General features: G+C 45.4%; 1 protein-coding gene, 1 long non-coding RNA gene and 1 pseudogene across 2 annotated transcripts; 2 read left to right on the forward strand and 1 right to left on the reverse strand.

The window, feature by feature from the left end:
* Positions 1-3,960: 3,960 nt before the first annotated feature.
* On the forward strand, positions 3,961-38,286 carry Gch1 (GTP cyclohydrolase 1). Its single transcript, XM_038309639.1, has 6 exons — positions 3,961-4,461; positions 20,520-20,629; positions 23,652-23,707; positions 33,084-33,115; positions 33,960-34,044; positions 35,350-38,286. Exons 1-6 carry the CDS (start codon positions 4,125-4,127, stop codon positions 35,474-35,476), a joined length of 747 nt encoding a protein of 248 aa, XP_038165567.1. The 5' UTR covers positions 3,961-4,124; the 3' UTR covers positions 35,477-38,286.
* Positions 38,287-62,207: 23,921 nt separating this feature from the next.
* Positions 62,208-62,655, reverse strand: LOC119800448 (annotated as a pseudogene).
* A 4,934-nt stretch (positions 62,656-67,589) lies between these two features.
* On the forward strand, positions 67,590-69,789 carry LOC119800455. Its single transcript, XR_005283023.1, has 2 exons — positions 67,590-67,749; positions 68,513-69,789. It is a non-coding gene; the product is annotated as an uncharacterized LOC119800455 (long non-coding RNA).
* The last annotated feature ends 1,951 nt before the right edge of the window (positions 69,790-71,740 follow it).

Below are 71,740 nucleotides of genomic sequence, written 5' to 3' on the forward strand. Positions count from 1 at the left end.
CAGCGCCACCAGCTGGGGACTGAGCATTCAGCACATGACCGGTGGGGGATAGTTTACCTTCAAACGAAAGCAGAGGCGCTTTCCACAGCGAGACTAGAGGCCCTGTAGGGCTTAACTGGCCTCTGAAAGCAAAAGAAACCAGAATTTACTCAGGCTCACCCTGGCTTCCTGCCTTTATTTTACACTATAGAGCACAAATCTCAAGACTCTGGGCTGGGAATTAGTGACAAAAGTGTTGAACTTGCTGGGCAGTGGTGGCGCAGGCCTTTAATCCCAGCACTCAGGAGGCAGAGGCAGGCGGGTCTTGGTGAGTTCGAGGCCAAAGAAACCCTGACTTGGAAAAAAAAAAGTTGATGATGCATCAAAAAAGAAATGTTAATTTTTAGTATAAAACTTTCATTAGAAACTATCTTTAAGGAATAAGCTATTAGTTAATGTTTACAAATGTGATTTTTTTTTCTTTTAGGAAGGCACAAGATTACAGCCCCCGTTTTTTTTAATTGCAAGCATCTCTATTTATTTTCTCTACTTAAAAAGTATCTCCCCAGGGTTGAGGAGAAGCCTCAATTCTTGGTAATGTTTGCTGTGCAAGTGTGAGGACCCGAGTTCAGATCCCCAGTACTCATATAAAAGGTCAGGTGTGGCAGTGCATACCTGTAATCCCAGAATAAAGAGAATGAAGACAGAATGAAGACTCTGGAATTCACTGGCCAGTGAGACAAGTTCAGTTGGTGAGTTCTAGGTTCAGTGAGTTTCCAAATCACAGGATGAAGAAAAACAGAGGAAGCTTCCTGACGTTGATCTGTTCCCCATGAATGCATGCACTTGCTCACCTGAATGTGCGAAAACACACACACACACACACACACACACACACACACACATTTTTCATGGTATCTTTGTTTTTACTTGTTAAACATGTGAGTTATTTTTTAAATGTGGCCTCTAGCTATGCTTGTAACAGTTTGATGGTCATTTCTTGATTTATATTTGATATTTGACATATATGGGAATGTAATAATTAGCTTTTAAAAGTTTCGCTGATATGCATATTTCTTATATTCACACACACACACACACACACACACACACACACACACACACACATTTTTTGGCAGTGTTCAGGATGAAGCCTAGGCCCAAGCATGCTAGGCCAATGCTCTCCATTTCTTCTGTTTTATTTATTTATTTAGATGGGCCTCATTTAGCCAAGGCTACTCTCAAAATCTCTGGGTAGCGGAAGATGATCTGGAACTCCTGACCCTACTTCCCTTGTGCCACTTCCCTTGTGCCAACGTGTCTGATTTATGCAGCGCTGGGGTAAAAACCTGGGCTTTCTATGTGTCAGGTCTTCATGTGCCTCATTTCTCCTGTTTTAGTCTTAGGTGACTCTGAGATTAAGGCATATTCATGCTTCTTTCCTGAATGTTTATTTGGAATAGATGCCCAATAAATATGAGTTACAATCTACAGTAATAGACTTTATTAGCACAGGACAATTCCAGGGGCTTATCTTCTGCTTGATTCAGTCTTAGGCTTACTAATATCTGTTTATACGTTGGAAAATCATCATAAGATACTCTTAAACAAATAAGATACCAATTTGATTGCCCTATAACATTCACCTTTGGAATTATGACATAATTCCTCCACTGAGCAAAGCTATCTTATATATTTTTTTCCTCAATCTCAAAGAAAACAATCAAGTCAAAGCATATGTTACTGGTTAAGAGTCCAGTCGAGCTGGGTGGTGGCAGCACATGACTTTAGTTCCAGTACTTGGGAGGAAGAGTCAGGCAGATCTCTGAGTTCAAGGCCAGCCTGGTCTACAGGGTGAGTTCTAGGACAGCCAGGGTTACACAGAGAAACCAGAAGAAGAAGAAAAAAGTCCAGTTGATCAATAACATTTCAGTTTGTACCAACATCTGGGGAATGGATCTTTGTACTTGAAATTTATCAGCCTCCTATTTCTCCACAAGACACAAATGTGTTGTCAATGAAAACACTCACTTTTTCACTTGCAAATCAATATGACCAGGGTCAAAGTTCTGGCCACCTCAAATGTTAGCCAGCAGGAGGCTTACCACAGGCAGAAAGCTAGTCAGCAGGAAAGCAAGCGAGGCAGCCGTAAACTCAGCTGATGACAAGAGGAATGGATTCTTGCTCTAAAAAGAAGCTTTAGGCGGGGCAGTGGTGGTGCACACCTTTAATCCCAGCACTTGGGATGCAGAGGCAGGCGGATCTATGAGTTCGAGGCCAGCCTGGTCTACAGAAACATCCTTGGGAAAGCTGTTAGGGAGACATTTTATGCAGGAGATGGGTGATTGCAGACTGGCGAGTGTCTTCTCATGTCTGGAGGTTTGTGGCCAAATGATTCACAGCTAAACTGATCCTAATTGCTGGTTGGAAGGTGGTTCTCAATCATGCAAATCTCAAGAAGAACATAGGTGCCTACTTCGTCATCTACTTTTCTTTAAGAGATTATTTTTTTTATTATTTTTAATTATGTGTCTGTGTCTGTGTCTGTGTCTGTGTGGGGGTCTGTGCATGTGATTGCTAGTACCCATGGAGGGCAAAGGGATTTGGATACCGTGGAGCTGGAGCTGCCTGATGATGTGGTGGGAACTGAACTCAAGTCTTCTGGAAGAGCAGCAAGTGCTCTTAGCTGCTGAGCCATCGCTCCAACCCCTCTTGTCTGCTCATGTCACTGGTTTGCCAAGGAGCAGTTCTTGCCATTTCTCACAGTGTCAGGCTAGAGGATATAGCTGGCCGCCCCATCCTCTTGTTGATCACCAGACTCAGGGTAATGGAAGAAAACAAGCTTCTCTAATCGTTGTGAGAGACAGGGTCAGGGTTAAAACAGTGGTGTAGGGATCTGGCAGCTTACAAATATTCTATCTTCCTAGGCAGAGGGACTCCCAGGAGGGCTATCACTATAACTCATGCCTTGACAGTTGTCAGGGGGTCTCTAGAGTGGCAGCTGTGTGGCATACATGTTAACCCTTGCACAAGTTTTTAATCGCAATTTCTCTAGCCTTCAAAGCCCGAGAGGTTGGGCATGTGTCTTTAATGCCATCACTTGAAAGTCAGGCAGATACTGTGAATTAAAGGCCTCCCTGGTGGTCTCTATTGTGAAGTTCAGGCCAGACAGATCTATGTAGTGAGACTGTTTCAAAAAGCAAAACAAAAGAATGACACCAACAGGCATGTGGACATGGACCGGGTGATGGTGGTGAATGAATGGGATGTCTTCATGACAAAGAACGCCAGATAACCAAGGACCGCTGAGACTGGAAGAGACTTCCCCAGGGAAGAGCACAATAGTACCAAATGGCTGGCCCTGAAAACATAAACAGACACGTGACATTATACAGACTGAGCAGGCTGTACTTATTTGTTTAGAAACACACACAGATGTAACAACTATTAAAGAAAAAGAGGCTGTGAATTTGAAAGCAACGTAGGGGGAAGGTATATGGGAAGGTTTGGAGGGAGGAAAGGGAAAGCAGAAATGAACTTAATTATAATCTCAAGCAAAACAAAATAAAACAAAACTAAAAAGTAAATAAAAAAGATGTTTTTAAAAGAGCACTGGAGTTACTTATCTCCAGCTAATTGGCTCCACCCTGCCTGCCCCAGCAAGGTCACCTGTTCATCTCTCACAGGGCAACCAGACCACATTTTTGCGACCACGCCCCCTTTGCCCGTCGGAAATGAGGTGGACCAGATGTCCCTATTCCCCGAGGTTCCAACTCCCTTGACTCCTGTCGCTTTGCTGACTCAGATCTTCCCTTCATAAACCAAGGGGGTCCAACCTGAAGCCAATCTTGTGCAATCGCGGGGTTTAGGGGGCAATCAGGAGGGCGGGACGAGGGGGCGGGGTGAGCGCCGTGACGCAAGAGGCTCGGGCCAATGAGAGCACCTCGCGGCGCCGGCAGAGTCGCCCCGCCATAAAAAGAGAGGAGCGGCGGGGCTCCCCAGCTGGCCGCTGCCCTTCGCTCCAAGTGTCTCTCTCCAGGCTGACACCCGGTGCCGGTGACGGCCACAGGTCACGGCCGCCGGCGAAGCTGAGCCGCAGCGCTTGCAGCACCCCTGGGTGCCTCGGGAGCAGTCGCGCCGGGTCCATGGAGACGGGCCCGCTGCCGGCGGAGAAGCCGAGGGGACCCCGGTGCACCAATGGGTTCCCCGAGCGGGAGCTGTCGCGGCCCGGGGCCAGCCGGCCTGCCGAGAAGTCCCAGCCACCCGAGGCCAAGGGCGCACAGCCCGCCGACGCCTGGAAGGCAGGGCGGCCCCGCAGCGAGGAGGATAACGAGCTGAACCTCCCTAACCTGGCGGCCGCCTACTCGTCCATCCTGCGCTCTCTGGGCGAGGACCCCCAGCGGCAGGGGCTGCTCAAGACGCCCTGGAGGGCGGCCACCGCCATGCAGTTCTTCACCAAGGGATACCAGGAGACCATCTCAGGTCCGTGCGGCCGCCGGGGAGTGTGGAGCGTGGGGAGGCGGCTTCAGGAAGTGGGGCAAGCTCCGGGAACTTTCCCGAGTTGCCTTACTTTTGGCTCAGCGAGCTAAGCTGTCACCTCCCAGCCGCAGCCCAGGAGCCTCCGCCTAGCTGAGGCGAATTCTCCTCCTGGGTCGTGTGGCTGGCGCCCGGGGCCCTTGGGGAGAGGAAGCTCGCGTGGACATGGCCACGGACACTGAGCTCCGGGGCGGGAGTGAATGTGGGACCTTCTCACAGGAGCGCCCAGAGCATGATGAGGCACAGGCAGCACCGCCTTCCCCACTTAAGGATCCCCTGGACACCTGTGGAAGGGACGCAGTGCAGAGCTTTGTATGTCAGTGGGCAAAGTTAGGTACTTGTGTGTGTGCGCGTGTTGGGGGGGGGCGCTTCTTCACGGAGTTGTAATTTGCATCCTACCTCCTCAGGTTTACTCCAGGTTTGGACTTTGCCAAAACTTGGCACAATTCTGGGTTCAGGCTTCTGCAGTTTGAGGTGCGGGATTTTCTTGAGCTAGTATTGTTGTTGGGAGCCTTTCACACTCGCTCTATCAAAAGAAATAAAGTAAGTAACCCCTGCCCCCCTCCCCCATACTGCTGAGAACTCGTGGGAAGCTTCAGTGGGCCTGGGACTCCGTGCTTGTGGGCGCCCCAGACTAAGATCAGCAGGCTAAGCTTTCAGGTGGCAAGCCCTTCCCACCCAGTGATGGGGAAGCAGTTGGTGAGGTAGGGTGCCGAGGCAGGTGAAGGGGAAGTGGAGGATGACGAGGACCTCGCTGCCTGATTGGTGAGCAGTGTTGGTCTCCATTTTAAAACAAAAACCTGATTCTTTTGGCTGAGCTCAAAGGCCTCATGTTCCGTTCACATCTGTGCACCTCTGACATGTTTTTTTTTGTTTTTTGTTTTTTGGTTTTTTTCGTCCACCAATTTCTCCTGGGGGGGGGGGGGAGGAAGGCACTGCTTTGAAAGGTAGTCTACCCTGTCCCCTGTCAGCCCCTGCCATTTCCCTGAAGATGTTGGGAGACTGAAAACCTGCCCCAGAAAGAACAATTTTTTTCTACCAAACCTTTCCCCACCTCAAAGGAAGGGTGGGAAATCACAGCCTGAGAAGGGTGGGGCCCTAAAGGAAGCAAAGCCACTTCCTAGTGCTAGGAAGCCGGCCTAGACCTAGTTCTGAGTCTGGGCTTCACTGTTTTGATGGTGGAAGTTTGGGTCTCAAAAGCAGAGCTTGAAAAATGCCAAAGACTGAGGAGTCACTGGATTTCCTGTGAGTTCAGTATCTGGGAGTGTCTGTGTGCTTGGTAGTCCAGGATGTGACGAGGAGCGTCCCGATGGAGCCTTGTTCATTCTGCCTCTTGTAGGTATACAAAGATGGCTGTCACATCAGACAGTGGAGTCTCTCCCTTCTGTGGGGCTCATCACTCCAAAGGAGAGAGGAGTTTCTAGCCTTGATAGAAGCCACATCGTTCTCTAGAGAGACTTGCCTGTTATTTGAGAACTATTGCCCCAGGCTTGCCTCATAAGCTGAGCTTCAGCTACAGAAGTGTAAGGAATCCAAAGCACCCTGCGTTCCAATTTCTTAGTAGGGAGTCCATTGATGTGGAGACAGAAGATTGGTGTCTGTCAGCTGAGGAAGATGGAGGGCAGGAGTGTTACAGCTTAATGTGTATGAAGTTTCCTTTTCCACTGATAAAATGTTCTGGAACTACACAGATGTGGTGGCTGCATCCATTGTGGATACTACCGAACAGCACACTTTATGGGTGGTGAAAATTAAGAATTTTATAGGTATTTACCATAATACAAACATGGACTATTTAAGATTATCGATAGCTATCAACTGAATTTGTAAAAGTTATTATGTAGCCTTGGCTGACCTGGTGCTGGATATCTAGACCTCACAGGGATCCGCCTGCTTCTGTCTTCAGCCTGAAAGGATTTAGATCTTTTGTATGTTTGGTGCGCTATCTATTAATTTCTTGTCAGAAATCATGTGGTATTTCATATTACCCCTTTATCCATTCTCTTTCAGTTTCTTTTCTGTTTCTTGGCTCTGGGGAGTTGGTCATTTCCCATCACCCTTCCCTGTCTTCCCTCTTTCCAGTACTGCCTCTCCATGGGAGCGATTGTGGTCATCCATGACAGGACTGCATGTGTCAGGGTTACCAAGTCTCCCTGTGGCTGTCTCCCTGGGATACAGCTTGTGGGCCAGGAGGTGGGGTGGAGGAGAAGCCAGCACCCCTGCCAGGGCTTGCTTCCCTTTGAACCTAGCATCGCAGGCTGATCCCTGGTCTAACTCAGACCAAGTCCCCTTTCTCCATTTCTGTCTCCTTTCAGTTTAACCAAACCCTCGTCTCTTTCAGAGGTGAGGTTTTAACCTTGCTGGGTTGTTCCGTGCAGGGTACCTTTCTCCCGCCTCCTCCTGAGTGCTGGCGTTACAGGTATACAGCACAAAGACGTTGTCTACATTGCTTTCATTCAGAACCTTCACTAATTAAGTTGGCAGCTCCGCTACTCCACTCCCCGAGGCCCTTTGGAGTGGCCCTTTCTCTTTGCTGTCTTCTCCAGGTATGGATTGTGACAGCCCTCTCGCCGGCGGCATTAGCCACCGAAGGTTAAATGCTCTACCTGGCCCCATCCTCAGTTGTTCCTCTTCTGAGTTTGTGAAAATGCATGAGACTTCACTCTTCTGTTGCGTTTCTTCACGGCTGTGTTTTTGCTTGTCTCTCCTGGACTGCCAAGAGTCCTCATGACCATGGCGACAGTGTCCCGGATTTCAGGACGCATATGTAAAGTCCAGCATGAGGCCATGGCACTGGCAGGGACAGTAAGCCATGGCTGTCCCTGCTCCCTGAAGAGTTTATCCTGACAATAGGACAGTTTGTTTTTTATAAAAACAGAGTCTTCACTACTTCATGAGAAAATTCACTACTTCATGAGAAAAATCAGTAATTATGGAAGGTTTTCCTTCAGAAATCACAAATGTGTCTGATTTATTAGATCATGTTGCATCAGTGATAGCTCTGAAGCATCAAGAAAGACAAAAATACAATTCTTGAGATTTATTTTACTTTTTAATTATATATGGGTGATCAAGAGAGAGAGAGAGAGAGAGAGAGAGAGAGAGAGAGAGAGAGAGAGAGAGAGAGAGAGAGAATGAGAGAGAATGCCTACATGAGGACATCACATTCCTGAAGCTATAGTTACAGGCAGTTGTGAGCTATGCAGACTGGGTGCTGGGAATTGAACCTGGGTCCTCCAGGAGAACAGTACATGTTCTTAACGTCTGAGGCATCTATCTAGTCTCAAAATAAAATTCTTTCCTATTCCCTCCTATATCACAGATGAAAGATAAATTGATGCCCTCTGTTTTAAAATACATGTTCTATGAGCTTGGGCAACAATTCAGTTGATAAGATGCTTACTGAATAACCATTAAAACCTACCTTTGGTTCCCAGCACACACACATGAGAAAGCAAGGCATGGCGGCACACTTGCATTATCTGAGCATTGAGGAGGTAGAGGCAGGAGGATCCCTGGGACTTGCTGGCTGCCAGACAAACTGGCAAGCTGCAGGCTCGTGGAGAGTGTCATAAAGATGAGAAGTTGAGGAAGACAACTGACATCGATCTCTGGCCATGTGCACATGCGCACACGGAACAGTTCATCTTATTAAGAGATGAAATGTTACAATGGACAGATATGACATGTGGCTCATTATAATCTTGACTCACTAATACTTTCGATTGTTAATTTTGTTAGTGGATTGTTAAATAGAGCATATTTGTTGCCAGGAAGAAACCCATGAGTAAAGGGGAAAATCAGAAAGCTGTTGACACAGCAGTTTATGTGGATCGGAACTATGAGAACGGGGGAGAAAAGCTTGATAGGTGGGTAAAGGCACCATGCATAGTTCTAAAATGACAGACAAGCATGACACATGCCTTAATTACTTTTCCATTGCTGTAAGAGACAGCATGAACAAAGCAATTTGTAAAAAACATTGTTTAAGCAGGGGCTTTCTTGTAGTTTCAGAGGGTGAGCCCAGAACCATCGCGCTGGCAAGTGTAGCAGCCGGCAGGGTGCTGGGGCAGTAGCTGGAAGCTTACATCTTTTCCGCAGGTTGGAGGCGGGGTGGTGGGGTCTGAGCTTGGCTTGGGCTCCTGAAACCTCAAAGTTTATCCTCAGTATCACACCTCCAACAAGGCCACACTTCCTAATCCTTCCCAGATGGTTCTCCCAACTGGGGAGCAGGCATTTAAACATGAGCCTCTGGGGGCCGTTCTCATCCCAGTCACCAGCACAGCATTGCTCCTGGCCTTAGTGTCTTAGGGCTGCCATACGGAAATACCGTTGGGGGTTTAAGCAGCAGACATCAGTGATTTTACAGTCCTGGAGGCTAAGTTTGAGAATGCGGAACCAGCGAACTCTGCAACTGTACTGGAGACCTCCTACGCCATATGCTCATTTCTGGTTGTGAAATCCAGTCCCTGATCCTTGGTTTGCAGCCCACACTCCAATCTCTGTCTCTGTCAATACCCACATTTTTGTCTTCTGAGGACACTGGTGATTGTAGACTCATGTTCTAGTGTATCTCCTTTGAGTTACACCTGCAGCAACACTGTAGCCAACAGAGTCACTTGCAGAGGCACCCAGGACTTCACCATGATTTTCTTGGTAGGGTTCAATCCAAAGCAGTACTGAATATATTTATTCATAATATTCCCTGGGAATTTTTATTTATTTATTTAGAGACAGGATCTCTCTAGGTAGCCCTGGCTCTCCTCGAACTCACAGAAACCCACCAGCCTCTGCCCCTCGAATGCTGGGACTGAGGATGTATACCAGCAGGCCTAGAGTCACTTAATTTCTCTGTAGTGTTCCAGGAATTGTGCCTGAGCACAGAATGAGCAACGCTGAATCTGGTTCTTACCCTCACAGGCGCTTACAGCCTCTAGAGGAGAGAAACATTAAGCAGTCACAGGAAGGAGAAATAGGACAATAACCACATGGCTCTGTGAGCGTTTAGCAAAGGCCCTTGACTAGCGCGGGGAGATGGCAGTGTGGAGAGTCTGCCCGCCCTGAGCGTCTGGCATGCGTCACCTCGCTCTGTCTCCATAATTGCCCTGTAGGGCATGCCGTATTCCTGTGCTGTGGCGAGGACACTGAGGCACGCACAGGGAGCACAGCCTCCAGGGGGTGGCTGGAGACCTGCTGAGCTGAGAGGGTCATGGGCATCATGTGACATGGTTTTCAGGCAGTGACAATATTTTACTAGTTTACTTGGCTCTTCTTTGCATTTTTCCCGCCATTGCTTTGTCTGGCTCTAGAAACTCCTCCACATCCTAGAATCTCCCAGGTTTGCATTTGCAGCATCCTTTTTTATTTGAGTTCAGTGTTTGGATGAATGAGACTGCAGTACCGAAACTGACCAGGAGAGGGCCGGTGTCTGATTCCTGGTTTTTAGATTAGGAGTCTTGGATTGCAGGGATCCTAATTCCAGCCTGTGCGAGGGGAGATGTTTCTGACAGCTATAGATTCTCTGTTGAATCTGTGGCAGGTATACTTGGGGACAAACTCGAGTGAGTTGAGATTTTCTGTACTATCTGGGAAATCTATTATGCTCAAGGCTGAAGATACTGATTTACTAGAAATTTTTTTACATCTTCAGAAAAGGGACTGTAGGCGCTCCTCTTTGAATTCTCAGCAGCTTGCCATACACAGTGATGGACTTAATGGATATTTGGATTTGTTTTTGAAGGAGAGATTTCATTTGGTGCTTTGCTAGGATTATGGATTTAAAAATTATTTGTAACAGACTCATTTTTATTTTGTGTGGATGTTCTGTCTGCTTGTCTGTGCACTGTGTATTTGTAGTGCTCTTGGAGGCCAGAAGAGGGCAGTGGATCCTCTGGAACTGGTGTTACAGATGGTTGCCATATGGGTGCTGGGAGCCTAACCCTGCTCTTCTGCTGAGCCATCTCTCCAGCCAAGAATTAGAAATTTTAAATCCTTTCTTGCGGAAGGGTTTCAATGTGCATAAAGAAGAGGCTGTGCCCCATCACGCGCCTCTGTGACTGTTGACATAAATACAGGTCTATCTTGCTTTGTCCCTCCCTGCCTCATAGTCCTTCTTCACTGAATCATCTTAAAGCAAGTCCCTGATGTGACGGTCTCATTGGTAAGCATTCTGCCGATCTCTAAAATAATAGGTTTTGAAACACAATAACATATGTGCCCATGTCCAGTTGACTATGGCCCCTTAATGCAAAGTATCTAGCAAATGTTTGCAATGGTGATTCTCACACAGGTTTCTTTGTATAACCTTGTTGGGGGCTGCAGACCCCTGACCTCTTGGTTTTCTTTGCTGGCCTCAGACCCTTTGCCTGCTGGAGTAAACAACTTGTTTTCCTGTGCCCACAGCTCTCTGAGCAGGAGACCCTCATGAGTTCCTGATGGCCGGGGAGTGAATTCTGGTGGGTTTTGTAGCTGGAAATCCTATGAGTTTGGGGCGTGGCTATCAGTTAAGGATCCCTATATATAAGCTTCTCTGGAGCACAATAAAGTTGGAATTCTTGTATCTAGGAAGACCCGTATCCAGGTGTCTCTGTCTGTCTCTGTGTGTGTTTTTAAGTCTCTAGCCTAGTTCCCGGCCAGCGAACTGTACTGTAGTAGTGCAGGCATTACATAAACTGATCTCGATTAAGACAGATTCCCCATGTTATACTGGGATACTCTTCTTGTGGTCTTCTTGTTGCTGTTTTGAGACAGGGATATGGGCAAGGATAAAAATGCTCAAGGGCACTCCACAGTTGTCTGGAGCAATGCTAGTGTCAGGCACCAACCCCTGTAGAATTCTAAGTTCTTGTCGAGCTTCCAAGTCTTCTAAGAGTTGGTAGTCTCCTATCAACAGGAACTCTTACTAATAACAAGCAGACTAATACAGAGGTTATATGTTATATGTATTATGCATGGTAAAAACATTTATAAACTATGAGAGATCATTTTTTACTGGGTTATTCAATTTACTAGAGAGAGGAACTGCTCAAGATTGGCAGAGAAGTCAACACAAACTCATGACAGTGGGGAAGCTATGAAATCATAATGGTTCTACAGTTAATAGTTTTGTGGGTCAGGCGTTGAACCTGGAGTCTTGTGCATCCTAGGCAAGGGTGAGTTGTTCCAGCAGCCCAGTTAATACTTTCCCAGTTATGATTTAGTGCTGAAGTGTTTATTTGGGTTTGACTACAAGCGGCATAGAGTGGGCTACACTAGCACACACCTGGAAGAAGCTTCATTCTGTGTGCATGGATGCGCATGTGTGTGGGGCACCAAGGTTAACATTGTGTGTCTTTGTCAGTTGCCCCATCTGATTTCTGGGACAGTGTGGGTCCCTGAATTTGCAGCTCTCTGATGGGTTAGATGGCCTGCAGGACCCTGGGGCTCCTTCTCTTGCCCCTGCCTTCCCAGTGCTGAGATTGTGGTCACCATTGTGGCTACCAAGCCTAGTTTTTTTTTTTTTATTAATTAATTATTTTTATCTTGGTTCTGAGGGCCTAAGCTCAGGTCCTCAAGCTTGTACACCTAGCACTTTTCCAACCAAGCTATTTCCCCATCCCAAATATTTACTTTAAAAATGGATTTGTGTGTATTTCCACAGTAGTAAATGATTAAAGCAGACCGCTGACGGTGTCTATTTTATATAAGCCTTCATCTTATAAATGTTGCTAAGCTACCTGATTCTGATGCTCACCCCCTACCAAGCTGTCAGAAATATCCTCAGCAACCTATATATAAGTAAATTAACACAGTCAACTTCATGGGTCTACTGTATTTAGTATATTTAATTTCCTAAGTACATGTTCAGATTTTCAAATAAATTAAAAATATTGTCACAGCCGCGGTATGTAGCTTCAGCTCAGTGAGCTAAGAGCACCATGCTCACCCCACTACACAGTGTATGTAGAAAAGGGCCCCGCCCTGTAGCTGGCCTCTGCCAGCCAGCACCTCCTCACGGCACTCATAATGGCTGTCCCGCAGACTCCGAACTTGGCCACAACTGCCGAGCCAGGTTGTTCCATCAAGACTAGGTCCTCCCTGGACTGCTCGAGGTTCGTGCGTTCCAGTACATGACCAGTGCTATCTACCCAGGTCCTCCCTGGACCACTTGGGGTTCGTCCGTTCCAGTACATGACCAGTGCTATCTACCCAGGTCCTCCCTTGGACTGCTTGGGGTTCGTCCGTTCCAGTTCATCACCAGTGCTATCTACCCAGCTGCTCTTACGTCATCCTTTAGTACTGTGAGCCCAGTTTCCTTACAGGTTGTACAAGCAATGTCAACACATGTAGCTAACACAACACAGTGGTTCCAGTCCCTCAGCTGCTGTAGCTGTTCTTGCTGTTCACACTGTTTCCCAGTAAAAATATGCTGCAGGAGTCCCTGCTCCACAGTGGACTTAATGTTCAGTCACCGTGCGACAGCCTGCTGTCCGTGTACAAGGCCAGGAACCGTGGACTGCTACCATGTTGGCATCAGTCCCCCACCAAAAGCAAAAGCTGGGTGGACAGTTGCCTCTCTAGTTAGTGTCACACACCCAGCTCCTGCTTGTGAGGTCACTAGCGTGTTGCTGGAGGTTGATGACTCAGAGCCACTTCATACGCTCCAGTCTCCAGAGTCCCTCCAATCCCTGGCTGACTGGTATCCTGCATACCCTTCAGGCTGAAGAGACTGCCCAGGAAGTGGTCAGCCGAGCCATGCTGCTCAGTTGTTAAAACTGATCAGGGACCATGAATAGAAAGCTGTGCTTCACAAAAGAAAAATATCTAAATATGGAAGTTTAAATATTAGGAAACATTGCAAAATATAAAATAAAAAGGAAAAGAAAAAAATCCCAAGTAAATGCCAGGTCTGACAAACAGTGCCACCCTTAGATTACTTTACTTAAAAACAATAAACTCCCACAAAAATAAATATAAAAACCCAAATATTTTATATACTCTGAGAAAAAGCATTTTCAGCAAAATACAAAAAATAAAACATTCTTTTATTCAATTGTATATATATATTTTTAAAATATTTATTATGTATACAATATTCTGTCTGTGTATATGCCTGCAGGCCAGAAGAAGGCACCAGACCTCATTACAGATGGTTGTGAGCCACCATGTGGTTGCTGGGAATTGAACTCAGGACCTTTGGAAGAGCAGGCAATGCTCTTAACCTCTGAGCCATCTCTCCAGCCCTCTTTTATTCAATTGCATATATATTATAGAATAATTCGGCATGGCATTTTTTCTTTCCTCTTTCCTTTTCCTTTTTCCTTCCTTCCTTCCTTCCTTCCTTCCTTCCTTCCTTCCTTCCTTCCTTTTTTGTTTTTTTGAGACTAAGTCTTATTGTGTAGACCAGGCTGGTCTTGAACTCACAGAGACCCCACTCGTCTCTGCCTCCTGAGTGCTGGGAGAGTGTGCACCTCCACGCCTGGCAGCAGCTCTCTTTCAAGTGACAGAATTGATAATGAGAGAGGAAATGTAATTTGAATTATAAAATTCTTGCTTTCATAGAAATTCCTCAGTGTTATAGGAACCTGAGCCTGGACGGCTTCCCCACAGGGTTCTTGGTGCCCTTTGTGGGAGGAGCAGAGATGGGTAATGATAGCAGGGGACTGTGGGGGGGCTGCCCAGACTCAGGCATCGGATGCTGGGAGACAGGCGGACAGCCTGGAAGGGGCTCAACCACCAGCTCTGAGGTTTCCCCTAGTGTCCAGCTAGCTGTTGTGAGGACGCTGACCGCGCCAGCTCAAGTCTAAGCGACCGGCAGTCATTGTGGCAAGAGCATGTGTAGCGCTGGAAACTTGGTCCTGCAGTTCAAGAGAAGAGGATGCATATGCAGTTCTGGGCCTCCTCAGGCTTCAGTCAGCACCACTCACGTATGCTGTTGTGACCCTGTAAGATCGTAATGGAGCAAAACCCTGGTGGTCAGGACACCCCATTACTGATGCGTGTCAAGCTCCTCTGTTGCCAGTAATTTAGGATCATAGCACATACAACTATGTATAACACCAATGCTTGACAACAATAAACCACCGTGTTCCCGGGTGGAGTATTGTTATGTTAAACTCTTTATTTTGTTTTTTTTTTTTTTTTTTTTTTTTTTGAGACAGTGTTCCTCTGCATAACAGCCCTAGTTGTTCTGGAACTCACTCTGCAGACCAGGCTGGCTTTGAACTCACTGAGATCTGCCTGCCTCTGCCTCCCAAATGCTGGGATGAAAGGCATGCGCCACCATCGCCTGACTATATTAAACTCTTAATTGTTATTTCAGGATGTGCACCTATTTACGAAAAACTTAACTGTGGAACGGTCGGCCTCGGTGCACCTGGAGAGCCTCTTCTCCCTGTGTTCATCTTGCCACTCAATCGCATTCTTTCCTTTTTGCTTTAATCTTGTGTTTTGTTTGTCATGGCCTTAAAACAACAGAATATATCTATAAATATGTAGACATACGCACACAGATACACACCACTAAGATCATGTTATCTTAGTGTATAGTAGATTGTGTAAGCATGTTCCGTGGTTTTCATACAGTAGCAAACTGCTTAATGATTCATTTCTCAGAGCATAACCCTATCATCATCAGGCATAGTGGCACATTCTTGTAATCCACCACTTGGGAGGTGAGGCCGGGGGTACATGAGACTCTGTTTCCAAAAAAAGCCCCAAAACATATCCCCACCATTAAGCAATTCAAGTTTGATTTTATTGATACAGGAAGATAAGATCTTACACGTGAACCCGCCCCTTACCTGTAGGATTACTGTCCTGCCTATAGACTTGTTCTCCTTTTCCTTTTATATATGGTGGTACTACTGTTTCACCTGACCTGGAAGAATTAAGAAACTGCAAAAAAGCACTGGGTGTTTAATATATCCCCTGTCTCATGCTATTGGCCTAATTGGAACGTTTCTTAAGAACGTGAGCCACTTTGGGGCTTTGAGTTGCCATATAAAAAGTCCAACAACCCCAAGGCTTCTGCTCTCTGGGAACATCCTGAGCATATGGAGGAACCACTTGCTGGTGTTTGACACATAACTGAAACACTGGACACATGAGTCAAAGCCCATAGTTGACTCCAACCCCAGTGAAGAGGAGCAAACACCTGTCTCATTTCTGGTCCATAGAATTTATGTACCTAAGAAGTAAGCTGTAGGACACTCACTTCTGATTATGAATCAGAAGCATCTGGAACGGATTCTGACATGAGGATACATAGAATTTGCATTTGCACAGAGTAAAGGGAGAGCCCTAAACAGTTTTAGGCTAGAGATGTAAATGTGTGAATTACCAGTGGAAATTGGTAATTTCCAATTTTCCAGAGGGTGCCTGATCCCACAGAGTGCCTGAGTGCATTAAGGCAGAGGGCAGAGGCCTTTTGGATGTCTGAATTGTTAGTGGGAGGTGTTAGGGAGCCCTCAAGCTAACTCTGCAGGGGTCTTGTGTTGACCTTTGTTGTGTCCCAAGGGCACTGTGGAAACGCCAGAGCGCAAGGACGGAGTGTTTACTCTGGCAGCCTGGAACCCACTCCCTGGGTACAAGTAGCTGTGGAGTCAGGCAGTCGATGATACAAATGCTGTGGGCCTTGGAAGTTCCTCTGATGTTGGTGACACTGGGGAGTTGGGTCTGTGATGCAGATTTGTTTCTCTCCAACAGGATAGGCTTATCTTTGAGGGTACCTTAAATGATTTAATCCTGGGCAAGAGCAAAGAGTCTAACGCCCTGGGTTGTGTTGCCCCCCCCTTTCAATCCTTGGGCACCATTGTTTCTCCCCCTTATCTTTCTCTCCTAAAAACTGTAGGCAGACCCTGCTATATCTTTTTTCCCTTAGGAAGGATGAACACTGAAGGTTCCAAAGCCATCTTTCATCAGGTTCGAATGCTGGAAGAAGCATCAAGTGTTACAGCCTGGCCTTGCGTGCCTTCCCATGCCCCAAACACTGAAAACAGTAAAACAAACTCCACAGATGGGAGTGTCCTGGTGCTCAGAGTCCTTCCCTTCTGCCTTTCTTCCTGGCAGACAAAGTCTGTGCTTGTCCTAGCTATGCACGTACATGTTTGAGCAGCAGCATCTAGGAGATGAGCGTACATGTTTGAGCAGCAGCATCTAAGCGATGAGCGTACATGTTTGAGCAGCAGCATCTAGGAGATGATCGTACATGTTTGAGCAGCAGCATCTAGATGAGCGTTCTTGCAGCCATGAGACTTCAGAACAGGAGTTCTCAGAGCATGGGTCAAACTTGAATCACAGGGCTGGGATCTTTTCAGAAATCAGATTCTCAATCCCACCCCGACCTACAGAGGACTGTGTGTGGATGGGACCCAGCAATTTGTGTTTTAGCACAACCACTGGAAGGGTCTGACAACCCCCGCTTCAAAGGGTGCACAGAGAGCCTCACCCTGCAGCCTCACTGTGTTTCCAGGAGGGGTCCTAGCAGGCTCAAAGCTGCAGGGATGGGTGCTGGGCCGTATTACCTCATTGTGTAAAGCTGACAAGTGCATCGGTAGTGCAGACAAACCTTGACTTCAGGACGCTGCTCTGGCTTCCTTTGTGGCTGTGACTAGTGGACAGTAGGAGGGACAGTGGTGTGGCCCCCGTTTCCAGGGTTACCTTCTTGCTACTGATAACAGGCAGGAAATTAAAACAATCTGTGATAAAGCTTTGTTCTTATTATCCACAGATGGCAGCTTTCAGATATGTGGGAACAAACATAAGTAAATATAGCTGGGAAGCTTCATTATTGAAGAAAAATGACTTGGTGCGGTCAAGTTTGTAGTCTGGGCTCGTTTTAATGAAATGGGATATAGGCAAGGCAACACGCTAGTGTCTCAGTTCTTTACAAAACCTTGAGCCGTATGAGGACACTTAAGGTTTCTTTTTGGTTTGGGCTTGAGTATATAAACGTTTATATGAACTCAAAGCCGGAGAGATGGCTCAGTGGTTAAGAGCATTGGTTGCTCTTCAGAGGACCCAAGTTCAGTTCCAGGCATTTCTAACTGTAGCTCCAGGGACCCAATACCCTCTGCGTTCGCAAGTGCACATACTCTGCCCCATACACATAATTAATTTTTTAAAAAATTCTTTTAAAAATACGACAAATTATATTTTAAGGCAGCTGTTTTCCTTTTTGCTTTTTTTGTAACCCTTTATAAGTAATTGTTTTATTAGCTTTGTGATTTAGACGTCTACTGTTCCTTTTGGGGAGCAAAAATATTTATATGTTACACATGAAAAAAATGAACTTTATTAAGGAACAACAAAAATCTCCCAACTCTGCAAGGTGTGAGTTGAGATGGACACACACACGCATACGCATGCACACACACACACACACATGCAACCACACACACACACACACACACGCGCACACACGCAAAAGCGTGCGCATACACACACACACACACACACACATGCACACATGCTGCCGCTAGGGCAATGATGTTATGGGCCTTTTCAACCACTCTGAAAAGTTTCTTCCTGTTATTTTGCAGTCAGATCCTTTCCCACTGCTGCGCCCCCGGAAGCCACCTATCTTCTCTCTACTATTCTTTCGCCTTCCCCAGAATTTCATCGCTAGGACCATCCCGTGTCACTACACAGTTTTAGACTGCACAGAATGGACTGGCCAGTTCATGGCGAGGAGACACTGTCTTCTGGGGCCACCACTGCCTGTGGCCTGTTCTCGGCTGAGTGCTGTGCAGTGCACAGGAGCAGCCTTTCGTGTCCACTCAGACTCGGCAGACTGTCGTCACCACGTCACTGTGTTTCCACTGAGTCATATGCCATTGTTTTTGCATTGCAGTTGTTGGATATTTTTTTAAATTTTGAAGTGATTTTTAAGACTTCAGACAAAATTACAAAAACGGTACAGACAGTTTTCATATACAATTTCACCAGCTTCTCCTAAAAAAAATCCCTTACATGTTCACGGTACGGTTACTAACACTGAAGAAGTCAATATTGGCATAACGACATACTTTAGGTTCTGACTTTGGTTTTAATTGCTCTTAGCTACTATATTTCACTAATCTCAACTCTGAAATTTCACTGCTTTTTAATGTTTTTTTTATGGCCTTAATGATTTATTCAAAAGAATACCCATTGAGCTATGCCTGGTGGTCTATTCTTATCATCCCAGCTACTTGGGAAGCTGAGCTGGGAGGACTAGGAGTTCAAGACTAGCCTAGGTAACTTAGTGAGACTTGGCTCTAGAAAAAAAAGAAGATGAAAACGGGACTTAAAGTGATCTTAAAGTAGCATGTGCCTCAGCACTAACACTACCCAGGTGGCCTCCAGTGTCAGAGTAAGGCCATAGTGTAGCGTGTGCCTCAGGGTTAACTCTACCCAGGTGGCAGCCAATGTCATAGTATGGCCGAGTTGCCCCGTCCGCCAGGTTTCCCCCATTGTGTGCCTTGCCTGAGGTCCAACAGCCAGCTGGTGACAGAACCAGATTCCCACTTAGCCTCACTTGAGGCTGACTCTTATGTGTGCTGTGTGGTTGTGAGAACTTTGACAGTTTCCTTTGCCAGAGAGAATTGGATGCCTGACATCCCATAATCCTCTCTTGTTCATTTAGAAACAATGTTTTGTGTTCACACTCAATCATGTTTCTCACGTGACTGAAGATCTTAGTGAACTGTACATGGCCTTATCATGATATTAAACTCTTGGAGAGATTCAGAGTACTTCCGGGAATACCAAGGAGCTATATTTAAACTGTTTTCAGAAATGCAGCCAAAGGTTAGGGCAGGGTATTCTGCACAGGAGACGGCTGCTGGAGAAGTAATATTTACTTAGACAATGACAGAGAGTTGTCCCTGCCCCGCTCTTGCCCCTGTTGTTCTGTGTGTTTAAACCCTACACATGTCCATTCTTGGTGGCCACAGTAGTGACTCTTTGACCACTCCATCCCAGGTGACTCCAAGTAACCTGACTTGTATGGGGACAGAGGCTCAAGTGTGACTCAGTAGCAGAGCCATGAAGGTCAGGCAGTGGGGGTGGGCATTTGCACATCTCTGACTCAGAGCCTGCCTTTCAAGGGGGGAATAGCTGTGGGCGGCTGCAAAGCCATGCTCCTCTCCCCAGACTCTGCGGACTGAGCACCCTCCCCCACCATCCTTTCAGTTAACACTAGCTGTCTGTGTTATCTGGTCTGCCAAGCTGAGATCGGGGTTTTCCTCTCCGTGGATTTGTTTTGTAAAAGTGAGAAAGCACCCGCTGTGTAACGTCTCTTCTTACTTGACAAGGACACATGACATTCAATATTAGAGCATCCACCAGTTTGTCAGTACCGTAGCTATATTACAGTGGTGGCAGCTGGGGCTTCTGTTCCTCTGTCTTTCCGGAGCCAGAAGAGGGTGCTCTTGCTGGCCCAGGTTGAGCTCTCTTGGTCATCCTCTAGTTAAAATTTCCTTTGCAGATGAGGAAGGGACACTTAACTAAGTGTAGCTTTCAAACACACAGCCTCTTGTTTGAAATGTCTCTTGTATGCCTGACCATATATCTGAGGCTCACAGCTTTCCCATGACCGCTGCTCCCTCCAGAGGGATACATGTGCAGATTATGGGATCTATTTCTTTAGGAAGGCAACCATGTAGCGTAGGTCCAGTGCTTCCCCAAATAACTTTGGAGAACTTGTGAAGTGTAGAAAACTATTTGGATCGAAGAGAGGCCAAGGTTACAGGCGTACTAGATCTGGCCTCAGAGGTCAGAGGGCTAAAGGCCTCTGTTTTTCTCATCGACAGATTTGTACACATCTGTTGGAGAGTGTGAGCCAGTGTTTGTCATACCTGCTCCTGCCTTCCCCCCCTCCATGTCTCATGAAACATTGTCCCAAGGATTTTTATGTTGATTGAAGAAAAAGAATGCTCACTCAGAAGGGGAATTTTTATGTCTTAGTGGGTGTTTAAAAATATTTACTGTCTTTTTGTATTTAACCAAACTGGCTTTTCTATTTTGTGTGTTTCTGATCTCAGATGTCCTGAATGATGCCATATTTGATGAGGACCATGATGAGATGGTGATCGTGAAGGACATAGATATGTTTTCCATGTGCGAGCATCACCTCGTTCCATTTGTGGGAAGGGTAAGGTTCTTCTTGCTGCCTAATAATTTAAGAATGTATAATGAAAGTTTTGTAGTAGGATAACTATATTTAAATTGTCTACTGATTCTTAATAGTCTCTGTTTACAGTTTATATAGATTTTTTTATCCTATCAATTTTGGGTAACCTAATTGGAAATTTAAGCTGGGAAGTGGGCACACACACCTTTAATCCCAGCACTCAGGAGGCAGAGCCAGGCGGATCTCTGTGAGTTCCATTGCAGCTAGAGCTACACAGAGAAAAGAACTATTTTGAAAAATCATTTTTTTAAAAAAAGGAAATTAAAAAAAAAAAGAACCAGCCAGGTGTGGTGGCACACACCTATAACATCAGCACTCATGAGGTAGAGGCAGGAGGATAGGATATTTGAGGTCAGCCTGTGTTACATAGAGAGACCTTGTTACATAGAGAAACCAAACAGAACAAAACCAAAGATGTCCAGAACCAGCCTTTCATCTTTGATGCCGGGTGAGTAGGTTGGGACAGCGAGGTTAAAATGTATTCCTTTAAAAGTGGTTGCTGCAGCTCTGGAGAGTTTTGCTATATTTTGAGTGAACTGTTTGATCTAAGATCCATGTGTGCAGAGTGTGACATCATGACACAAACAGGGATGACCACAAAGTTTCTGGAGGCAGAGGTTATGGCATTAGTGAATTTAGTTGGATTCTATCCCTTTTATATTAGAAAAAGATAATCCAGTGCAAGCTAGATAAGTCATGTCATTGCCATTTAACACACCTTTGAGAACATGTATGTTTATGACAAAGATGTCCTGTTATGCCCACTATCATAATAGTTTAATTCTATTTTGACTTTCTGTTATTAATTTTCCAGCAGAAGACTTGTAGGGAATAATATGAATATTTACCCATTATCTAAATTTAATGAGTACTAATATCTACTTTGCTTTTATGTTAAAATATTTTGTTTTGCCCTCCTATGGTTGTAAAACAGAGAAATAGCACAACACACAAAGATGTGTTTATTTTCCGTGTTATACATTATTACATTGTACAAAGTACAGTTCAGTGCTCGGTCGGCATATTTGTGTTTTCTTTTCTAGCCACTGAAAATACTGTGGTCGCCAACTTCCTCTTGGTGCACATATGCATTCATTTCTGTTACGGGTGTGTCTAGGAGTGCGACTGTAGGATCATAAGTGTGTTGAAGGATATTCGCTGAGTAACACACAGTGACACGCCGAGACTGTGTTAATAAAGTTGACTTTGAATCAGGGTGGAGCCAGGGACTAGCAGACAAGAATCAGTCATAGAGTATACAGAGGACCGAGGATAGATAGGGAGCCATTTGGAGATTCACAGGCTTTTTGGACTTCCTCTTCAATCTGGGAATTGTAGAGAGAAGGTCAGCTGGTTGCTCCTCCACCATTACCGTGATCTATCAGGTTTTTACCCAGTATCTGACTCCTGAGTCTTTATTGGTAATAAGTGTGTCCATATTCACCTTCCTCCCTGCTGACCTTTGGCTCTGCAAAGTGGTTGTACGAATTTGTTCTCCCAGGATCATGCGGGAGTCATCAATATTTAATATTTTAACACCACTTGGCACTTTCCTCTGAAGTTTAGTATTCAGTACACTCCATATTTATCTATCATCTATCTGTGCACTCCATATCTGTCTGTCTGTCTGTCTGTCTGTCTGTCTCTGAACACTTTTATAAAGGAAAGAGTGAACATATCAAGTAGCAGAAAGACTAGTATTAATGGCGCTCCATGTTCTCATCCACGAGCACCAGCGGTTATCAATGCAGGACCAATCGTATATATGGAGCCACTTACTGCTACGACAGTAAGTCCAATCCCAGATTTTATTTATTCTGTAATATCTTGTAGCATGTTTCTGTAAAAGATAAGGATTAAATAAACAATTTGGTAAGTTGTCCAACCTTCTGGGTTTGCTCCTGGAACCTCTGGGTTGCCTATAAACTATACTAGATTTGTAGTATTAGTCTGAACATTTCTGACCCAAGTAGTTCACAGAGTGCTGAAGACTTCATATTCTATCACACCAGGAGGTATGCACTGTCAGGCTATCCACAGGTAATGTTGGGAACCTTTTTGCTCATCCCTGCCTTTGATTGTGGGTGAGAAAGCTTGTCTCTAAGATGGTGGGAAGGATTAGTGCCCTGACTGGGCTTGACTCAGGGTTCTTTATTCTGTTCTTGGCTCTTCACTGCTGCATCCTGCTGCCTTCTGTGATGATTCCCGGGTTTGTGCCTCTTTGCTTTGTTCTATCAGGAAGACAGTTCTCAAACTCTTACAGCACAGTGCTAAGTACTACAGCACGGACTCTATAAATGTATGGTCAGTATTAAGTGAGCCTGTGAAAGCTAGTTCATGCTGGCGTTCAGGGTTCAGTTGTATTGGAAGTGTAAACTTGGTCAACTGCCACCAAATGGCCCCTTACTTTATTAGTCCTTTTAAAGGCATGGCCCAGAAAGTGATAACATTTCCACCCTAGATATCCATCCACTGATACATTTTAAGATGCTTATGTTCCAGCACTTGGGAGGCAGAGGTAGGTGAATCTCCTGTTTGAGGCCAGTGTGTTCTGCAGTTTGAGTTCCAAGACAGCCAAGGCTAAACAGAGAAACCCATCCCAAAAAAGCAAAACAAGAGACCCTGGGTCATAAATTCATGTTCCTTAAGAGCCATCACGTGGAGACTGCGTCCTTTTTCTTCTGCCAGGATGCAGGAGCAGCAGCGTAGAGGGACAACCAAGAGTGAGAGGACGCGGAAACAACAGGGCTCAGGGTGGGATTCTTAAAGCTGTGTGACACATGTGATGGTGACATTTGTATATAGTTTCTGTCACGTTATGGGGTCACTTCCCCCCTCTGTCGAGTGTCCTTTTCCTACATAGAGGACAGACTTTCGTATGTGCGCTCCAGCTTGACTTCTGTCGTTTCAGCAACAAGTCCATCCTTGTATAGTTTCCTCTTACTGGCCCTCATTTCGCTGATAATTTTTCTTTTCCCTGAAGGTACACATTGGCTATCTTCCTAACAAGCAGGTCCTTGGCCTCAGCAAACTTGCCAGGTAAGAATGATCTTTATAGAATTGTTCCTATCTGCTGAGACCCTCGAGATTCCTTACCTCCACCTCTGTGGATCTAACGTATAAGTTATATTATAATTTAAAAATCTGTCCTTGCACAGGCTGCCCTGCTTTCAAGATTAGAAATGCTATATCTCTTCCCGCTTCTCCTTCACTGCCTGTTCCTCTCTCCCCTAGCCCATCACAACTTTCTCTGTAGAGTTTCCCCTGACTGAAAAAGATCCAAGATTTTCCCCCAGTTCAGCCCTGGGTCTTAAGGGGAGGTTAGTTAACAGTGAGGGGTAAAAGCATATACATAGGTCTAACTGCTTTATATTTTGGGGGGCAGAAAAATTGAAGAGCATCTGCATATATGGAGAACAGTGCCAAGGGCATTGTAGGAAAGACTTGTATGTTTATATAAGTCTTGTAGGCAAAAAACAGATCCAGAAGACTGGATTTGGGTTCATACTTACAGTAAGGTCTAGTCTCATGAAGACATGTCACCGCCTCCTACACTGGTTCCCAGTGAATTCAAGTAGAGGCTTTGATTGTCCCATTGTTCAAAGTTTTCTGCCAGGGTGTATTCTTTTATGCTCATGAACTGAACAGAAGCAACTAGAGACTACATACCTCATGTTAGTGAGTTTTCTTCATTCTCTTGGGTGCTAGAAGAGGCTTGTGGTTATACAGTCTTCATATGTTCTTTACTGGGGTTTCCTTCATGTTATCAAACAGAACTGAATTGATCGATGCTTTCCAACATTGCTGACGTAGATAAGTTTTCTTTCAGTGTGAGTACATTCATGTTTGCAAGGGTACAAAAAGAAAAAAATAAAGTGAAGAATTTCCACATTGCTGTACCATATGGTATCTCTCTAGTGAATACTTACTTACATAATTGAAAGTTACTCATAGAACACATTCATAGGATTTCTGTCCACTGTGCACCCTGTCGTGTGAAAAGATTTCCTGTCTGCTTACACATACGGTTTCTCTCCAGTGTGAGTTCTGTTGTACCATAGAAAGAATTCTAACCAGTGAAGGTTTCCCCACATTCCTTAGATACATGATATTCTGTCTGGTGTGAATCACTACATGATCCAGAAAGCACTGAGGATAACTGAGGGTTTCCTGCCCTCCTTGCATTTACATCTTTGTCTACACTCCTGATATTCATAGAATTGAATCCCACTGGGCGTGCTTAGGGACGGATAGCCAAGTGGGACTTCTGCACTTCCGTTGTTCCTGTGTGGTTTTACACGAAGATGAGTTGTCTTATTCACTGCGTGGTCTGGAAATGGGGTAAAGTTTTCTCTGCATGGACCACCTTTTTTTGTGTTCTGTTTTCCTCTTACCACTCCACTTCACAGCTTTCTTCAAGAGTTTTTATAGTATTTCAGTGTCTGGCTTTTCCATTATTTTCTCTTTCCTAGTTTTTAGAGTGTTGTGGTGTCTTAACCAGGACTCTTGATGGTCTCACAGTAATGCGAGCCAAGCCACTTGGGGGCTCTGTTAGCATTTGAAATATGTGTTTTTAAACTGTGACAGACCAGCATATGGGGCTCTGGTCTCCTCTTGCTTTTCTTTCCGCCTGTGCCTTGTGTTCCTGAGCCTTGCAGGCTAGTGCGTTCACTTCTAGGCCATTTGCCCCTACAGCACAGGCACACACCCGCTACTTTGCTTACTCTCATCCTTTTTACCTTACATATTCACAAATTAAAAAAAATCATTTTTGAGCTGAACATGGTGGCACACACCTTTAATTCTATCACTTAGGAAGCAGAAGCAGGCAGATTTTTGTGAGTTCAAGGCCAGCCTAGTTTGCATAGTGAGTTTTAGGACAGCCTGGCTATGTAGAGAGACCCTGTCTCAAAAAATAAAACAAAGCAATAACAAAAAAAATGTGCTCCCACTTTTATTTGGGATTTGAGAAGAGGTGATGTTTATATTTGGTCATTTGTGTTTACTGGAAGTCAGTGTGAGGGTTTGTGTTCATAGATCTCTGCTAAGCCCTATCCATCAATGTTTTATTGCCCCTGAATGTCCTTTTGTGCTTTAACTTGGTTTTATGGAGACAGTGAATCCTGGGTTATCTGGGGAAAATACTGGGAGGTGTAGGTGCATACGTGTATGTGTGTGTGTGTGCGCGCGCGCGCACGCGTGAAGAACTAAATGAAGGGGTAAGTAATGAATGTGCAGTCATTGCATTTAAAGCTATGTTTGAATCACTTGATCGAGGTTACAGTGACCTCAGTCACGACTAGAACGAATATGACTGGCTGTTCCATGGCTTTGATGTATAACCCATCAAAGTGAGGTTTGCCCTAGTCCTGAAGTGGTAGCCCTCATATTTTTCATTTCCTTTTTGGTACCTATATAAACCTGTGGTGCTTTGAATGAGAATGCTTCTCCTAGGCTCATGTGTTTGAACACTTGGTCCCCAGTGGTTGGCATGGTTTGGGGATCTAGGATGTCTGGCCTTGCTGAAGGAAGTAAGTTAATGGGGGTAGGCTTTGAGGTTTCAAAAGTCTTCTGCCATTTCCAGTTTGTTCTCTGGCCTTATGCATTTGGTTTAAGATGTGAACTCTCCGACTGCTGTTCCAGTTTCTGTGCCTGCCTGCTGCCATACCTCCCCACCAATATGGCGATGGACTCTTGTCCCTCTGGATCTACAGCCCAGATAAGCCCTTCCTTTTATAAGTTGTCATGGTCATGGTGTTTTATCACAGCACAGAAGGCAGAGCAGTTGTCCCCCAGTTACTTACTCCCAAATAATAGTAAAAACAAATTTATACCGACTATGAATATTAGTACTACCAGCATGCTTATTGTACACAGTCATAGGTCAGTGTTCTGTGAATAGTAGTACTATCAACATGATGGAGGAGAGTTATCTGTCTATGTTACTTTCATTGGTTAATTAATAAAGAAAACTGCCTTGGCCCTTTAAGAGACAGAAAATTAGGTAGGTAGAGTAGACAGAACAGAATTCTGGGAGAGTTGGGGAGACGCTTCAGGCAGTCGCCATAGTCAGTCACCATGATTCTCCTCTCCAAGATGGATGCAGGTTAAGATCTCTCCTGGTAAGCCACACCTCGTGGTGCTACACAGATTACTAAATATGGGTTAAAGGAAGATGTGAGAATTAGCCAATAAGAGGCTGAAACTATGGGCCAGGCAGTGTTTTAAAAGAATACAGTTTCCGTGTAATTATTTTGGGTAAAGCTAGCCCGGTGGTCGGACGCAGACCCGCCGCTTCATTCTACATCAACATACTCCTTGTACACAGTCATAAGCCAGTGTTCTGTGAATAGTAGTACTATCAACATACTCCTTGTACACAGTCATAGGCCAGTGTTCTGTGAAAAGTAGTACTGTCAACATGCACATTGTACACAATCATAGGTCAGTGTTCTGGTGTTGCCTTTTCCATCAAGAAATGTTAGCTCTATGTATGCATGAGGAAGTGAATCCACAAGAGCCTGAAATATCAATATATTTATTGGAGAACACTCACAAGCAACAAGGTAGAGAGCTGCCATGGTCCTTTGGTCTGTGGGTGCTGGAAGCAGCAATCAGATCACTGACCACCACCCAAGAGAGTGAGCAAGCCCCTCCTCTCTTTAAAGCAAACACACACACACACACACACACACACACACACACACACAAGACCATGCCCCTAAGTCTAGTACCCCCAAAGCTATTGACTGAATAGGAGAAAGAAAAGGTAATAACGTATAAAATAGAACTACAACCATCAAGCACGAAACACACATACTAAATGTCCAGGATGTATATAAATAGGCAACTAACAGAGAGTAATCCAATAGCTGTCCTATCCTAAGACATCAAAGTCTTGTACTTAAAATGTCTTAGTTATGACATGATATTAGCCATAACTGTCTAGTCATCAACCCCATCAAAGACTTCATAAGAAAAGTAATGTTACCTGAGTAAGTAGGAAGTGCAAGCAAGTGGCTTTCAAAGTGTAGAAGGAGCGGCAGGCTGCGTCCCGCCACCCAGCTAGCTTTACACCCGAAATAATTACACGGAAACTGTATTCATTTAAACACTGCCTGGCCCATTAGTTTCAGCCTCTTATTGGCTAATTCTCATATCTTGCTTTAACCCATATTTAGTAATCTGTGTAGCACCACGAGGTGGTGGCTTACCAGGAGAGATCTTAACCTGCATCTGTCTCGGAGAGGAGAGGCATGGCGACTGACTGAGGCATCTGCCTCACTGCCTTCTTCCCAGCATTCAGTTCTGTCTTCCTCGCCTACCTATGTTCTGACCTATCAGGCCAAGCAGTTTTCTTTATTAGTTAACCAATGAAATCAACACAAAACAGAAGACCCACCTACATCATCAAAGCATGTAAGAAATGACAGAAACAGCCAGCTACCTGGACAGTCACCCAAAATATCATTTGCAGTGTTGGGACAACCAACTTTGACTGAGGCCTAGAATATCTGACAGGCCATTTTTAGAAGCAGGAAAATTTGAAAGACTATCCTACGCTGTTTTGGCAAGGTTCAGCAGTTGCTTTTGTTTGTATCCTGCTTGCCCAATTTGAACAGCATGCATGCTGCAAGGGCAGTTCTTTGCCCAAAGGCCAGTTATGTCAAGAAGAAAACAAGCTCTCAGTGCAGCTTCTCCAGTGCTCAACATTCTCTCAGGAATAGATTGCTGCTGCCAGGAGCAACCGTGTCTCAAGTCAACAGAATCCTGAGTTATTTAAATGCCATATTCTTCATGTCTTTGAAGTGTTTGAAGATTACCTATCTATGGAGAATACAATCTCTATGCATCTAGAGAGCCTGACTAACATGACTAATAGTATAACAAACATGGGTGACTATTAATCTGTCATTCTTAAATAACCTGTATAACTAAAAGTTTCATATAAAAACATAAACAATCTTTAAGTAGATGTGCAGCATGAGGACAATGACCTTTAAATTTTATCAGTATAAAATATCTTGATCACAGGTACAAATGTAGAGTGCAATATGATAAAATTCCTAAAATTGTATCAATACACAAAATATCTTAAGCAGAGATAGAAACATATATACATACAGTATGAGAAAATAACTTTACTTATGTATACAAATATTGTAAGCAGAAATAGCATATACAATATAACAAATATAATTTGAATTTGTATGAATATACAAATTATCTTAGGAATACAAAGATAATTTTACATACATATCAATATACAAGAATCTATGCCAATGTAAATTGTCTATAACTGATAGTAGGTACGCTGATCTACCTATTATCTCATCCCATCCATTCCCTCTTTTTTCTCTTCTAAAAAAGATTCCTGAGCCTCAATGTCATATTCCACCCTCACATTGGGCGCCAGATATAAGCGTGAAGAAGTGAATCCACAAGAGCCCGAAATAAAAGGGGGTATCAAATATTTATTAGTGAACACTCATGAACAATAAGCTAGACAGCTGCCATAGTCCTCTGCTCTGTCGGTGGTAGGAGCTGCCATCAGATCTCCGACCACCACCCAAGGGAGTGAGGGAGCCCCTTCTTTCTCTTAAAAGCAATCAGTCCACAGACAGAAGACCATGCCCTTAAGTCCAGTACCCTCAAAAGCTGTTGGCTAAATGAATTTCCACGACAACTATATGCTTTTTATTATGGAAATTCGGGCACCGTTGAGACTGTAACAGACTGTATGTATAGGGAAGATGGAGTTGGGGGATGGCTTCCATACTAAAAAGAAGTTCCACAGAGCACTGTAAGCTTAGGTGTGATCTTTTTATTTCCCTCTCTTTGGTGCTGAGGATCAAGCCCATGGCTTCATTCAGTCTAGGCAAGTGAGTGGCTCTGCCTCTGAGTCATACCTCCAAGACCCCGGAAGACCTTGAAGAACATCCTCTGCTGGTCTTGACTGACAGTATGAGCAGTGGCTTGTAGGGTGATCCAGTGGGGTCATGGAACAAATGATGACTCAGAGGCACAGGAGGACATTCTTAATTCTGTCCTTTCCTGGGGAAAAGATTTTAACTAGTTAAACCTTCTGTGGAGCAACATAAAGAAGCCAATTGCTTGCATGAGGATTTGCCATTTTGCTAATAGGATTAAAATTTAGGAATAAAAGGGGGCACCAAACCAAGGCATTGAGTATGTGTTACTTTCACATCTTGTAAAAAACTGAAAGAGAGGGCATGTTAAACAGAAAAGTCAACTGAGATTTTTATCCAATTCTCTATTTCTTTTAGGAAGTAAGACTGCTCAGAGAATAAGGAGTAATGAAGAAAGCTGCATCTTAGCAAAGCCTTACTGTTCATTTTAACCTTGTGGTAAAGTTTGTTGTGTGCTCACCTTTAAATGCATGACCTTTTCATTCCTGTAAAGTCAAATATCAAGCAGGGAAGCTGTTAAGTAATAGGAAGACACCAGAAGTGAGCTGGCTTGATTCTAGGGGAAGTCTAGAGTAAACTCACATCAAATAGAAATTCTCTTTGTTGCTAAAAATATGATTGTTTTCTTGCCTTAGAACAATTGAATTAATATAATTAAATCTTGAATTTGGAATTGTAGTTCCTGGGATAGCCTTGGCTAACCTGTGTTTTGATTTCCCTGGTGTGGAAGGACTGTCTAGGCCAGCTACTGTCTAGGCCAGCTACTGTCGTGGCCAACTACTCTCATGCAGTCCATTGAAAGCTAGGGAAACTGCACACGACTACAGAAGAAGTCAGATTAATGCTACGGGAAAGAAGGGGTCAGAGCTGGCCAGTTTTATGAAGTCCTTCCTTGTTGACTAACCAAAATAACCATTAATTTTTTGATGTATTAATAAATTCATAGAATGGTATGGAGGTGCATATCTTTAGTCCCAGCACTCAGGCAGGAAGATCTCTGAATTCAAGGCCAGCCTGGTCTATACAAAGAGTTTCAGGACAGCCAGGGTTACATTGAAACCCTCTCTCAAAAAAGCCAAGAAGAATTCTCAGAAGAATCTGTAACGTTGCTTGAGTCAAGTGATGACGCCACCTATTCCTGATAACGGCCTGCTAAGACTAGATAACAGTTATAGACTGAGATCCTTTACAAATATAGTTGTACAAATTCTGAATGTAAAAAAAATTTACTCTTAACATTTGCAATGCTGTTTTCAACCCAATGGGACTCATTGCTATATAAGCGCTTTACACTAAAATCAACAACCAGTCACACTGGTGCAATGAATGCTCTGCATGTGGCGGCGATGCTTTGGGGATGCAGAAACACTTGCAGTAAGGATGTACAGGACTTAGCACTCAGCCATAGACTGGCGGTGATGGAAAGATGGCTCAGTCCCACAGTCTCTAAATATGTCAATACTTAAAAAGTCCAAGTTTTAAGCTGGGCGGTGGTGGCGCACACCTTTAATCCCAGCACTCGGGAGGCAGAGGCAGGCGGATCTCTGAGTTCGAGGCCAGCCTGGTCTACAAGAGCTAGTTCCAGGACAGGCTCTAGAAACTACAGGAAAACCCTGTCTCAAAAAACCAAAAACAAAACAAAACAAAACAAAAAAGTCCAAGTTTTCTTTAAAAATCCAACATCTCTTTAAAAGTTCAAAGTCTCACAACTGTGGGTTCCTGTAGGGAAAAAAAATCTCAAAAGCTAGATAAATACTTTCATACTCCAAGAGGGAAGCACCGGGGCACAGTTGCTTTCAGAGCAAAGGAAAACCACAGTGCAGCAGCGTGAAGTCCGGTGTCGGGGGTCTGGGACTCTCATCTCCTGGGCCTCAGGAGCTGGAGCAGTTTCGTCACCCGGCTCTCCAGCCACACATCCACAGCACACACGGAGACCAACGGCTCCAGGTGGCTCCACTCCACAGCTGCTGTTGTACTTGGTGGTCATCCTGGGGTACTGGCATCTCCAAGATGCTCGGGTCTCTGTTGAGGCGGGGCTGTACTTTCACTGATAGCCTCCTGGGTTCTTTTCAGGGACTCTGACCCTACCACAGGGGGCCAAGTCTCAACTTCTCTCCATGACCCTTTCAGTCCCAGTCCCGGGGCTTCTACTACCCCTGAGGCTGCTCCTTCACCAGTGGCCTCTTCTGGCCTCTCACAGTGTTGAGCCTCAGCTGCTCTCATGACCCCTCATGTCTTCAAAACCAGCAGCACAGACTAAATTTGACAACCAGCACAAGATACAGCCTCGGGTCGCTCTGGATTATAGCTTCTGTGTGCTGACCCTCAGGAAACACTCTCAGGGCATTTCCCCTCAGTGATGCTGGTCTCTTCCAAATCACGGCTGATTCTTCAGCCCTGGCTGGACCGTACGGATGGCCCCGGCAAAGCAAAGGTTTCACTTCAGTAGCGTTAGACTCTTGTTAATAATCACAGCTGATTCTTCATCTCCAGTTTGCTAGATGCTATGGACTCTTAATTCAAAATATCACACGAATGGCCCTGATAGACTCTGACTCACTCTGAAACCTCACAAACCTGGCTTCTATTGTCTGCATCATCCTCAGCATTGCCTTCATTGGCTTCGCAGTTCCCACGCCAGCTCACGAAGACTTTTCCAGGCCAAAGTTCCTAAGTCCTTTCCAGTCTGTCGCAGCAGTAATCCACTCTCTGCTACCGGTGTTTGTCTTACTTAGGATTATGGCACCATCTGCTAACATACCATAACCTAAAGCAGATTGGGTAGGACAGGCTTATTTCATGTTAGAACTTTTCAGTCATATTCTATCACCTAAGGAAGTCAGGGTAGAGACTCAAGTCCAGAGAGGTATTGTGTGTGTGTGTGTGTGTGTAAGAAAAGGTCTATAGCGTGAATCTCCACTTTCACATGGATTTTCCACACTGACACCTGGTAGGTTTCATTGTAAGGCCAGGAACCTCTTATTTGGGAGAGCATTAATCCCGTGAAATACTTACATAAACCTTTCATAAAGAAATGCCTGACGAAATCTAATCGCTCTAATCTGATTACTCTAATAGATTTAGCTGGTTCAGTAGTTGGCCTACTATTAATTAACAAATGCCTTTTTATTTTTAACTTGAACTTAAAGCTCTGATAAGACAGTATGATTAATTAGAGTGCTGGAGACTTAGCCTGAAGTGGATGACCAGGGAACGTCAAGGTTGGTTACTCCCCTGCACTTCTGTTTTTCGTGAGTGAACGCTACACTAGAGGACTTACTAGCTCTTCCTCCCTCTCCTTGGGGACACAGGGGGCAGAGCTGAAGTGTGACTGGTGGTCTCTGCTTGTATGTGCCATCTTTCCCATAAGCCATCTCTCCTGCCCGTATCCCACCACTGCTGCCACAAAGTCCTTTCTCGTCTCATGAGGAAGGTTTGCCAAATTCATTTGAAATGTGTAACTAAAACAATTCCTTCTTTTCCAGGATTGTAGAAATCTATAGTAGAAGACTACAAGGTAAACATTTACAAGTTTTATTTACAGAAAACATGTTTCCCATGGAACAAATGTTTTTACTCGATTGCAAGTGTAATAAATAAGAAGGGCAGAAATGGAGCCTTCCTAGGGAGGTACGAGATAGTCCATTTACACTGTTAGCAGAAACCCTGTTATGCTTTCATATTCTTTCTGTGTACGTGCGTGTGCCGACATTTTCAAATCAGATCGTATACATGTACACAGAGGTGGCTCATATGTGACTGGCCTCACTTCCTTCCCCATTTCCTTTCCCACATGTTGAACAGCCCCTCCCCCAACCGTGTCATTCACTCCTGTGGATGCTTCAAGTCTAGCCAATCTCTGCTTTGGTAGACATTTGGGGACTTTTGTCAGTTTCCTGACATTGGCACGATTCTGAGAACACCTTTATATGCATTCAAAGACAAGTTGTTTTTGTTAACACAAGCAGCTGAATTGTTTAGGCTCCAGCATTGACTCTCAGCAGTCTGGCAGTTGGCTTCCAGGCTAACCGTGTTGCACAGTGATTAGCTCTGAGCCACTCCACCCTACCCATGGAGATGCTTGTGAGCTGGTAACGGTTGTTCTTGATGCACACAGAAGAGATCTTGATGCTCGAGTCCCTCCCCTACAGAGCTTTCCCCAGGACCTGTTATACTTGGGAGGACACAGACCAGGGATTTCCTTGAGCTGTAGCAGATAGAATAATCTCAGAGAAAGCTGGCATGTCATGGATGTTAAATCCCACAGTTTTGTAAGATCACAAATATTCTAGAGACAAAAAAAAAACCTTTCAGTTGTTTGTGTCTGGCTTTTAAACCTATCTCTCTGTCACACCCCACAGTTCAAGAACGCCTCACCAAACAAATTGCGGTGGCCATCACAGAAGCCTTGCAGCCTGCCGGCGTTGGGGTAGTTATTGAAGCAACGTAAGTCCAAACTGCCTTTGATGTGTCTCAGTACTATCAATAGCAACCTCCACCTATACTGCCACTCAGCTTCTCCAGGACCAAGTAAGGACTACCTGTAGCTGCTGGTGGTATCTGTGGAGGTCAGAGTTGGAGTTACAGGGAGTTGTGAGCCTCCTGAAATGGGTCCTAGGAACCAAACCCGGGTCATTTGATGTTCTCTGAATCACTGAGCCATCTTTCTAGCCCCTGGTTTTTGTTTTTCCCTCTTGTGAGAACTTTGGAGCTCTTGGGAGTCATATGTATCATTGCAGAATTTTATATGTGCAGTCAGTAGTATTTTTATGTTGCCCTTTTCCTTAGCTTTTTTTTAGTGAGTGCAGATTTGCAAATCAGAAAGAAAAGTAAGAAACAGTACAAAGGGTAGTGAAGACACTTTTTTAAAAGAAGAGCCAAGTATTTTCTGTTTTTCAATTTGTTACCTGAGGTTTTAGTAAACACGAAAACAACCTGCTGATGACTTACAACACCATGTCTTGATGGCTATAAGACCACAGTGTTTAAACTGGATTATTCTCCAGACATTCATCATTCCCCTATAAGTAAAAAAAAAAAAAAAATTAAACAATGCAGACAGCGTTGCCATCTCTACTCACCCCTCTACAACAGCAGGCCACGGTTCTCACTGGACTTAGCTCTGACTTCAAGCCCGTCTACCCAACTCAGTGCTTTAAGCCTCTGGGTAGCGCTATTCTGCCCATGGGACCAACTCTCTCAGGCCCCACACCAGAGTGTGAGCTTCCTGTGTCTTGTGTACTGATCTCCAGACACTCTTGAAGCTGGAGTGAGTTGTGAGAATCGCACACATTGTGTAGGCCGTTCTGCCCGTGCTGTGCGGCGCCCAAGCTCTGTGCATGCTGTCTGGATTCACCGTGTTGCTTAGATGCACTGATGTTTTTTTACCTTCTCTCTGCGGGCAGGATCAGTGTCCACGAGTATCTCTTGGGACACTGTCATTAGCACAGCCATCATGGCCCTGAGGGTGGATCAAGCATGGTTTCTGAATTCCTTTTGATTTAGAACATTTGTGTTTTTTCTTCACCAAGGCCTTATTCCTTTCTGGTTGCAGATATCAAGGACTGAATCACAAATAGCTGTATGACAAAAAATGATTCAAGAAAAAGTTTAATAGTTTCCTAAGAAGGGATGTTTTGACATGCTCGATAGTGGTGAACTGGAATTCATCTTTGCCCTGCTTTCTGTTGAACTGAAAATAAGACAGCACTGTCTATGCCTTTGAACCAGCTCTGTCGTCTTGTTTTCTAGACACATGTGTATGGTAATGCGAGGGGTGCAGAAAATGAACAGCAAGACTGTCACCAGCACCATGCTGGGCGTGTTTCGGGAAGACCCCAAGACCCGCGAAGAGTTTCTCACGCTCATCAGGAGCTGAACTTCGGTGTGTGCACATGGCCCGGCGTGCAGACCCCACTGCTACCGGCATTGCCTGTCTCAGTCATGCATTCCAGCTTCAATTGGTACAGATTGAATTTTGTTTCTCACCATGAATTGTATTTAATAATTATTTATATATATGTCAAATAGAGAAATTAACTGAGGGGTGAGCCTTCTGCTTTCTTTTTGCCACCTTCTTAGTGGCAATGTTTAGGGTGAATTGCCAAGAGTATATGTTCACCACACCAACCACTGCCATGCAGATTCCCCAGGATGCTGCCAAGAGTATATGTTCACCACACCAACCACTGCCATGCAGATTCCCCAGGATGCTGCCCAAAGTATAGGTTCACCACACCAACCACTGCCATGCAGATTCCCCAGGATGCTGCCAAGAGTATAGGTTCACCGCACCAACCACTGCCATGCAGATTCCCCAGGATGCTGCCAAGAGTATAGGTTCACTGCACCAACCACTGCCATGCAGATTTCCCAGGATGCTGCCCAAAGTATAGGTTCACCACACCAACCACTGCCATGCAGATTCCCCAGGATGCTGCCAAAAGTATAGGTTCACCACACCAACCACTGCCATGCAGATTCCCCAGGATGCTGCCCAAAGTATAGGTTCACCGCACCAACCACTGCCATGCAGATTCCCCAGGATGCTGCCAAAAGTATAGGTTCACCGCACCAACCACTGCCATGCAGATTCCCCAGGATGCTGCCCAAAGTATAGGTTCACCACACCAACCACTGCCATGCAGATTCCCCAGGATGCTGCCAAGGAGGAGAACTCATGCATTTGGTTAAAATCATAATTGACTCATTAGCAGAGGGCACCGGACATCCCAGGAGCTGTGGCCACTGTGCCGGGGTGCCCACCTCCGGTGGGCATGGTAGAATGCTGAAGGAAGTGCTGGAGACATTGGATGTACAGAGAGAGACCGTGGACTGCACTCTGCTTTCCTTGTGCTTGTGAAAGTTTTTACTCTTGGGACAGTCATTGGCTGTCTACCTGTAACAGCAGCTTCTGAGGGAGGGCGGTGGGGTGTCTGGCTTTAGCTTTGCTGTGAGTTAAGAATGCACTTCCTGTATTTTAGACTTGAGTGGAGGGAATTCGTTCTTGGATTGAGTCCATTCCATGGCGGCATGCGTGGATGTTGAGGGTTGACTCTGTGCCTTGATGAGAATATCACGCCATTTGGAGTGGAGGGACCTTTCACGTTTTAGGAAAAGCCATTACTTCATAAGTTAAGTGCCAGCCCTGCAGGTGACTAGCCATTGCGATTTCCCGGGACGAGTTCTGGGAGTTCGTTTTGTCTGTTCCAAGGAGAGGCTTCAAAGCATTTTCAAAAACTCTCACGAAGTATTTTTTCTAAGTATTTCCTGCACCCTTTGAAACTGCCTATCCTGTCAGCTCTGCAAACTCCTAGCTCCTCTGAACTGGAAGGAACATAGAAGGAGCTGAGGGAGGCCTGCCTGGGGGCTGTGCCCACTGCATGGGCCAAGTCATGCTTGCTGCTGCTGCTGGTGTCTGTGCAGGTGCACTGGGGACTTTGGTCTAGTTTCTTCCTTGTCAGTGTGTGTCTTGTCTTCAGTACAAGTACGTTCAGGTGGTGCCGCTGTTCAGGAAGCTTGGCTTGTTACCAGTTACTTTCAGTTTCCTGCACTGGGGCAGTGTGGGCCAAAGGAAAGCACAGCATCTAGCTCCCCTGCACACACACGGACATAGCTCGTCCACAACGTGTTGTAATGAGGAGCGGTGGGCCGCTTCCTGCCGCTTGGCTCCCAGCCGCCTGGTAAGCTTATACCTCGAAATAACAACACACAAATTGTATTCATTTAAATACTGCCTGGCCCATTATATCTAGCCTCTTATTGGCTAACTCTCACATCTTCATTAACCCATTTCCATTAAATCTGTGTAGCACCACGAGGCTGTGGCTTACTGAGAAAGATCCTAACCTATGTCCGTTTCAGGCTGGAGATTAATGGTGTCTGCCTGACTCTGCTTTCTTTTTTCCTCCCAGAATTCTGTTCTGTCGACTCCACTTATCTAAATTTTGCTCTATCAAAAAGCCATGGCAGTTTCTTTATTAACCAATGAAAGTAACACATAGACAGATGACCCTCCTACACCAACAACGAGGTCTCCCACTGGCTGACAGTGCTCTCAGGGTCTCCCTCTGGTCCTGCCACTGCCACTTAGACACTCATCAGCTTATGGTGAAGCAATGATGGAGCTGGCTTTTAATTTTATTAATTTTTTTATCTCTACCTCTCCCTGGCACTTTCCGTGGTTAGTTTCTAAAGTATAGTCAGGTTATGTTGAGTTCCTTTTAAAATCTGACCTGATAACAATGTTGTTATCCCAGTTACTATTTAGATAGTTCTAGGTAAAATGCTAAGTACTCTTGCTTGGTATTTTAAAGTAAAAACCGTGTGACTTGGCTTAGAGGACCAAAGAAATTGTTCGCTATTCCTTCATCTTTTGGGGGTGTTTATATCCCTTCTGAATGGCTCTGTTTGCTCGTTCCCTAGAAACTCTTAAAAGCATGACGTGTCCACAGGCTAGTCTCATCAGTAGCTGCGAAGTGACCACCTTGTCTGTTTCACTCTGGTCTGTAGTGCTTCAAAGTTACCTTTTCACACCATGAGACTGAGTCCATTTGGGAGATTTTTAAGAATTTGATGTATTTACATATACTGTTCAATTACATGGTTTGGATTTTCTGTATGTGTATGTATGTCCCTGAAGTTGGTTCTATTTAAATGATTAAAGTGTTATAATTTTGTTCCTGTGAACGTTTCTTTTTCAATCTCTGGTATAAATATAGCATATCAATTGATGGCTTAAATATCCATCATGAAGCCTTTGTTCATCCAGTAAAGTGGTAGAGCACATATCTCCACGATAATGCAATGCCATCTGAGGCTCTGAGGTCCTCCGTGGTGAGTGATGGGAGTGTTACTGGCTCCAGCCTCTTGCTGCTGTCAGGACAGGGAGGTCTGAGCTAGCTGCAGCCTCCTGGGGACAGGTGCTGCTCCTGTGTGGAAGCTGACAAGGAGGGAAAGTGGCTGGGGCAGGAAGTGGAAAGGGATTTCCCTCCTCTTTAGGAGGACCTTCCTGGAGACAACCAGAGGTGAGATGCAAGGGTTTTGCTGTTTTTTTTTTCTGCCCTGTGCCCGAGTCCATGTGCCCTCTTATCATGGCCTTTTTGCTCTCCCCTGGACAATGGCTCCAGCGCTCACCGGTTGTCTGTGTGTCTAGGTGCCAGGCACTGGAGTGGTCCACTGCTACTTACAACACTCTGCAGAGGCATGTCCGTGTTCCAGAGGCAGTGCGTGAGGCAGAGACAGGGGCATTTCCGTGACTCCAAGGTCATCCAGGGCTACACAGTGAGGCCCTGTCTCAGAAACAAGACAACAACAAAAACAAAACAAGGCTTTCTACAAACCTGTCATGACGGGCACGGGTCTTTCTACCAACCTGTCACGATGGGCACGGGTCTTTCTACCAACCTGTCATGATGGGCACGGGTCTTTCTACCAACCTGTCACGATGGGCACGGGTCTTTTCACAGAGCAAAAAGGAAGCCCTAGGAGATGAGTTCAAGGGGAAGAGAATCCATAACTACCTTACTTTCCCCAAAGAAACCTGGCCTGTTTTGTTTCTTGTTACTGTGTGAAATAAAACGTGTACAGCAGTAGAGACACTAGCGTATGAACCCCCCACCTCTTACAGTTCTGACAGCTTCTCTACAACCTCTTCACCTCCATCCTGACTTAACTGTTGCAAAGCAATTCTCAGCTAGCCTTTGTCCTCCTCCTCCCTGTTCCCTTCCTTCCTTCCTTCCTTCCTTCCTTCCTTCCTTCCTTCCTTCCTTCCTTCCTTCCTTCTCCCCTTTTATTTCTTCTTCCTCCTCTTCCTTCTTTCCTCCTTTCTTCTTCCTCCTTCCTTCTCCTTCCTCTTCCTCCTCTTCCTTTTTTTCTCTGTTTCTTCCCTTTTGAAACAAACGGCTTCAGTTAGAACATATCTGCCACTCGACTCCTTTAGCTTCACCTTAAAGGATTGCTCGGCTGCCCAGGTTTTGGTTAAGGTGGAAGGTTGTACCAGGACTGGAAGCAATGAATCTCACAAGGCTGTGCATCTCTTCCCGGGCCTATCTCCGGGAACCCCAAGAATGACCTTGGGTGGTCGGAGTGCCTGGAATTCCCCACCCTTGCCTTCACTCCCCTTTTGGTGATCTTCTGAGCAGGAAAGTCTGGCTTTGGCTTGGGATGGAGGGGGGATAGTGACACTTCAGGTCTTGTACCTCTGTCTCTCTACCTTCCTCCCTCCCTCTTCCCCTCCTCCCTGCAGGACTGTGGATTGAACCCAGGTCCTCTTATATGCTGGGCAAGCACTGTAGCACTGATGTCCAGCCCCAGCCCTATAGCAGCCTCTTCCATTCTTGCCGTCACAGGGTAGCAACTCCCTTGAGAGACTCTAGTGCATGGGATCGTCCTAATGGTCTGCTTTCTTCTATATTCTACTGCTTGTTCTGAGCAACACATGCAAAATCTGACCTTTTGGGAACTCCCTTAGCCTCTGGAACTGACTCTGCTGGCCAGGGAAACAGGGTTCGATGGTTGGTGAGCTGAGGGGATCCTGTGGCATGATGCCTGGCTTGGTGAAACTTCCAGGGGCCATTGGTTATTTTTTCTGATTTTAGGAGGTAGAATTCTTCCTCTCCTGCTCTAGATATACAAACAAGACACATTTCTGATTTATCTTTTTGTTTTTTTTTTCTACTACATACATGGTGATGATAGGGTTTTTTTTTTTTTTTTTTAATAGGCTGTTCTGTCTTGACTATAAATTTTTTTTTTTTTTTTTTTTTGGTTTTTCGAGACAGGGTTTCTCTGTGGCTTTGGATCCTGTCCTGTATAAATTTCTTTTTTAAATTATTATTTATAATGTATACAGTATTCTGGCTGCATGTTTTGCTTTAACACCAGAAAAGGGCATTAGATCTCATAATAGATGGTTGTGAGCAAACATGTGGTTGCTGGGAATTGAACTTAGGACCTCTGGAAGAGCAGTCAATGCTCTTTACCTCTGAGCTATCTCTCTAGCCCCAACTATAAATTTCTTTATGGAAGATTTTTTTTTTGTAGCATGAATTCTAATTGGTCTAAATAATAAAATACTTAGAGTCAGATATCGGGGTAGAAGCTGAAGGATCAGAGAGGCAGATCAGCCAGCCACTAGGGAGTTCTTACCTCTACCAATGCTCAGACCAAAGGGACAATCCTGTCCTCAAACTGCATCCTCAGACTGCACTGAGCTCCTGACTTCCACTTTATATTCCTCTCTCCACCCAGCCATATCGCTCCTGCCTCCACCTCCCTAGCAGGGATTAAAGGCGTGTGATCACAAGTGCCGGGATCACCTTTGTGTGAGCTGAGTTTCTCTTTTAGACAGATTCAATCTCAGGTAGCCCAGGGTGGCCTTGAACTAACAGAGCCCCTTCTACCTCTGTTTCCCAAGTGCTGGGATTAAAGGTGTGTGCCACCACTGTCTGACCTCTATGGCTAAAGTGACTTAGCTCTGCACTCTGATCTTTAGACAAGCTTTATCTGTTAGATCACAAACAAAATATCACTGCATTTTGTTTGTTTTTCTTGAAGGGCTTTTTACCTGTAGAACAGGTACACTGAATGGTACCAACGAAAGCTGGGACTGAGGAGAAACTTTTATGCTGCATAAGCATAAAGATCTAAATTTAGGTCCCATCACCTGTGTAAATGCCAGGCACAATAGCACACCGATGTAACCCCAGTTTTGGAAGGTGGATCCTCCACACTCCCCAGAGCTTGCTGACTGGCCAGTTCTGCTGGGCCCCAGATCTCAAAAATCAAGGTAAAATGTGATTGAGGAAGAGACCTGATATTGACCTCTGGCCTTGGCACACAAGCAAGTATATGAACCTGTGCATTTGTCTACACCACACCACACACCACCATACATACCACACTCAAAACACACACACGCCAGCTTAAAACAATTTTGAGTAGCAGGGACTCCAGAGTTATATTTTGGCAATCATTTGGGAAATTCCCTTAACCAGCTAAGGGCAGCTAATCTCAGATGAAATTTTCTAATTAGTTTCAGCTCTGCGTTTCTGAATGTTGATGTGCCTCTAAGCACGGAGCATGGGCACATGAAACCCTCATCTGTGTACCTCTAGCCCAGCTGTCCTGAGGGAGAAGAGGAGACTGACTTCTGTGGCAGGGTTGACCGTCCTAGCAGCATCTCCGTATTAGTTCAATACGGGAAAATAATCACAGGCTGGGTGTGATGTGGTTTATGTTTGACAACAGAACTCTGGAAGCAGGGAGATGGCACATTCAGGGCCAGCCTGTGCTGTTTAGTGACATTCCCTATTTATAAAACGTAAAAAAAAAAAAAAAAAAAAAAAAAAGAATTGTGTGCATTACCTTGTAGTTTCATCTGGTCTGAATTCAATGCTCAAACTGTCTTAAGATTACTTCTAATAGGCGTTCCTGTGCCTAGCTCCAAGTTCAGATGAACCGGAGCATCCCCACGGGGGAACGTATGGCTCGAGAGTGGGAGTGGCTTCTGTAGGAGTCACGCTGGAAATTCTTCATGACTGTTTTTACGGGGTGGACGCTAACCGTGAAAAATGGAAAAGCAAAAATATCTGCATAAAAAATGTGTCCTTTGGAGAACTTTTAACACTCTGGCGTGAGAAAAAGAGGGTCTGGGAGCCGAGTGCCCAGGCAGAGCCTCTTGAAATCTGGTTTCCTTCCGCCTTCGCTTTACGTGATCTTAGCACACATGCTTGCACAAAGCTCAGAAAGATCAAGAAAAAAGTCTTCCCTCTCTTCTGCCTCTCAGCTCCCTTCCCTGATGCCCCCATTTTCTTATGTATTCTTCCAAAAGGATCTCATGCACATTCACACACATTTATATCAGGGATTCCAGGCTACGTGTGCCTCCTTCCCCCAAAGCACCTAGGAAGCTTTTTGTCAATACATATGCCTGCACCCTATGGAGAACTACTCGGTATCCTATAATTGTGTTTTGGGGAGGAAAATAAAAAACCCTTTGTTATCCCAGGGAGCTCCTTCTGTTGAGAACAACTAGCTAAAAATACAATTCCTCAGACCCATGGAACCAGACCACCAGGAAACTGGTACCGTGTTGCCTGGGCAGTTTGGGCGGGAGCAGCACATGGATTATTGTGGGAGAATGGGCTCCAGATCCAGTTAGGGCAGTTAAGAGCATCTGCAACCACTCAGCTGATAAGGCTAACAGTAAATTGCCCCTTAAGAGAGACTGTCTCCAGATTAATACAATCAGTGCTAAATTACCTATGTATGAGTAACTTATTTCTCTGGTCTGATTTTTCTGAATGTACCCTACGTCCACCCCCTGATTCGTCATGGAAAACTGAGAAAATAGAGTAAGGTGAAAAGAAAAATACTGGTTACTGAACTGTATCACTCAGAAGTCACTACTCTTCAATATTTTTCTTTCATTTTGTTAATTGTATAAATAATATATTTTAAAAATGCTGCGGGATAATGCTCTTGTACACTGTAAAGATTTGTCACTTTTATTTGTTTAATGAAATGCTAGTTGGCCACTAGCCAGGCAGGAAGTATAGGCAGGGCAACAAGACTAGGAGTATTCTGGGCAGAGGAAAGACAGAGATACAATCTCCAACCAGAAGCAGAGGAAACAAGATGAAGATGCTGCACTGAGAAAAGGTACCAAGCCACGAGGCTAAACATAAGTAAGAATTATGGGCTAATTTAAGTTGTAAGAGCTAGTTAGTAATAAGTCTGAGCAATAGGCCAAACAGTTTATAATTTATATAAGCCTCCGTGTGTTTCTTTGGGACTGAAAAGCTGCAGGACTAGGTTGGACAGAAACTTCTGTTTACTAAGTAATAAATAAATAAATAAATAAATAAATAAATAAAAATGGTGATTTAAAGCAATTTCATGCAGACGTTTTACCTGTATTTACCTCAGGATGTATTAATATGGATAAGGAGTAAAGAGTTAAACAAAACCTAGTTGGGGGCTGCAGACCCCTGCCCCCTTGACTTTCTTTGCCTGCCTCAGACCCTTTGCCTGCTGGAGTGAACTGAGCAAAACAACTTGTTTACCTGTGCCTGCAGCTGCTCTGAGCATGAGACCCTCGTGAGTTCCTGATGGTAGGGGAGTGAATTATGGTGGGTTTTGCAGCTGGAAATCCTAAGAGCTGGGGTGTGGCTATCAGTTAAGGATCTCTATGTAAGCTTCCCTGGAGCCCAATAAAGTTGGCATTCTTGTTTCAAGGGTGACCCATGTCTCTGTCTGTCTCTGTGTGTATGTTTTTAAGTCTCCAGCCTAGTTCCCTGCCAGCAAACCGTCCCGTAGTACAGGTGCTACAAAGCCTCACCCCACCCCCAATGTGTAATGATTAATTCCTATCTGATTCTAACTCTGTCTTGGCCTTTCCCAGGTGGTTTTAAACTTCTTTTAGAGTCAGACTTTGACATCTGTTCCTCCGCTCTGCCCCATTCTCCTTGATGTAACCATCTATGCCCTGGAGACCCCAAGGGCCACACCGCTTTCCCTACCCTTCCTTGGTATTGTACCTTTATAGTTTTGTTTAAAGCATCTCATGGAATTCTATGGTATAAATAACACAGGCAACAATTATTTTTACAATGACAAACTTTTAATTGTTTCCAGTTTCTTGTGACAAACGAGGTTACAGTAGGATTCTAGTGGAGTCCTTGAAACAAAATAACTCATCTGTCTGTCTCCCTAAAGCAGCAAGAATGGATGTCTTCAGATGAGCCATTTGCCTGCCTCTGGCTTTTGCCTGGTAGGATTGTCCTCATATATCTTAACCGTCTTATAGCTAAACTTTTAATGGCACACAAATTTATGGGGACAACATACCAATATTGAGATTGCTTGTACCTCCCTTGTGCATGTGTATTAAATGCTGTGATCAGCTCACTCTGGGTAAGTCATGTATCCACCATGACCATGAATATACTGAGCAGTTCCAACTGTGGGGCCCACCAAGTTGCCTATTTCATTGACTACTCGCCACAGCTCCTTCACATTTCAAAAACTTTTGGCATATACTTCAAATTGCTTCCTGATGAGGTATTACTAAATTCATGACACACCATCATGGAGTGTATTGCTTTTAAAGTGTTACATGCTATTAGGTAGGTATATGAAAGGGTTTTGTCACTAGATCTATTCGAGGGGGTGTGGTAAAGAAACTGCCAACGTGACCATTCCATTATTAGGGTAAGGTTTTTATTGTGAATCCAAGAGATAAAATATCCAGAGGCACCTGGAAGAGTCTAGAACAGAGAGAAAGAAGCAGACTGGACATGGCCAGGTCTAGGGAAGTGGGGGTGAGAGACAATAGTGGAGATAGTGAGCTACCAGGAGATAGACGTGCGGTGAGAGAGCTGTCTCCTCCCATTTTATATTCCTCTCTAGGGCTAGAATTAAAGGCGTGCACCACTACTGCCCAGTTTCTATGGCAAACTAGTGTGGCTACTGGGATTAAAGGTGTGTCCCACCACTGCCTGGTCTGTAAGGCTGACCAGTGTGGCTGTTTTACTCTCTGATCTTCAGGTAAGCTTTATTTATTAAAATACAAATGAAATAACACTACGGGGATGTGTGGTTAGAGAGGAGAGAGGGAGAGAGGGAGAGAAAGAGAGAGAGAGAGAGAGAGAGAGAGAGAGAGAGAGAGAGAGAGAGAGAGAATAGTGGGCCATAAGGAGGACGTAGCTATGGTGAGGAAGGACCGGAAGACTGGTGTGGACTCTGAAGTATATAACAGGTACTTGTGATACCCAGGGAGGCTGCAGGCTAGAATGGGCTTTGATGTGCTGATAGGCACCACAGGTAGCCACAGTCCCTTCTGTCAGAAGTAAGAGAAGTGACCTCTTTGGTCACAAATTCCGGAGGAATGATGGTTTTTACCTAACCCTCCAGAAACCTTCTAAAGCCCAAGCTGAGCTCATTTCTAGATCTATGGACTGCCTGTGAGAGCCAACAATAGGTGATGTCAGAGTTAGTGGAGCAGAGGCACAGCTCCATGCTTCACTCACAGCAAGCTTGCTGTTGTTACTGAATGAAAAGAAAGGAATAAAAAGGAAAGGAAAGGACAGGACCGCTCCTAGGTGTGATGGAAGAGAAAGGTTATCACAGATCTGTGGGAGAGCGTAGCCAGAGACAGGAACACCAGGGAGAGTGAGCCCTGTGGGGGAGGAGGAGAGGAATGGGGAGGGGAGAGGGAAACCAAGTACAGCACCCAGGAGGACAAAGGCCCCAAAGGGAAGGGAGGGGTGTGTAATGAATATGGCTAGATTATATAGGGAAGAGCTGCTGGAGGAAGGGCAGCCCAGCTCTGGGCTAGAGAATTCAGGGAAGCTGGAAGGGTGTGCAAACCAAACCCTGTAACAGGTAGGGATGGAGGGATGCTGGGGGATCCTGGCAACCCTGTCCAGCTCTGATATGTCAAATAGGCACCTCAGCTGCTTTTCCTGGGTTAGAAACTTAAGTTAACAGGGTCTTCTCCCCCTGTCCCCCCAACCCCACCCCTTGCAAGATCAAAGTAACTGTGGGTCAGTAAAGATTCCCAAGTTGAACCACTTACTTCAGAGACAGTTCCGGGGGATCTCTGCCCTCTATGGTGGAAGCCTGTCTGTTATTGGTTAGCATGTTGCCTCCCATGGACAATGAGCACTCATGCCACTGGGGTCTCTGTGAGGAGGAAGCACATAAAAGGAACATGGACAGCGCAGGCTCATCGCCAGGCCAGCTGCTTCAGAACCCAGCGTATATTCAGAGATGCTGAGGAGCATGCCATGCCAAAGCTTCTTACTTAGGAGCAGTGTGTCATGCCTGCACGCTCTCCAAGTCTGAGGAGTTCCTCAACTCAGGTAGAACAGGATCCTTGCTGCAGAAAAGAATTTGGGAATGAACCAGTATGACATGGAGTTGGAGTTTATTAATGATGTTTTTGACATGGGTTTTATGAATGGGGGGTTAACAGAAAGGCTCTCAGGAAGAAAGTCACACTGTGAGAGAATGGTTTTCCTCAGAGAGGCATCCGCCTCCTGTCTATTTTGGTGACTCTCAAGTTATTTCTCGAAGGGTTGCTAAGAACTTCTGCCTGGGCCCCCTTTGAGGAACAAGATTACAGTGTGGCTCAGCGGTGCTTTGGATAGAATAAGGAGATCAGAGAAGTTAAAGGAGAAGACAGCAGGGTTGCGAAAGGGCTTTAGGGCATGTCCTTTCTCCGCTAACATGGCTTTAGGGGAGATTTTGCTGGAAGACGACAGGCTTTCCAGCAGGAAAGGAGAGCGAGGGGAAGGCAGTGATTCTCAACCTCAGCAGCACTGCACGCCTTTAAACAGCTCCTCCTGTCATAGTGACCCCCACCAAGAAATGATCACTGCTGCTTCATAACTGTAAATTTGCTGCTGTTATGAATGGTAATGTAAATGTCTGATATGTAGGGTGTCTGATATGTGACCCTTGTAAAATGGCTCTTCAACCCTCAAGGGGGTCATGACCCACAGGTTGAGAACCACTGCTAAGTGAATTCCTGATTCTCAGCAGGTGAGGGGTTTCCTGGACTCAGGGCTGGGGCTTCTTCCCTTCCTGTGTCCTCATGGTTTTCTGTGTTTTTCTGTCCTGCCTCAGATAATACTGACAATGTCTAGCTTTATGTGAAAGTTCTAGAATGTGGACCATCAGATCTGTTTCCTGTACCGTTCACCTGTACAGTCCCGCCTGTCTACCATGCGACGGTTCACGAGTCGAGCAAGGGGCTGGAGACTGAAACACATGACACACGCACACGCACACACACACACACACATACACACACATACACACACACACACACACACACACACACACACGCACGCACACACTTGGAGAGACATGGATCATCCTTGAAACAAGAGTACTCCCTTTATTGTGTCCCAGGGCAGCTTATATAGTGCTCTCCTTGACTAATAGCCACACCCTAGCTCTCAGGATTTCTCAGCTGCAAGCCCACCAGAAACCACGCCCCTGCCATCAGGAACTCATGAGGGTCTCATGCTCAGAACAGCTGCAAGCACAGGAAAACAAGTTGTTTACTTCGGCAGGCAAGGGGTCACAGAAAATTCCGGGTCCGAGGGTCTGCAGTCCCCAACAGCTTCCCAAGCATTGCTGCTATTCTCCTACAAGGAAAGGGGCACATCTTCCTCCTCTCTGATTGTCCAGTTCTTGGAGAGACTGTTTTCAGTGAAACTCAGATTACTGAAGCTGCCAAATGCAATAGCATGCAGATTTCCATTTTAACAAAGCTGCTGTCCATTTTAGAAGCACTGCTTGTGGGCCTGAGGCAATATGTGTATATTTCAGGGTTTGGTGCTGAGGGTCAAAACTAAAATAAAAAAGCCTTGTACATGTTACACATACACACTAAACACATGCCACACACACACTAAGCATATGCCATATACACACTAGATGCATGCTACATATACACTAAGCAAATGTCAAGGTCCTGCTATGCATGTTCTACCAGTAAGTGACATTCCCAAACCATTAACTACCCCTCCCTCCCTCCCTCCCTCCCTCCCTCCCTCCCTCCCTCCCTCCCTCCCTCCCTCCCTCCCTCCCTCTTTCTTTCTTTCTTTCTTTCTTTCTTTCTTTCTTTCTTTCTTTCTTCCTTCCCTCCCTCCCTCCCTCTCTCCCTCCCTCTTTTCTTTCCTCCCTTCCTCCCTATCTCCCTCCTTCCCTCCCTCCCTCTTTTTTCTTTCTTTCCTCCCTCCCTCTCTCCCTTCCTCTTTTCTTTCTTTCCTCCATCCCTCCCCCTCTCTCCCTCCCTCCTTTCCTCCCTTCTTTCCTTCTTTCTTTTTTCCTCTTCTTCAGGTAAGATCTCATATAGCTCAAGCTCTCTTCAAACTTGCTGTGTAGCTGAGGGTGACCTTGAACTTCTGATCCTCCTGTCTTCACTCCGAGTGCTGGAATTGTAGATGTGTACCACCTCCCTGGTTTAATGTGCACTGGGAACCGAGTTCAGGGGTTAGTGTGTGGTAGACAAAAATTCTGCTGACTGAACTAGAACCCCAGTTTCCTCCCCCAGTGATATTTTCTTATTAGGTTTTCTGGATATAGGCAGACTACAAGGCTTTGCCAACATTGTTAAAGGGATTCTATCTAACACAAAAGATACTTGCAAAACATTTAATAAAAATTGTTTTTGTTGAAGTTGACGTCATCTCTGGCAGGTGGTGTATATGTGTGTTAGTTCTCTGTTTGAAGTCATCCCTGAGGAGGGGGCTCAGTTTCCCTGTTTTGAAAATATGCATATTTTTCCTGCTGGGTAAGCTAGGTAATTCTGTCTCCTTTGTGGGGTCAGAATGCTTAGTGGTCTGCGTGATGTCAGTGGGATCTGGCTGTGTTGTGAGCTCCAATTTCTGCTGAAGGGTCTGAGGGTCTGCAGTCCCTATAAACAACAGAGTGGAGAATGAACTTGGAATAGAGAGGATGTCACCCCCTGTGTGGGGTAGAGAGGTAGATGGCATGCCGAAGACTGTCCTTAAGCAAAGTGGGGAGGTACTTTATCAAATAGTTAATTTAGGATGAGTTAGTCCCCAGTTAACCTGGAGGAATTAATTCACAAAGATATACTTTAATTTTAACCATGTAGTCATGCATATTTTAAGTCAGGAAATTACAGATAGAGTATGGACAAAGAATATCAGAGTCTAAAGTATGTATGCTGTATACATGTATGTATGTATGCTGTATACATGCCGCTTAAAACAACAGCAATGTTATATATACTTTGTCCCAACAATTCTGCTGTGGGGGCTTTTTTTATTCTCTCTCTTTCTCTGCATATAAAAATCACTCCTGTATATATGGTTATTTATTGTGGTATTTTAAAGTTCTTATATATTATAAAGTCTATTCTAAGCACAAAGCATGTACTATGATCTCATGGGGTTTGGATTGATTTTTAGGGTCCTTCTTCCCTGACCCACTGCTCACCTCATCTCTGTAGCTCATGCCAAGCACAGTTCTGAGCTGGGCAGGAGCTTGGCTGGTTCTCATTGTGAATCTCTCAAAGCGTTCGTCATTCTGTGTGTGAGCAATTGTGGACTTAGGAGCATGATCTTGTTCTTCTGTTACTTTCTGTGTGCGAGCAAATGTGGACCTGGGAGCATGATCTTCTTGCTCTTCTGTTACTTTCAGGGTCTGGAGCAGGAAGGGCAGGTGGATCAGGATAACGTGTTCTCCAAATATATACAGTGGTCGTGGCTGCTCATTTTCGGGGGGACACCTGGGCTGTAGGGTTTGCTTTGTAGATATATAATTGCTCTAATAATCTGCAGGGCACGATAAGCAGGGAAGACCTAGAACTTCTCACAGTTTTGTCTCATGGAGTTCCCCTACTAAAGCTTTCAAATGTGCAGAAAAAGAACACAAGAAGGAGACAGCGAATTCTCTAGGGCTTTACTTGTGTTTGCTGGGAGAAACACACACATAGTCACAGTTGAACAGCAGCTGCTGAGTTAACTGAAATCCAAGCTATCCTTGATCTTGGGAGGAAGAACTGTGTGAGCGCCATTCTCCGCTGTCCAACCATTTGAGTAGCATCTAAACTGTCCAGCCGAGAGGAGCAACTGAAGGGTAAGTTTTCAGTGAAGTAACTTGTAGAGGCGGTAGCTGAAAGTCTTATGGATACCTGTCATTTTCAGTGAGGAGGTGGGGCCACGAGAGACAAAAAACCCTTCAGTTAGACACGTTTTCTCTGTCACTATTTGATGATCAAAAGTTAGGTATCTATACTCCTAGCACTCAGAAGGCAAAAGGATTGTCACGAGTTTAACACTAACCTGGGACCACACAGTCTGAGACTAGCCTAGGGCTACCCTAGGAGTTTGAGGCCAGCCTAGGGGACATAGTGAACACTACCTCAAAACCACACATGGGGCTGGAGAGATGCCTCAGCAGTCAAAGAATACAGATCATTCCAGAGGACCTGAACCCATGTCAAGTTGGTAACTCCAGCTCCAGGGAACTCAATGCCCTCAGCTGGTCTCCAAGAGCACCTGAATTCATGTGTACACACCTATATGCTGCCCCCATATATACCCATGGTTTAAAAAATATCTACAAAAGCAACAAAAAAAGCAACAACAACTCAGGCTTATTTACTCTGTTAAAAGTGAAAATCTTACCTGGCTTGAATTCTTGCATCTTCATTTCTTGTAACTCACAGGTGTTGAGCAGTGTGGATCAGAGACCAGCAACCTTTAAATATTTTCTACTTTGTAGGTAATATGATTTTGGTCTAGTCTGACATCATAGTGTGAAATTCACTGTAGAAAACGTCTTGGTCACTCTTTTGTCACTGTGAAGAGACACCACGACCATGGCAACTCTTATAAGACAGAACACTACACTGGGCTAGCTTACAGTTTCAGAGGTTCAGTCCATTTCATCATGGTGGGCACCATGGTGGCACTCTGGCAGGCACTGGAGCAGCAGCAGTGAACAGTGCATTCTGGCCTGAAGGCAGAAAGAAAGAGACTGGGGCTGGTGGGCCTCCCTCCAGGGACACACCTTCTCTAGCAGGACCATCCTTGCCACCCTTTCAAACGTGCCCTGGAGACTAAGCATCTGAACATCTGAGCCATGGGGCCATTCTCATTCACACCTCACAGGACATTCACGAGTGGAGCAGTGTGTTGTTTCTTGAAGTAATTTTATTTATGACCATTGGCATTTGGATTTCACAGGATTATTTGTGCATGTCTCTCTGTATACCATGTGTTGGAAGGTGCCCAAGAAGGCGGGCAGAGAGCAGAGATCCCATGTGCTGGAGCTACAGGTACTTGTGAGCCACCTGGCCTGGGTGCTGGGAACTGAATTTGGGTCCTCTGGAAGAGCAACAAGTGATATCAACCACTGAGCCATCTCTCCAGCCCCTTATGTAATTTTTATGTGTCATGAAATATTGCTTTTTCAATTATTAAGACATGTAAAAAGCATTTCTTAGCTCATGGCACATACACAGACAGATGGAGGATAGGAACCGGCCAGCAGCCTGTCACTGGCGACTCTCGCTCTGGACCCAACCCATTTGTGTGGTCCCCCCATATGCATGGCAAAGAGATCCAGCCCTCTGGGCTGCTATGGGAGCTGTTGTGGAGCAGGCAAGAAATCACAGCCATGGGGATTGCCTCAGAGGGCTTTGAGGGCCTATTGGACTCTAGAGAATTAGCTGTCTTGTTTCTTTCCCGACCTTATTCTCAATTATTTGTGTGTGCGTGTGTGTTATTTGTGCATGTGTGCGTGTGTGTATACATGTGTGCTCACATGCAGGCTAGAGGGTGAAGTTGGGTGTCTTCCTCTCTTCCTCTCAACCTTAGCTTTTCAGACAGGATCTCTCATTGAACCTTGAACTCACTGATTTGGCTAGACTGGCTGATCAGTGAGCTCCAGGGATCCGCTCACGCCCATCCCAGCCCTGGGGTCAGAGATACATGCTTCCATGCCCAGCTTTTACATGGGTACCAGGGATCTGAACTCAGATTCTGATGCTTGTGTCAAATACTTCACACAAGAGGCCATCTCACCTGCCACATCATGTCTTTTTACTGTAGAGCTTAATACACTTGCATTTAAGGTAATTATTGATGAGAAAGGATTTGCTATTGCTGTTCTCTTAACTGTCTTATATTCACCTGATGGTCCCTTTCTCTGACTTCTCCCTTTGTGTGTTTTGTATTTTTGGATGCTTTAACACTCATGTGCATGGTGGTTAATTTTATGTGCCCATTTCAGTGGGTCATAGGATGCTCACAATAAACTTTGGTTTTGGGTAAGTCTGTGAGATGTTTGAGTTGGTGGACTAAATGAGTAGATTTTCTTCTTCACTGTGTTTGGGTATCATCTAATTCATTGAGAGGAAGAAGAGGAGATTGGCCTCCTTTGCTTGTTGCCTACTTAAGCCGGGATGTGCCCTTTCATCTCCTAGCCTGGCTCTCAACCCCTCAGAGTAGTTGAATCACTGGTGTGTGAGGTTTTGGAGAGCAGGTCATAGGCCTTCCGTTCCTCCATAATTATGTGAAAATTTCCTCACCATCACACTCTGACCTCTTTCCTACAATTTAAATTTGGAATGCCCCACAACCACAGGCTCATCTTTTGAGTACTTAGTCACCTGCTTGTGGTGATCATTTAAAGACTATGGAGCCTTTGGAATGGGGCTTGGCTGGTCAACTAGGTTACTGGGAGTGGACCTTTGAAAGTTATACATGCTATGATGATTATTTTTATTGTCAATTTGACAAAATTTAGAATTTCCATGGAAACATACCTCTGAATGTTCCTGTGGAGATATTTCTAGAAAGATTTAGCTAAACAGAGGAGTCACACTTTGGAAGTGTATGTGGGCAGCAGCATCCAAGGGCTGGGGTCTCAGACAGAATAAAAACAGGAGAGTGACCCAAACCAGCCTTGATCTCTCTGCTTCCTGCTTGTAGGTGCCATGTGACCCTCACAGTTGTCTTCTCTGCCTTGATGAACTACATTCCTTCTTAAACCGTGAGCCCAAGTCTGTCTTCCCTTAAGTGACTTCTGGTCAGGCAATGAGAGAAGTAACAAATACAGAAAAATCAGTACCTGGACCAGGTCATTGCTTACTAGCCCACATGGTTCTCAGGCCTTCAGAACTAACTGAAGGGGAAAGTGGTAGAATTTGGAACTCTGGGCTTGAGGAGTCGTAGAACACTGGAGCAGACCTTAGCAGGCCATGGGCACAGGGGACTGGAAGACCAGAGGCGGAGAGAAATGTGGACAGCGGAGGCCCCGCTCGTAAGGTTATAGACGAGAGCAAGGCTTCCATCAGGGACTGGGCTAGAGGCCATTTGTGTGACTGCATCCTGCCAGCACCCTAAGACCCCGACTGAGACAGAATTAAGAGGTAATGGATTAGCATATATGGCAGAGGAAACTGCATCACAGGAGAAATTCAAGTTGTGTCCCAATCTCTGTTCAAAGCTGTTGGCCAGGTCCACAGAGAGAAAGGCAGCAAGTGGAGCTGAAAGACATGGAAAATGTGCCATTTGGCAGGGCAAGGATAGTGTTTAAAGTTACACACAAGTAGGTACAAATCCAGCAGCAATTATTAGAGGGATTAGCCCCATGGAAGAGAGACCTAGAGCTTTGAGGAAAGTACTCCTCCCCATCACAGCCTTCAACTTGTAAAAATAAAAATGCATTTGAAAGGACAGAACCTGAACTAAGAATGCAGCTGAGAACTGTCCCCTACTTGAAAGCAGTCAAGATGACACACAGAGGCCACTTCTACCTTGGTCCAAGGGTGCCAAGATGTATTTTGAGTTGGCAACAGAACTTGTTGGCGTTGTCCATATGGTTCTGGTTTTGAAAGCATGACAGATACACAGCTGAGGAGGTCATGGTGTCTTGTTCCATGGTTCCAGAGGGCCACTGAGAACAGGCAGTATCTAACAGGGTTGGACTCTCTGGTAGTGGTAACCACTGTGTGAAGCTGTGAAGAGGACCAGGGGAAACCCCAGGACCATGGGATGCTCGCAGAAGAAAGTTGCAGGCACAGGGTACAGCCAGCCCCGAGAGGAGGTTTCACAAGTTGCTGGCAACAGAGCTGGGTGCTCCAAGCTACCCAGGCTGTTAAAGTCCAGATCACAGCTCTAGAGACTGGACACAGAGTTACAGAATTTGGTGTTTTCCCAGATGGATTTTTATGCTTTCCTCTCTCTCTCTCTCTCTCTCTCTCTCTCTCTCTCTCTCTCTCTCTCTCTCTCTCTCTCTCTCTCTCTCTTTTTCTTTGAACTGAAAATGTTTATTCTGTGTCATTGTATATAGGAAGTATGTCATTTATGGTCTTACTTTTTTAAGAGTAGAAGAAAAGTATATGGCTATTTTCCCCAAAAGTTTATACACCACATGCATACAGCACACATGGAGTCCAGAAGACGTTGTCAGATATCCTGGAACTGAAGTTATAGGTGGTTGTGACCCACCATGTCATTGCTGGGTTGCTGGGAATAGAACCCAGGACCTCTGGAAGAGCAGATAGCGTTCTTAACTGCAGAGCCATCTTCTCTGGCTCCATAATTTATTTCTGAAATTGCTCACAGTTAAGAGATCACATTAAGCCTCAAAAGAGACTGGGCTTTTGAACAGTGTTGGGCTGTTAAGGACTCCAGGAACATTTACAGATGGACTGAATGTATTTTGTATCATGAGATGAAAATGTGACTTTGGGGACCAAGGGTGGGATGCGGTACTATGGCTTGAAGTGATGTCCCTCCGGAGAGCTAAAACAATAAGCTTTGCTTCTTTTCTCTTTTGTATAACGTCTACAGGTATTTTCTTGATACGCACATAAAATATATTAACAGTATACTGTCAACTAGTGACAATGTAGCTACAACTACCTGCATGATGATATATTTTATTAACAGTTTTACATCTATTCATACTATGCATCTTTTAACATACTTTGGCCATAGCTATTTTTCATATTTTTGAATTTTAATGTTTATTATGCGTCCAACAGTGATGTCCTCACTCCCATTACTGTGATACTATGTTTTATATGTGGCTACATATTTTCCTGATCAATGTGTTTAGTACTTTCCCACGCAACTGTGTTAACTGACTTACACCCTTCATTTCAACTGAAGAACTCCTTTTCGACTCTAGGTTCCAGGGCAGATCTGGTGGTGATGAACTCCTTTAGTTTTGTTGGTCTAGGGAAGTCTCCATCTTGTGTGTGTGTGCGCGCACGTGTGCAAGTGTGTGCTATGTGCATGTATTCCTGTGGGTCTGTGTGCATGTGGATACAGTAGGTTGATTTCAGGTGTTTCTAGCTATTATTTTCCACCTCAGATTTTGAGACAGGGTCTCTCACTGAACCTGGGGTCTCCAGTCTGGTTAGGCTGGCTGGACAGAGAACTCATGGGATCTACCTGGCTCCCTAACGCTGGGACCACAGATGTGTACCAGTGTGCCCTGTTTTTACGTGGGTACCGAGGAGCTGAACTAGGGTCCTCATGCTGGTGTAGCAAGCCCCTTACCCACTGACTCATCTCCCCAGCAGCCTCTCATTTTTGTAGAATATCTTTTTTTCTGTGCATAACATTCTTATGCTGACAGTTTTTTCCCTAGCATTTTGAAATTATCATTTCACTCCTTCCTATATTTCTGATAAAAATCTGGTGTCTCACAGAATACAGTATTTATTTATTTATTTATTATGTATACAATATTCTGTTTGTGTGTCTGCCTACAGGCCAGAAGAGGGCACCAGACCCCATTACAGATGGTTGTGAGCCACCATGTGGTTGCTGGGAATTGAACTCAGGACCTTTGGAAGATCAGGCAACGCTCTTAACCTCTGAACCATCTCTCCAGCCCCCAGAATACAGTTTCTTGTCATGTGAACAAGGATAGCACCTCAGGCTAGAACCTAGGTTAGGTCACAAGTCTTAAGTTTAAGAAGATTAAAGTTAAATCAAGGTTCTTTTCTGACCTCCAAGGGATGAAACAGGTGAATGTGGTGGGAAAATAGGAAAATTTAAAAATCCATGAAAATGAACGCCCCACCAAACTGCTGCTGGATCCAAGAGTGATGAGGCATTTGTAGCTTGTCACTTCCAACATTCTGTCTTTGGTAGTTTTTGATCAATCCTTAGTGTTTCTTTGGCATAAACACTGAACCGCAGCCACCTTCCTGGGATATACGATTTAGCTGCTCTCTATTGTAATAAACACCATGACTAAGGCGACTCCTAAAGGAAGTGTTTGATTTGGCTTGTGATTATAGAGGGTCAGAGTCCATGATGACAGAGCACAGGCGTGGTGGCAGGAGCAGTTGGAGGCAGAGAGAGCACACTGGGAATGACAAGGCCAGCCCCCATCTCTCTAACAAGGCCAATCTCCTATTCTTTCCCAAACGGTTTCACCAACTGGAGACCAAGTATTTAAACACATGATTCTATGGGGTCCATTCGCGTGCAAACCTCCATTGTATGTAAGTGTTCAAAGAAGCACTAGTACCAAGATGAGGTCAACAAGTTCACATGCACACTCTATAGATAAATGAGCAGTGCTCCTCTATCTAGTTCTATAATCAAGGATTAGAATGTTCTACCCTCACACAAACCTCCGTGTCTTATCACGGCTAATTACAAAATGAAGCAGCGTCATGGCTGCTTACTCATGTTTCTTGGTTCATCCTGGGCAAGGCGCAGACAGATCACAAGTGACCGGTGACTCAGAAGTTCCTTGTCCTTTTCCAGCCAGTGCTCAGTCAGGCAACACACCGAGCTTCTTCCGTTCAATGGGGACTGTGGTAGAGGTGGACGTGATAATAGGCAGAGGATAGGCCCTCCCCTGTCTCGGGTACGTATGAGCGAAGAGGCTAAGATGAGACCCGTGCGTGTGCTGTTCTCAGAGTATTAACAGGACACCCTGCGGGCACAGTCTCTCTTATTCATCTAACAAACACCTAGTGAACAGTTCTAGGCACCAGGCCTGCTTTCCGACGCCAGGCACACAGTGAAGAAGAGATCACACTCCCTGCTTTTGTGCTCCACTCAGAGGGCAGATAATTGAGCCAGTAGAGGAGTCAGGCAGTAGTGAGGAATGAGGGGGATAAGGTGAGAGACTGCTGTTTTCTTAAATTGTCCAGGAAACTGTCTCTAGCTTGGTGGAGACTGAACAGAGCCCAGAGGTTTCATAGACAAAGGTTTAGGGGGCTTAGTGAGGATCTTGGGCCTGAGGCTAGCACTCACTGGGTGGGAATGACAACAGTCAAGAGGAAATAACATATCTGGGGTGCAGGGAAGATGAATTAAGAGGAAGTAACGTATCTGGGGTACAGGGAAGATGAATCAAGAGGAAGTAACGTATCTGGGTACAGGGAAGATGAATCTCCGCAGGTGAGGTGGGACCAGGAGGGGCCTTGTGGCCACTTAGCATGCTGACTTTCACTCAGCAGGACGGGAACCACTAAATCACACTGGGCAGGGAATCTGGACTAAACAGGTTTAACAGGGACACTTGGGCTCTTCTGGTAAGACCAGAATAGGGGGGAATGTCGGGGCAGAGCTGGTGGCCAGAGACGGTGGTGCCTTGAACCAGGGTAGTCGTGCTGGAGATGTGAGAAACAGACTGATCTTGATTGGGTGTTAAAGGTGGAGCAGGCAGGATCTGGGGACAGCGTGAGGGTGAGCTGTGAGAGGAGACAACCTTGGCGGAAGCAAATGGGAGGGCGGTGCCACACTGAAGGGAGGGCGGTGCCACACTGAAGGGAGGGCGGTGCCACGCTGAAGGGAGGACGGTGCCACACTGAAGGGAGGGCAGTGCCACGCTGAAGGGAGGACGGTGCCGCACTGAAGGAGGGCAGTGCCACGCTGAAGGGAGGGCGGTGCCACGCTGAAGGGAGGACGCTGCCACACTGAAGGAGGGCAGTGCCACGCTGAAGGGAGGACGGTGCCGCACTGAAGGAGGATGGTGCCACACCGAAGGAGGACGTTAAAAGGCCTGGGACACCAGCCACTCCTGGAAGGAGAGATCCCATTTGGAGTGGGTCTTTTGATGAGCATGCTTGCTTGTTCTAAAGAGAAGATTGTAAATAGGTAGCCAATCCCCCGGGGTGGGAAGCAGCTGAATCTGGATGGCAGACCAGTTGGGTTTGGTTTTCAAGGTATTATCAAATAACTGAATTAGCCAGCTCATATACATTTCTATAAAAACTTGGGTTTCCTGCTCCTCGGAGAACAGTGAGAAGCTTGGTTGTACTGGTAGGGGCTGAATGACAGCTGGGTCCTTCGGCAGGCCATGCTCTGGTGGCCACCCTCTTTCTCAGTGGAAACCAGAGGAACAGTGGTGCCTACTTTCTGGGCATAACAGAGATCATTCCCGTAAAGCACAATGCGGTGTTTACCAAGTGCTTAACATATTGCTGTTGCTGCTCTCCCAACCATCTTCTCCTTCTTACTGTGGCTGTTACCTTTGCTGCTTCATCTTGCCAAGCTCTGAGCGTTCGGAGCAGAATCCAGAGAGCTAGAAGATCATTGTAACATTTGATTTGTACATTGTAACAGGATTTGAGAGCTCAACTACGCTTTCCTTTAATGAATGATGGCACCAGCCCAGCAAGCAGGAGGGGAGGAGGGAAGCAAGCTCCTAGACACCTGGAAAATTGTGTCTGCCTCAGCGGTATCAGCCCTGGCAGATCGGAGCTCATCTCTCTTCTTCCACAGAGCCGGGCACAATCGCCTGGCTCACCCAGTGACTCATCTAATAGCCCTGCAAGTTTGCCCAGCTTGCAGCCTCACAAATTACATTTGCAGTCTCCTTATCAGGCAAGCTAGGAAATTAAACCTAAACGGCCACGGTGTTGCTAAGTAATACGGCCCCGTACATAGACACCCGAGGCTGAGACCATCATAGCCCCATTAAAGCATCGTTCCCCACTGTGGCTAATAAGGTTTGAAATCTTCTAAGGAAACCCGCTGTTCTTTTTTAAGGTCAGGAAATGGGATAATTTGGTTGTAAGCAAGTGATGGAGCTGCTTTTCCTAGATGCGTGCATGTGTACACATGTGCTTGCTTGTATGTGGCCCGTCCGAGACATCTCTGTCTCCATTCTATCTTCAGTACAAAAGGGAGAAGATCAGAGACAGCCATCCTGCCATTCCTGTACCCTGGGCTCTGACCTGGGAGGGCCAGGGTCCAATCTAAGTCAGGGTTCCTCACCTGGCACGGAAGTATTGAGTGCCTGCTGGCTCTCCTGAGCATGAGATTCTACTGAAGAAAATGCAGACACACATCACTGCTGCTGGCTTTTCTGTGGGTGTGGGGGATCTTAGTATCTGTATGCTTTCAATTCGAATACTTTTATTGACTGAGCCATCTCCCTAGAGCCTCAGTTTACTCTTTGAGAGAGCCTCATGTAGCTGAGGCTAGCCTGCAACTCTGTACAGCTGTCTTAGTTTGGGTTTTTATTGCTGTGAAGGGACGCCATGACCATGGCAACTCTTATAAAGGAAACATTTAATTGAGGGGGCTCGCTTACAGTTCAGAGGCTCAGTCCATCATAGTGGGAGGATGATGGCAAGCAGGCAGGCATGGTGCCAGAGAAAGAGCCGAGGGTCCTACATCTTGCAGGCAACCGGAAGTCGACTGACTGTCACACAGAGTGAAACTTGAGAAAAAGACCTCAAAGCCCGCTCCCACAGTGACACACTTCCAACAGAAGGAGTGGCCCAGATTAAAGATGTACCCTCCAGCCTCAAAGTCTGGATTAAAGCCTCCTCTAACAAGACCACACTTCCTCCAACAAGGCCATGCCTCCTAAGAGTGCCACTCCCTATGAGATTACGAGCGTCAAATGCATTCAAACTACTGCAGTAGCCAAGGATGAATTTATATTGGGATTACAGGTCTAAACCACTGTATTTGCTCTATTCAGATTGAATCTAGGACTTTGTGCACATGGGGCAAGGATTATGCCAACTACACTACATCCCAGCCCTGACCCCTCCCCTAAACAGTATTCTTAGTTACATCTTGTTTATCATACTGAGGATTAATTTTCAAGGCTCGCTTCAGTGGGCCGGGTGCCATACTATGGGGCTTACAAGACTGCAACACAATGGGTGTATTTGTCCTGCCCAGATCTGGTGGCTCTCAGTATCTGGCTCATATGTCCCAATGTTTCTGATCCAGACCTGTCTGTGGCACCTGTGTGAAAGGAGACACAGCAGTGCCCAGAGAGGGAGGATGTCTCCAAATTAGTCCTGCTCTTGTCAAAGGTAAACTGTGCCCATCTCTGTAGAGAATAGTCTTCTCTGCTGGAACCGAGTTGACCTGTGGGGCCATGCGGCTGACTGGTGTGGTCTGAGGGATTCCCTCCATGCCCAGCACTGTTCTCACGGTGGGGGTGGGGTGGGGCACATGCCGTGAAACACCGGGCCAGCAGAGGTCAAATTTCAAGGGTGCTTTTGCCTTGACAACTCATTCGGTTTAAATACTGAAATTCAGTTTTTATACCACCAAGACGTCCCATTTTGTAGAACTTTGCAAATCTTGCATGGTTGTGAGCTATGATTTTGTTTGTATATGTATGACCCGCAACTTGGGTCCTAGTGGTCACTTTCCACGTGGCTGTTTTTGACAGGAGTCTCACTCCTTAGGGAAGAGTTGCAGGGTCTCACTTCTGTCCAGCACTATTGCCTTGCAAGGAATTTTGACCGTGTTGAAACATCATTTTCTTTCTCTGGAAGGCCATCGCTTGCTTGGTTGAATATATGCTTTCTCCTTGGATTGATGCTACAATCCATGACTTTCAAAAGGTGAGGTGACCTCGAACCCGGTGGCTGAAAGTCTGGCTGTGCTGCTAAGCACAAATATTGCAGGCCTCTATACTCGCCTGCTTCTGAGATGATCAGTTCCAGCGGAATTGCCTTCATTGGTTTAGAAACAGCCATGTACTGCTCTCTCTCTCTCTCTCTCTCTCTCTCTCTCTCTCTCTCTCTCTCTCTCTCAATAAAATCTTTGTTTTTGCTCCAGTAGAATATTGGAGAAATATAGTCTGTGTAGCAGGTTTTCCAAATGGTGGGTTCCCAAGTATGAAGGCACAGTATCCTCCTGGCCTAGTACTACACTGCCCAGCTCTGCTGTGCCCCCGGGGAATCTTTGGTTCCAGGAGACTCAGCAGGCCATGATGTTGTCTTCACTACAAAGAGTTGTCTGGAAGCAGAGTGTACAGATATGGGCCACAGGGCTAAGCCAGAACCAGTGAGCAGTGCTTCAGGGGTCACAGAGGCTGATTCCACAGGAGGAAGAGCTTCCATGTTGACTCTGACAGGAAGTGCTCTATCACAGCAAATGAAGAGGCTAGCCATCAGCCAGGAATGTGGAGTGGAAGGATACGTGCCGGGAGTGAGGTCTGGAGTGAAGCGAGCAGCTAACAGATGCCTGGGTTTACTGGAGAGCCATGGTGATCAGGGCATGTTTTTGTTTGGAGCTGCTGGGCTCACAGCGTCACTCCATAGGCTTCTCTGCCCTTGGTGCCACTTGGCCTTCAAGCCTTTGATCTTGTAGGTGGACCTGCCTATTTCCCAAGAGCTGGAGAGCCTTTATAGGCTGTGTGCTCCTGTGTATTTTCCAAACTGGATGAGGTGCAGAGTAGGCATGAGAAAGCAGAGACCTCCAGAGTCCATTCTTTGCGGAGGGAGTACTGCACACATTCCCTTCACAGTGGGGCTTTATTGGTGGGACTCAGAACCATGACAAACCCCAGCATGCAAGCCAGGTGGCGGTGGCGCACACCTTTAATCCCAGCACTCTGGAGGCAGAGGCAGGCGGATCTCTGAGTTCGAGGCCAGCCTGGTCTCCAAGAGCTAGATCCAGGACAGGCTCTAGAAACTACAGGGAAACCCTGTCTTGAAAAAAAAAAAAAAAAACCAAAAAAAAAAAAAAAAAGCCCCGGCATGCAGACTGTGCAGATTTGTACAGGTGCTAGAAGATCGCAATGAGAAGCCTCCGTGGGATTTGCTGCTCAGGGCCCTTTTCTCCTCTCAGTTCTCCCAGGCAGGTTTGTAGGAACACAGCTCAGCACTTCACAAACCGATGGGTGACCTTGAAGATGCCCACAGATCCCTGAGCCTTCTCCTCATAGTCTGTCCAGTCCTTTTCTTGCAGATTGTTGTCTCTGAAGACTGTCCCTGAGTCCACACCTTCAGCAGCAAACCCGGCCTGGGGCTGGAAGTCAGTTGTCTTGAACTTCTCATTCTCTTCAGCATTGTAAGACTTGATGGTGCTGCTCAAAATTTCAATGGAGTTTTCCCGTGCACACAGTTTGCACTTCTGGACCCTGGAGGCACTGCCACAGCCTCCTTTCTATGCCACACTGTCCTCAGTCGATGTATTGCCACTTCTCTGAAATCTCGCCACAGGTGCCACGTTTCATCTTCAGATACCACCGGAAGTCCTCACCCACTGGCCAGAGGCTGGTGACATCCTCCAGCGTGGCTTTGAGCTGCAGCGCGGTTTTCCCCATAGCTGTCTTGTCCACGTTGTGCTGCTGCGACCTCTGCTTTTCCATTACTGCACTTTCAAGGGGGAGAGTAAATGTGGCCATCACTGGCAGGGTCCTCTGGCAGATAAAGGTCAGGCATTATTGAGGGCCACAGAAGGTACAGCTCCCAGGTTAGACCAGCGACACATTGTAGCTTTGTACTCTTGGGACATTCCCACCCCATTCAGACTTGTTTTCATCTCTACTAGCTTGAAATGTTCTGGGTATGTCTAACACTCCAGCCTTCCTCCATTCCTTGTGAAATGAAGACTGGTAAGAACCCCAGATAGGTAGGGCTAACTGGGAAGGGCACTAGAAAAGAAGAGTGTATGATTCTGATCAGAAATGATTGCACAAAGTGGGAAAGGTTAAAAATAAAGAGAAGACTCCACATAAAATAAAATTAAGCTGGGTGGGGTGGCACCCATCTGTAGCACCAACAGGTGGGAGGCAGAAGCAAGAGAATCAGGAGTTCAAAGCCAGCCTCAGTTACATAGTAAGTCTGAGGCCTAGATTACATGAGATCATGTCACACACACACACACACACACACACACACACACACTTCTATGCCCTCTATTAACTGGGTGATAGTCATTGCCTTCTGAAACATCTATTTGAAATGTATAGATGCTTTCTTACACACATTTATGTGCACATGCACATATCCCTTTAAAAGTGAGATTAACCTATTTTTAAACTAGCGTTTTCATCTAATACTGTATTATAAGCAATATGTTCTCTGTCATTAAGTAACTCTACAATATTATTTTGATTGCCTGCCACTCAAGATAAGGAAGATGCCAGTCTAGTTAGTCAATCTCTGTCACATGACACCCATGGTGTTGGTTATTTTTTTTGATATTGTAATCATTTGATGTGATGGATATCCACAGGTTTTATTCTTCATACTGAAGTTTAGCACTTAAAATTTTTAATAATTGTATTTATTTATTTAATCTGTGTGGGTTGATGGCAGGTGTGTACTATGCTATGCATTTGGGGGGGTCAGAGGATGGTCTGTAGGGGTTGGTTCTCTCCTTCTGTCATATGGGACCAGGGGTTCCAATTCAGGTGGTCAAGTTTGGCAACAAACAACTTTACCTGTCAAACCATTTTGTTAACCCTAGAACTTTTTTGGGGGAATGTATGTTGTGTGTGCATGCATATATGCATGCTCCCATGTGTATATGGGTGTACATATATGTAGAAGTTGATTGTTTTCCACCTTATACACAGACATAGGTCTCCCACTTGAAATCAGGGCTTGCCAATTGGCTAGTCTAGCTGGCCATCTTGCTCTAGGGAGCCTGTTGCTGCTGTAAAGAGCTGGATCACACCTGGCATTTACGTGGGTTCTGGGGATCACGCTTGCACAGGGCCTCTCTTTCCTGCTGAGCTATCTCCCAAACCCCCAGAACTTAAAACAAACAAACAAATAAACCTTTGTTTGGTGTGGCTAAGGCTGTATACATTTCTTTTGTTTTGTGCTGTTTCTACGTCTCCCCAATACAAGCCCAGTTAATATCCAACACGGAGACTCAGCCACCTTCCGTCTCAGTCTTCAGAGCATTAGGACTGAGGACACACACAGTCACTTCTGGCTTGTGTGTGTCACTAACCATCTGTATGCGGTGTCCTTTAGTTATACACAAAGATGGATTTGTCATCTTGAAAGGTGAAATGGGCATTTCATTGTTAATATCCGGGATTACGTGAGGCTGAGCATTCTCCTGTGAGTAATTGGCTGGTGGGGCTATTCTGAGTTCCCTGGTTTCCAGACAGGGGAGTTTAAATGCTATTAGTTAGCACTTAGGAAGATGAAATTGGCGTGTGTTGCAGCAGCAGAGGGCTGTTAGAGTGGTTACCGCTGGTCTTCAGAGCCTAAGATTCATCTTCCTAAGATCTGTTTTCAATCATCCATGAGTGGGCTTTTAGTCCAAGCCTATATTGCTGGGCGAGGCCTGTAGCTGGTGGCAAAGGCACAGGACTCAACAGGCTTGGTGGTTGGGCTGCAGTCACGGGCTAGAGCAGCTCAGGGGTGGGTTCTCTGTACTTCGGGCCCTTTCTCCCTCCCCATCATGCATGCCGACAACCAGAGAGCCACAGCTCTCCTCGGGTTTTAGTTGGTCTATTCCCTCCAGTCAGTGGTGATACTTTGGGTCTGAGGTTGAGGGAAGGGAGGCTTAGGAGTGTAGGCACTTCTCAGTGTCTAGCGATTTTTTAGGAATCGAGGCTGGCCGAGAGGGTGTGGGAGATGACTGAACAGGACAGCCAGATTTTGGTGTGAGCATGGTGGGCATGAATGGACCCCGAGTTAGACCTGCAGATACTTGCTGTTTTGGGAGAAGCAGCCATCCATGCTGGGCAGGGTTTGAGAACAGGTTGATGATACCAATGAAAGTGGCTTTAGTGTCCCTTATTACAGTCGAAAGACCCTGGGACTGATCTAGTTACAGGCAGATGAGGCAGGGTGTGTTTAGCCAGTTTCAGTGACTGAGATGCTGAACAAGACCCCAAGGTCCAAGAAGTCTGAGGGTCACTGGCTTCTCTGTAGCCAGGGCAGGAAGGAGGAGCAGCTCCCACGAAGGCATGGCTAGTCAGCCCCTTCATGATCCCCGACTGGCAGGCGCTTTCTGAGGGGTCTAGGCATGATAGAAATGTCTCTGGAGTGTGGAGAGGAGGCGCAAGCTATTGAGTTTATGAAAATACTATTAAGTATATACTTTCTAGTTCTTAGAATCATGAGGCACACAAATAACCCAGGGAGGCAGCCAACAGGAGAATTCAACTGGCCTATTTATTATTATGAGAGGCCAGAGGCTGAAGAATGCATACTTTGGCCGCTGACTCTGAAGTACCTTGACCAAAGTCAACTGAATTAAATTTATTAAAAAGGCTTACAAGGTACCACAATGCCTTGTGGATATATATTTTTAAGAAGGGAAGACTCAGGTCTAATATTGGCGAGTCCTCTGTTCTTCTGAGGCAATATTACCCCTGAATGTTGTATGGATTTTAGAAATTAGAGACTGAGAATATGGGAGCATTTTGGCAGGGATTTACCTCAGGCCTTCACTACAAAGTTTGTCATGGTCAGAGGAGAGGAGGAGGGGGAGAGAGGGTGACCCATGAAGTTGGCTGCCATGGAGAGGTAAGCCATCCTTTGGAAGAAAGAATTTGGAGGAATTTGGTTGATTTCATAGTGTGCCAACACTTTGTTAATCACAGTGAAGTGGCTTTTGTGTTTTTCATAGCTTCTTCATAATCTTACTGGACTTCATAAGATATTTTCCCCTGATTTATTGAATTGAAATTTGTCAGTCTTGGTTAACTGCTCGGCATCGTGGGAGGGTACACTTTATCACAGGTATGGAAGGGGAGCTGAACAGCGTGGCTGTAGCGGTGATGTGATGCTGGGTGTGAAACCCTAGTCCCCATGGGGCCACTGTGTGGTTACCGATGGGCTGGCTGTGCCAGAGACAGTGTCTCAGACCACAGTAGGCTCCACTGTGGAAGCTCATCTCCTGCCCCACCTCAGCAGCATCAAGGCTTTGTTGTTTGCCTCAAGGTGGCATGCCAACGTGGTCGACTGTATCCATGTTAAACCTGAGAAAGCTTGGAAAGGAATTCTAGACACAAAAGAACAGAGTTAAGCATGGCTTAACACCATGGCTCCTTTAGGAGAGATCTTTCTGATTCAGTGGTAACAACAACAATAACAACAAAAACCTCTCACGGTTTTGAAACGGCAACTTCTTGGGCCATGCTGCCAGCATGAACTCTTACTCTTTGGGGAGGTCCAGCTATGGAGCATTTAAGTGGAGTTTGTGAATAGAGTGCTACAACTTGCTTAATGGCAACACAGACCTGCTGCCACCTGACCCTAGATCTGGGATGGGGAAAATGGCTCTCAGAGGCAATGAATGGACCTCTGCCGTGTTGGACTGGGTAGAGCCAAAAGGCAAAGCAGCCTTGTTGGCCCTAGCCACATCCACTAAGCAAATAATAATAATAATAATAATAATAATAATAATAATAATAACAGATATACAATAAAGACATATTCAGATTTTTAAAAAAGACCTCTAAATGGTCTCAGTGTGAGATAAATGTACATAGGCTTGGGAGAGAGAAGAAGAGTATAGAAAGTTAAACTTGCAGAAAAAGTAATAGGAATAAAGAAAAATAAGCTATGTAAAAATGGAATATACACAGAGAGTCTGGATTATGTATATTATTGTGTTTTCTTTGATTTTTTAACCGCATAGAGACATTTGATTCTGGGTACTGCTAAGCTAAATCAACATATATGTTTTCTTGACTTCAAAGTTTGAGTCTATGGATATGTTGCTTTGGAAAAGAGGTTCTTCTTTTGTTTCCACAGAGGGTAAGAACCTGTGGAATCCTTCCAGACTAATGTGATTTGATGGACCAAGACACCCTGAAAGGTTGCTGTAAGCACCCCCCAAAATAACTTCACCCAACAAAAAGCAGGAAGCAGTTTGGAAAGAACTATGCCCAAATTCCCTAAATGATTGTTTACTAATGTTTCTTTACATTTAAAGAGGGATATGCTATAGAGATGGATACTTTGCATTGGTATGGATCTTGGTTTATTCATACAAATTTAAGGTCAATCTTGTTATACTGTGCATATATATTTCTTATCTTGATTAAGGTATTGTGTTTGTTCAGCTCATTTAAAAATGTAATGTAAAATTAAGAAATATAGGTTAATAGAGGGTCATCTATAATAGTCAAAGCTTGTAGTAAGGTGAGTTAGGTTTTCTAGATATATAGTGATATATTTAAGTTAAATAGATAATCTTTAAACCTTTCAAAGACCTAGCGATATGGCATTTAAAATGTTTTAATAACTTAGGACTTTTCATGACATGAGACAATTTGCTCCTGGCAGCACCAATAACTTCAAGATGGGCACTGAAGAGGCTCCTTATGGAGTTTACTAGCCATTTGGGCAAGAAACTGCTCTTGCCTGGACTGCTTGATGTTATGCTGTGTGAGCTGGATGTGCGGGATCCACGGAGGGATGACTGCTGAACTTGCCTAAAGGTGAGATGATCCTCAGGGGTTCCTGCTTCATGAAAGAGTCTGCAAGACATTCTGCAGGACACAGAAGAAAGTGACTGACAGACTGCCAATATAGGTGGAACTGTCTTTGAAATTTCCTGCTTCATGGAAAAGTCTGCAGAATACTATGGGCCAGTAGGCTAAAGATGGGTGCGTGCAACATTACAGAAGAACCTTGGGTGATTGTCCAGGCAGTGAGATGTCTGTCAATTCTAGAGTTTTGGAAGTTGCTTCCAATGCACTTCCTGCTAACTTAGGTAATATTATGTCCTTCTTGGGTCTTGGATGCAGTTGAAGAATAGATAGTTATAATTATAGTTTTCCTTAGTTATGATAAAAGATAAGGTAGATATAAATATTGTAGCTGTAATTTTTATTTTATATCTGTTTTGTTATGTGTAATTTTACTATATACTAAAGTTAAAACCTTCCTTTTTATCTAAACAGAAAAGGGGAAATGGTGTGGGAAGTCCTTCTATGTGTTGCTTTTATTGGTTAATTAAAAAACTGCTTTCGGCCAATGGCTTAACAGAATATAGCCAGCCTGGAAGAGAAATATGGAGAGACAGTAGGCAGAGACCAGGGGACACCACGTAGCTGCCAGAGGGGAAAGATACAAGCCTCATGGTAAAATATAAAATAATAGAAATGGTTTAATTTAATATATAAGAGCTTGCTAGGAATATGCTATAGTGATTGGCCAAGCAGCGATTTAATTAATACAGTTTCTGTATTGTTATTTCAGGAGATTGGGTGGCTGGGAAATGAACAAGCAGCCTCCTACCACATCAAGACCTGTGTGTAAAGCCATTGCCTTTGCTGCATGTGCTGTAGCAGGTCATTTAAGCTCTGTAGGCCATATGGACAGTAACAGCATCCATGTCAAGAATGGTGTGAGGATTCATCACTCCATTAATAAAGCAGCTCAATGCTTATTAATCATTATGGTGACAGTGATGCTGACAGCATCCATGAATTTCAGAGTTCCCTGTCAGAAGCAGCCTTGAGTGGCTAGTTTCCTGTGGACTGACGTGGCTGCCTCTTCCTTCCCCGCCTTGCCAGGAACATGCATTGAGCGTAAGGGAAAATGGTATTACTGTACTTCCAGAAGCTGCTTTCGGAAGAATAACACAACCTGTGGATTTATGAACTAGGCCGATGTGGGAAAACGGGCCTGGAGAAATCCACGAGCCTCTCCATCAACCAACTCCCTCTCGTGTTGGACTCTAGGGTGAAGACCCAAGACTGATTCTGCTTCCATGCTTGATAGCTGTGTGACCAGGGCCAGTTCCTTAACCTCTCTGAGCCTCAACTTTCTCACTTGTAAGCCAAATGAGAACAAAGGGTGATGTCTACAAAGTCAGAAATGTCAGATGGTGTCAGTGGAACAAGCTGGTTTCTGGAAACCCGAGAAAGACTGATAACTGCTGGATGGTGGTGGAACATCCTAGCACTTGGGAGAGAGAGGCAGGCAGATTTCTGAGTTCAAGGACAGCCAGGGCTGTTAAACAGAGAAACCCTGTCTCAAAAAAACAACCAACCAACCAATTAACCAAACCAACCAATTAACCAAAACAACAAAAACCAGAAAGAAAGGCTGATAAAAGCTCACAAAAGCCCACCATTAGATTTATTCTAATCCTTACTTCTAGAACCCACTGTGGTGTTTTGAATAGGAATGGCCCCCATAAACTTGTGTGTGTAGCGGCACTGTTAGGAGTTGTGGCCCTGTTGAAGTAGGCGTGGCCTTGTTGGATTAGGTGTGGCCCTGTTGGAGTAGGTGTGGCATTGTTGGAGTAGGAGGTGTGTCACTGTGGGGGTGGGCTTTGAGGTCTTAAAAGCTCAAGTTCTACCCAGTGTGGTAACAGTTCACTTCTGCTACCTGTGGATCAAAATGTAGAACTCTCAGCTACCTCTCCATTGCCATGTCTGCCTGCACGCCGCCATGATTCTTGCCATGGTGGTAATGACTAAATCTCTGTAGTGTAAGCGAGCACCAATTAAATGTTTTCTTTTGTAAGAGTTGCTGTGGCTGCGATGTCTCTTCACAGCAATAGAAACCCTAGCTGAGACGCCCACCTGACAGTTTACAGTCTACACTGCAGGGTGGGGTTACAGATTACTCTAAGAGCAGGCTTGTCCTGTGCTGCGTGTGTACCCCACCCTACTACCTACTATCTCTGTCAAAAGGCAACGCTCCCGGAAACTCCCACCCTGGCTACACATTGACTTCGGGGGCTGTCTATTTGTAGAATGGGAAAAGGTGGTCCCTCCGGATGCAGAGGGCCTGGGTACAAGTGACGTCAACCACCTGTCTCTGTCCCTGGGTGTGGATCTGCAGCCCCAGGAGTGAGTCCTGGCTCCTATTGTGCAGTCCAAATTTGGAAGGATTTGAAGCATCCAGACCCCAGCCTTCCTTGCTGATGGTTCTCCCCGCGTTCCAGTGACCCTTTCTCAGTTTCTCGTGAATGTATTCCTGTTTGTCATGGCCTCAGCTGCCTTCAGTGGCTTCTCCTCTCCTGCCTCCTTCGGCTTCCATTGCACACGCCTTCCGTCACCTTGCAGACGTTTTTGTCTGCCTAGTTCCTGAGTCCTTGTCCCCGTTGCTCTGATGACAGCATCCAGACTTTCCTTGCGGTGGGGGACAGGTAAGTAGAGTGGCTGCTGCAGAGGGGTTACTTCCCTCTCAGGGCAGCAGTTTGAGGGCGGGTGGCCATTCCTCTTGATCTTGTGTCTCCTGTCTCTCCTGTTCACAACTCCGGGCATCGCAGCTGCACTCCAGACAACATGAAAGAAGGAAGGAAGCACAACTAATATTTGTCCCTTTCCTTTTAGTACAGGAAATCCAATCATTTTCTAGTCATTCCCAGCATACTGCCACCATTACCGCACCAGCCCAAATCATTGCAGAGGGAAAAGGGTGCTGTGTTTGACTCCATCTCCTGCAAGGCTGAGCTGTGTGTCTTGACAAACCTTTCTACCTTTCCTGCCTTCACTCCCCCACCCCACAATCCAGTGGGAAGCTGCGGAGTACCTGGAGCATTGGGCCAGCCTGGTTCTAGGGACTGGCCCAGAGGAGGGCTCACAGGCAGGACAGGAAAGCAGGAGATAGTGAGTGAACTGAGTTCGGGCTGCAGGCAAGGAGGGTCAGAGAGGGACCTTCCCTTTGACCTTGAGCCAGAACTGCTGGGGTCTTCGAACACCCCGAAAAAGGTGTTCTGTTTTCTTTTCCTGATGCCCTTGTTAAAGCTAGTCTTCTTCCTTTAGTCCCCACCCCTATCAAATGGTTAAGTTATAATTGATGTAAACCTCACGTATTTAAGATACTCAGTTGGGGAATTTTGACGTACATAGACTGTGAAACTATCACACCGGAGATAGGGAGCATTCTTCCTCCTCAACATTTCTTCACCTCCTTTTCCCTCAAACTCCCAAACTAACCCTGCTTATTGTCATTGGTTGAATGCAAACGTTCTGAAATCACAGAGAAATGGATCACATGGCTGTGTTCTTTTTGTGCCCAACGCCTTTTGCTGACCTTCATATTCTGAGATTCGTCTTGGCTCTTCTGTGCATCTGCAGCATGCGCTTTCCACCACTGAACAGTACACCATTGTGCAGGCACCGTTGCTTTCCAGTGTGACCATGAATTTACCTGGGTCTTGTTTCACTTGACCATGCCTGGGAATGGGATGTAGGTGTAAGGAAGACCTGTACTTAAAGGATTTAGAAACCTCCAACTAGTTACAATGTACTTACATTATTTTCCATTCCCACCAGCTCCAGTTACATAACCTTTCTGCCTACTTTTTCTATTCGTCCCCATATACTAAAATCAATGCTTTCCAAATTTAAATACTTCTTTTCTTTTTGATACAGCATCTCCTGCAGCCCAGGCTGGCCTTGAACTTGTTATATAGCTGAGGGTGACCTTGAACTCCTTTTTTAAATTAGAAATGTTTTTTCATACAAT

Source organism: Arvicola amphibius, chromosome 13 (genome assembly GCF_903992535.2).
Source record: "Arvicola amphibius chromosome 13, mArvAmp1.2, whole genome shotgun sequence".
Lineage (NCBI taxonomy): Eukaryota > Metazoa > Chordata > Mammalia > Rodentia > Cricetidae > Arvicola > Arvicola amphibius.

What these genes read in the sequence shown, in the direction of transcription:
- Gch1 (XM_038309639.1), top strand. Translation starts at nt 4,125, where the DNA reads ATGGAGACGGGCCCGCTGCCGGCGGAGAAGCCGAGGGGACCCCGGTGC. An exon ending in ATACCAGGAGACCATCTCAG is followed by an intron (nt 4,462 to 20,519) that starts GTCCGTGCGGCC and finishes TTCTGATCTCAG; the next exon opens with ATGTCCTGAATGATGCCATA. An exon ending in TCGTTCCATTTGTGGGAAGG is followed by an intron (nt 20,630 to 23,651) that starts GTAAGGTTCTTC and finishes TTTTCCCTGAAG; the next exon opens with GTACACATTGGCTATCTTCC.